The 70,298-nt window shown below is 53.5% G+C and overlaps 1 protein-coding gene across 1 annotated transcript; it reads left to right on the plus strand.

Moving 5' to 3' along the window:
* Window positions 1-2,300: 2,300 nt before the first annotated feature.
* On the plus strand, window positions 2,301-54,629 carry HS3ST4 (heparan sulfate-glucosamine 3-sulfotransferase 4). Its single transcript, XM_030229821.2, has 2 exons — window positions 2,301-2,941; window positions 53,993-54,629. Exons 1-2 carry the CDS (start codon window positions 2,301-2,303, stop codon window positions 54,627-54,629), a joined length of 1,278 nt encoding a protein of 425 aa, XP_030085681.2.
* Window positions 54,630-70,298: the final 15,669 nt, after the last annotated feature.

The following is a 70,298-nucleotide window of genomic DNA, read 5'->3' on the forward strand; positions in this document are numbered from 1 at the left end:
TGCACGGGCAGTGGAAACAGGAAGAGGTATCATGGGAAAAGTGTAGGGAAACTGCCCAGTTGTGTAGGGATGGAAGGAGGAAGGCCAGGGCTGGAGCTGAGCTCGGCAAGGGACAGACAGAATAACCAGAAGGGCTTCTACAGGTATGTCAGCTGCAAAGGGAGGCCAGAGAAAGCAGTGACAGGACAAGGAGAAATGGCTTCCCACTTACAGAGGACAAGGTTAGATTGCATATATGGAAGAAATTCTCCCCTGTGAGGGTGGTGAGGCCCTGGCACAGGGTGCCCAGAACTGCTGTAGCTGCTCCTGGATCCCTGGAAGTGTTCCAGGCCACGCTGGACAGGGCTTGGAGCAGCCTGGGGTAGTGGAAGGTGTCCCTGGCCCTGGCAAGGGTTGGACTCTATGACCTTGAGGAATCTCACAATTCAAAACACTCCATGATTCTATGTCCCCTATGCAACAGTAAGGTTTGGAGATGGGTTTCCCCTGTAAAACCTGGGCAATTCCAAGGCTTCCCCTGCAAAACCTAGGCCATGGCTCATCAGCTGGGGGAGCAAGAGGAAGCTCTGCCAGCTCTCTCCCATCCAGCCTCACACAGAACATCTCTGTACAATCGAGTAGTTCCCCAGACTGGTGAGTGGAGAAATGTCACTGCCTCCAAATTCTCGTCCTGCTCACAGGCAGGATGAATTACACAGCACTCACAGATGCACAAGGCTGGAGACACACTCTGCATTCTCCCAGTGCTGGCTCAGGAGTGCAGCTGTGGCCCTTGTAGGTGTGAACATAGAGCTGCTCTGCAGCTTTTGCCACTGGGGTCACTGCTGGCTCTTTCTGGGATCTGCTGCCCTCAGATAGTGCTGGCAGGTGCACAAGGTTACATTGCTGCTCGTTCACCTGTGAGGGTTTTAGCACATGGCTGTGTTCCTCAATTCATCTCTGTACGTGGGACTGCCAGCATTGTTCTGCTGTGGGGCAGGATGCCAAGAGCTGTGACATGCCCCAATATCCCAGGGCAGCACTCATGATGGAGAGATTCTGGGACACCCCAGACGAGGTACTGGAGAAAGCTGAGAGACAATAATGCATTCCTTCCCCTCACAAAATACATCCTAATGTGAAACCTGAGCACTGGAGGTGGGAAGTGACAAAATGTGGAACTGGAAAGAGGTGATGGCTGCTCCAGAAAACTGTGAGGAGGGAGGCTGTCAGCCCCAACCTGCTCCACCAAGACTGGGGAGAGAGTTCCTGGAAGAGCATCGTGCAAGGGTGTAATTGGCCTCATCTACTAGTGCAACTCCTGGCACCCAAACTATGAACCCTCCATGGTCCAAATTACGTTCCTGCCTGCCCCTGCCCACGGTCTGCCACCTCTCCTCAGGATCCCAGAAGAAAGCAGGCTGCCCTAAGAAACTGTCCCAGATTCCCATAAGGCCAGAACCAAGCGACCCGGGCCCTGCTGCGTGGGGCTGTCCCAGAGGATCTGTCTCTTGGCAGCTGCAGGCTGTGTGCAGGGGCCATGGGCTGGAGACAGAATAGACTTGGGGGAGGTGGAGGGGAGCAGGCCAAATCATGGGGCCAAGGAGCTGCGGTGATTTCTGCAGGGGAACGGACGATTTGTAGGGTACAGCTGACACTGGCCCTGATTCTGGGGCCCTGCGCCGAGAGCTGACACGAGTGGATGCGGCACGGCGGCTGGGTCTGGGCGGCAGATGGGGCAGGCGGGGTGTGGGGCAGCCGAGGGCTGTCCGCGGCGAGCCTGCGGCGGCTGGGCCTGTCCGGCCCGGGGCTCTCCGGGCTCTCCGGCCGCTGTCCCCGGTGCTGCCCGGCCGCTGTCCCCGGTGCTGCCCGGCCGCTGTCCCCGGTGCTGCCCGGCCGCTGTCCCCGGTGCTGCCCGGCCGCTGCTCCGCGCCGCCGCCGCCGCCGCCCGGCCCGGCCCGGCCCGGCCCGGCGCGCTCCCCGCGCTCCCCGCGCTCTCGGCGGCGGCGGCGGCGGCGGCGGCGGGGGCGGGCCGGGCCCTCCCCGCGCCGAGAACGCGCTCCCGCCTCCCACCCGGCACAAAGTTTCGCGGCAGGAACTCGGGCGGCAACAGTGCGGAGCCGGTGGCACCGGAGCGCGGCCGCGCGGAGCCCCAGCGCCTCGGTGCCCGGCGGGGGCCGGCGGCGACCGTGCCATGCGGGCCCCCCCCCCACCGGCGGCGGCGGGGCGGGCGGGCAGCGGCGCCCCATGCGGCTGGGGCGGCCGGGCGGCGGCTGACACCATGTGCGCCCGGTGCCCGGGGCGAGGAGCGGGGAGCAGCCATGTCCCCCCCCGCCCAGCCCGGGGTGCCGGGCGGGCGCGGCTCTAAGGGACCCCCGGCGCGGAAGCTCCTCTGCATGTGCAGCCTCTCCCTGTGCCTCACCTACCTGTGCTACAGCCTCATGGGGGGCACCGGCCCGGCCGCTCTGCGCTCCCCCGCCGCGCTCCCTGGCTCGGCGGCCCCCGGGGCCCCGCGCTCCCCCACCGCCTTCCCCGTCACGGTGGCCCCGCGCTCCCCCGGCAGCCCCCCGGGCAGCCTCGGCGCCCCGGCCCCCTCAGCCGCTCCGCCGCGGGCCTCCAACGGCAGCCGGGAAGGGGCGGCGGACACCTGGCTGCGGACGCAGCTGGCCCCCGGGGAGGTGATCACGGCGCAGAGCGGAGCCTTCGAGAGGGACCCGCAGGAGTCGAGCACCACGGACGAGGAGCTGAGCCGGGCCGGCAGCCCGGGCAGCCGCGGCGGCAGCAGCAGCACCACGCCGGACTACGGGGAGAAGCGGCTGCCGCAAGCCCTCATCATCGGGGTGAAGAAGGGGGGGACGCGGGCGCTGCTGGAGGCCATCCGGGCGCACCCCGACGTGCGGGCCGTGGGCACCGAGCCCCACTTCTTCGACAGGAACTACGAGAAGGGGCTGGAGTGGTACAGGTGAGGGCTGCGGGCTGCGGGCGCGATCCGCGGCCGTGGCGGGGGAGGGAGGGAGGAATGCGTGTCCGTGCGGGGCGGGGGAGGCTCCGGCGTGGTCCGGGGGTCCCCGGTTGTCCCCGGTGGGAGCCGGGACCCCCGCGGGGCCGGGGCAGGCGGGTCGCGGGGGCCGCGCCTGGCAGCGGTGGTGATGGAAAACGCGCTGTTCTGGTGGGAAAGCAGGAAATCTCTGATAACATCCCTCTCGCTTGCTCGGAGTGTGTGAGCATACCGTGGCAGTTCTGCTGCAGCTGGTGTAAAACACACCTAAATAGGTCTGTAATTAATAATTACTGAAATAAACAAGATCGCAAGTTATTCCAGGTGCTGCTAGGGCTGAAGGATGCTGCCTTCATGCAAGCACAGGCTTTGCTTCACAAATAAGGTTTACTCTTTATTCAACAAGTTCCATGTTAGGAAGTTTTTTTCCATTGACAAGATCTAATTCTGTTAGTGAAGAAGTCTCTAAAGACTGTTGAGTTGCACTGGGTAACATTTTAAAGGAATTTTATGCTAAAATTCCTGGTTATTAGAAAACGCTGGACTGCAGTAAGGAAGTGTTAAATGTCTTGACAGGTGTAGGAAATCAATGGATTGTGATGGCTCAGTGTTTTTCTCTCTCTTTAAAAATTTCTGAGCAGAATGCTGCATATCAGTAGAACTTAAAAACTCCCAGTAACTCTGTAGCTCATGGTTCAAAGCAAACCATACTGGTTCTTGATAAAAAGTGGTCTGTGGCTGAGCTGGTGAAGTGCTTGTTGTGGTTATTATGGCAGCTGCTTAGCTGCTCTGCAAATGAAGCTAAAAATGAGAGGCAGCAGGCAAGTTACTGCCTGGATTATCTGGTTCCTCGTTATTAAAATAAAGTACATGGTCTGCATATCAGGGGTGTTTAAAGGTGAGAAACTCCAGGCAGTCTTCTGCGGGGATTGTGGAAGGAAAGTCTTCCTAACACTTGGTGTGGAATCGGCTTGGCTCTGGTGAAATGCTGTAGGATTTTCTGGAGGGATTTCGGGAAAGTGGACATCAGCACTGAGAAAGTGAGGTTACCCTGAAAGTGTTTTTGGTTTGCTGCTCTCACGGGGGGAAGAACTAAAGGACTGGCTATGGTTATTGTTTTATAGATATAATTTTAGACACAGTATTTTATTGTATTGAATTTTCTTGGAGGAAAGGCTAAACCTTGAAAAATAAGTTTAGAAAACTGGATAGAAGAGGAGAGAAAGTGGCACATAAAAAAAGTTTGGTTTTATTCAAACCAGGCAGAAGAAGATCAAGCACTGAATATGATGAGCAGCTGCTTTTTCATCTTTAAAGTTATGCTACTAGAAAAGGGCTAGTGAGTGGGTGTAACTCCTCTCGTGGAGTAAGAGGCACACACAGGTTTTCATTTGCAGAATGCAGTTTGGTATTTTCTGTCCCTGCAGCAGCTCTCTGGTGTGTGCTGCTCATTTCAAGCCCTGGAGCTCTGCTGCTTGGGCGGGAGAGGTGGGAGAACAGGTTGGGGCACCCTTGGTGTGTGAGGGTCTGGGCAGAGCAGGCTGTGGGATGGGTAAGGAATTGACTGGTGCTCTGTGCCGTGTCAGCCCTGGCTGCCTGACCTGCAGTTATCTTCACACCTGCCCAACCCAAACACGTGCTTCTCCCCGCTCCTTCAAGAGTGTTCAGCCTTGCAGGGGCAGGACATGGCTGGTGATCTGTGCCTCAGCAGCAGCCACAACTTCCCTGGGGCTGTATGGTGCCAGGCTGTCATTGTGGACAGGCTTTAAGTGCCATACAAACACAAACCAAAAACAGAATGGGGAAAGCTCACCGTCCATCCCAGAAGCTGCTTCTTCCTGACCTTCTCTGAGATTACCTGACTGGGTGTGCTAGGGGGGCTGACAGCTCATAGCTGTGTCCTAGGTAGAGTAATTGGAGATTTTTTTACTGTCCACAGAAATGTCAATTTTTTTTAGCAGAGAAGCAACTATTGAAGTCATCTCTTTATGGTGACTTCTGCATCACATACTCTGAGCTTTTAACACAGTCAGATTTTTTTCTTACATAGTGAAAAAAGGCAATGGCAGACCTTCAGGGTTCCTTGCTTTGTTGTTCAGTCACCAGATTATCTCCCAGCCTTGAGGAGCTGGAGGAAAGGGAGATGCCTTCTCCACCTTGATTTCTCCTGTAAAATGGAGACGGCACCAGGGCATTGCCATTTCTTTGTGTGTACTCCATGCTGCATTGCCCCTGTCTTTGCTGCCTTGAGACTGAAAAGCCCTAAACACTCTGGATGTCTGGTCCAGGATCTCTCTCAGTGGCTGGAGTTGCTTCAAGCACTGGGCCAGGGGTTGCCAGCTCTGTGCTGCTGGGGACAGGGTGGCATGTCAGGATGGCAGTTCCACACTGCCTGCTTTGTTTTTTCCTGGGAATCTGTAGGGAAAGCTGAAGAGTCTCTGATCTATTTAGCTCAGTTCATGGGGCAATTGCAAAAAGAGGTCATTGCACACATGAACTGGTGCAAACTGGGCCAAAATTAGTTTTGGTTATTTTGTATTACGCTGCCAGGATTGTTTGTGTGGTTGCAGTTTATGATTCTGTCCGTCCTAATGCTGGACTGTCTGAAGGACAAGTTCCATGGTACAGCTTTCCTTAAATGAGATCCAGTCTTCCTCTGCAGTTCCTTTCTAAGCCGTTGTCTGTAACTTGCTCCTTCCTTCCCCAGGATGTGCCAGCTTTCCTGCAGGAGCTGCTGCTGATTTTTAGCCAGTGTCCAAGTGTCCCCCTGCTCTCTCACGTGCTCAGGCACAGTGATCTCTGCATGTCCCCCATGGCCAGGCTGGACTGCAGGCATTTGCTCTCTCCAGTGTGATGCTCATGCCTCAGTGGGCATGTCCCATGCCATGAGCTCTGCCCTGAGCTATCCTGTTTTTGGAAAAGAACTGAGAGTCTTTCTCAAAGCACAGAAAAGATGGCAGAATGACAGAGAGGCCTCTGAGACCAGGGAATGGAGATTACATCCATAAATGCTCATTACTAGCACAGGCACAGCATTTGGGACATGTCTGAGTTCCCTGCCTGGGCGTGGATCAAGGGCACACAGTTGTGTAGGGATGTTGTGGATGATGGGTACTGCAGGCTGCCTGCAGTGTCCAACACCTGGACAGGTTTGTCTCCTTGTGGTGCTAGGGGCCTTGCTTTGGTCACAGAGAGGGGAGACCCCAGGGAGGGGGGCAGGGGTGTGCGGGGGAGCCCTGCAGTCGGTGTGGTGCCATGGCTCTGTGTGACTGGAGAAGGAGGGGAGGTGATCCTGTCTGTCACTGTGCAGTGGCCACGCTGCCCTGCACCGGCACTGTGTGTGCTGTGCTGGGTTCACCTGTGCCCATCCAATAGCTCGGGCAGCTCAGATGCTGCTGCTGACTGCTCTGGGGCTTTTGGAAGAGAAATGCTGCAGGTGGCTGTGTGAAGGAAGTGGGAGCTCCAAGCCCTGGCATGGCGGGGGGGGTGGTTTAATTGTGTCTTTCTGCTGGTGGAAATGACCAGCACAGGAGACCTCATCACTTGGGCACCCTTGAGGTTCTCTGAGCTGGGTGGAACAGCCCAGTGCTCCCAGCCACTAGCCACCATCCTCAGCTGCCTGCAGGCTCAGCATGGTGAGGGGTTCTGTCATGTTACTCTTTCAAGGCTATCTTGACATTCTACCTTTAGCCGAAAAACTGGGGATTTGTAACAATATTTTGAAAACAAACTTGCTGTTTTAACACAAATATGATTTCCATAACAAAAAAAGAACACCTGATAGTGGTTGAGTTGAAACTGAGTTTTGGGTTTTGCTGATTGGAAGAGTTAAATTCTGTGTGTACGTGCACATTGCTTTACTCCTTGCTTCCTCCTCAGTGGAACCCTCACGGAGAGGCTGCAGCAATATCTGTGATTAGATCACATTCCCCTCTCTGCCCTGGGTCTCCAGTGCTGAGCACTTGGACGGGTGTAGCTGTGTGCGTGGAGTGGCCCCGCTGCAGGAGCAGTCACCATGGCAGGCACTGGAGTCGCTTGCATGTCTAATGCTATTTGCACTGCTTGTCTGGGTTTTTTGGAGTGTTCTCCCGAGCAGTCAGGGCTGTGTGTTATTTGGTGAGCTGCTGGCCTCATACAAATAGTGAATAATGCCATGACACGGAGCTCTTCTCTCAGTAATCAACACGTGCTCACGAGTGAGCGGTTCGGTGCAGCCGCTGGCTGTGGCTCTGGGGCTGGCACTCCCAGTCACATCCCTGGGGACGCTGAGCTCGTCTGTGTGGGGGAGGTGGCTGCTGTGTGTTGTTATTTCTGCCACGGGCTCTGCTCCCCATGGGGCCATCTCACCCTCCTCCTGTGCTGACCTGGTGGCAAGGGCAGTGCGACCAGCCCTGCGTGCCCGGGGTGATCCAACCTTGGAGCACCTGGCTTTTGCTGCCATGGCTGCTGGCAGGAATTGTGGCCAGATTTGTGCGTGTGGGGACCCTTCTTCAGCGTCCCCTAACAGCTGTTGGGCAGCAATAGCTTGGGGCCATTTCAGCCTCATCCCACACAGTGTCACCTCGCTGTGAGCTGTACCTCGCTGTGAGCTGTAATTGTGTTGCTGGCTAATGCCTGTGCTGTTCTGATCAGCTCAGGGCATTCAGGAAATCAAACCCTTTCCATCAGCACTGTGAGCCTGTGCTGACGGCACTGTGGGAACACCTACAATGGAAGGATGGATTGGGGTCTGCTCTTGCCCCCAGGCACAGCTGCAGAGCCTGGGAGCTGCTGCGTTTCTCTGCAAAAGGCCTTCCCAGAGTGTTGTACCCATTGCACTTCTGGTAACTTAGGGAAAGTGTATTGATTTTTTTTCTGGGCCCTGCTGTGAGTTGGCTTTTGCTGAAATGTAGTGACTCAGCTGCCTCTCTCCTCTGTGGATCCAGTGTATTGGACTCTGCTGACATCTGGGTCAGCTCTGGGCTGGGGACTGTGAGCAGGGGTCAGACGTTGTGCTGGTTGGCTCCCGTGTTTCACCCATCCTGGGGAATGATGAGAGGCCATTCCAGCATCAGGCATAGATTTTCTTCTGCATCCTGCAGCTACTGCAGTGAATCTGCTGTGTGCCAGAGCTCAGGGCCTCCTGGCTCTGCCCCTGTCTTGTGTGCTGTGCCAGGGGAACCCACGCTGCACCCTGGGCAGCTGCACGCTGGGAACCCACGCTGCACCTGGGCAGCAGTTGTGTCCCTCCTTTCTGCTCTGTTTTAGCTCAAGAAATGGGATGAAGGAATGATTTGTGTCTATTTGCAGTGTTTTATCACCTGATGGTGGTTATCCACATGCTGCTCAGTTGTAGCCATGGGAATGGCAGCTGCTCTCAGCACCTGCAGTCCCTGTGTGCTGCTCTGGCTCTTCCTGCAAAGAGAGGGAGAGAAGTGCCAGGGCCAGCACACCGTCAGGAGGGCTCTGGAGCACCCACTCCCACAGGGCTTGTCGCTGCTTCTGCCCTTGACTGTGAGCACAAAGTGCTGAGAGAAAAGTGGAAGCAAGGGGGGGAGGCAGCAGGGTGCTCTCTGTGCCCATTGGCAGCCCCCAGGTGCCAGCCCCCTCTGCCTTGGCAGGGAGGTGTCCAGCCACGTTCCCTCAGATGGGTGGGGTGACCAGGGTGACATCCCACCACCAAGCCCAGCTGGGTTCTGCCCTGCTCCCACGCTGATCCCGGTGTGTGTGAGGAACCTGGGAACAGGAGCAGCCACACAGCTCTCTTGGGAGGGTTATGGACACCGGGCTCAGCATAGCAGCCACACAGGTGCTGGGGATGCCTCTTCCAATGACTGTTGGAGCATCCCTTGGAGAATGTAGGGAGCCAGCACATGTCACCAGCCCTGAAATCATTGAACTGTTGCACTGCAGTCTCAAGAACATCCTTTCTCTAGGATTTTGCTCAATAACCCACTTTGTAAAGATGCTGGTGCTTTGCTGCTAATGGTTTAAATGTTGTCTGGGATGTCAAAGTTTGTGAGCTTCACTCTTTTTGTGAGTGCACTACTGCTCGTGCATGTAGAGTTACAGAAAACTCAAAAACAGGCCTGGGGAAAAATAGCCCCTTGGAGAAGCAAAAGGGGAAGTGTTGGGTGCTCACGTTCTCTGGTTTAAATGATGCACCTGACTCCTGCTCGCTCCCTAGCAAGGCTCACTCTGCCCTGTGCCAAGCCTGGGCTGGCAGAGAAGGAGCAACAGCTTCTCAAAGAAAGTTATGGCCAAAGGCTTTAGGTTTTCAAAGTCAAAATTCCAACCCAAATTTTGACACCTTCTATTGACAATGGTCAGAGTCCTTTTCTTTTCATGAGTTTCTTTTACCTCTTCTTTTCAGGGGGACTCCTTTTCTCTGAGTCATTATTTCATGCACTTCAGCAGAAATTTTATTGCTTTGGGGGCTGGGCTGGTTCATGTGGGACATTTCTCACCACTCAGAGTGTGATACACAGAGGTAATTTCTTTCAAATGATTTTTGCTTGAAGTGGTTTCAATGAATTGCGAAGGGTATGAGGGTATGAATGAATGGCTGAAACATTTGTATGGAGTCCAGGTGAGGAACCTGCATGATCAAACTTTCCAGAGCATCCAGTGTGGATATTGTAATTTCACTGCTGTGTGCATGTGAGCAGGAGTTCATTCTAGGTTTTTAATCCACTTTTAAATAAGTATTATTTCGGGTTGTATGAGGTTTAAATTGGTTTCCCCTACATTTGAAAATGTTTAAAGGAAACCCCAGAATTACAAGAGTCTGTTCAATCACAGTGAGAAATTCCTGTTTAGATCAAAGGTATCTGTCAGGGGCATGGGGGAGTGGCTGGGCAGGACTGGGCCCTGACCCTGCCAAGAGCAGCTGCCCTCCCTGGGCATGGCCAGGCTGTTGCCCAGACTCTGCTCCATGATGGCACATGAGCCCTTTTGTTATTTAGGTAGCTGCAGTTTCCAAGCTGAAGGAGAGTGTTGAAAGCTGACTGGAGAAGGCTGGGGAAAAATTCATACTTATGAAAAGGGAGAAGAAAAAAGCCAAAAAACAGCCCTCAGAAAAACCCTCCAACATTTTTTTCAAAGTCTCCCACTTCCCTCCCCAGTGTCAACACACCAATTTAGTAAATGTTGCAAGGCACAGTATCTCCCCCCTTGTCATATTATACATCCAGGCATCAAGGATGGATCATAAACTTGCTCTTTATAGCTTTAACATTTCAATTGCTAGTCACATTTTATGTAAATTAAGGTATTTACCTTGACAAGCTCTCCTGTGAAGTACGGTACTTCTTTAGAGAATATATTTGGCAATATAAACAGGCCAAATGCTGGGGGTGGATGCAAAATTCACAATTGATTTTTACAGCTAAGTAGGATCCTCCCAAAATATACTGGAGTTGTCTGCTCCAATCTTGTCAGTGCCTGGAGAAACTGAGGCAGGGGGACCTGGGGGAAGAGGAAATAGCGAAGGGACATCAGTTATAGCCACCGACCTACTAAACAGAACTAGCTCTGGATAAAAATAACTCCATCTGCCAGACTTTATTTTGTATTACAGAGATTGCTATAACACATTTCAAGCCAAAATCTGATTTCCATTCCCTTCAGAGGCAGGCTGGACTGGACTTGGCCCCCTCCTTTATTAGCAGTAATTATTTTGGATCCGAGCAGAGCAGCACTGCTGTGATAGCCCAGATCTGCAGCTCTCCTTTGTTTTAGAGTGTAATTCCTTTCGTCTTGCATTGAGATGGGTACACTAATATATTTAGTATTACTGTTCATCCACACCTGCAAATAACTTTATTTCAGCCCCAGCTCTGCCCTCTCTGTATTTGCTCTTGATGGACACCTGTATAATTAAGCTGAGCCGTGAGCACGCTCGTGGGAAGCCAACGTCAGCCTCAGGCCTGGGTGTTAAACCATGGCTGGATTGCACAGCCCCAGCAGGAGCTGCCACCATCCAGCCTGGTGAACAAACCCACCCAGCCTGTGTGAAGCCAGCATGGGGCCGTGCACCAGCCCCAGAGGCTCTGAGGCTCCTCCAGGTACTTCTGTGCCCCGGGAGGCTCAGCTGCTGCCCACCCCTGAGCCCCAGATGTGGGAAGGGGTCAGCTCCCAACTCAGCCCTGGGTGGAAGCTGCTGCAGCACCTGTGCAGGTGACAAGCTGTCAATTACTCGGCCCTGGTGCAGCTTGTTCAACAACAAACTGACCGTTTTCCATCTGAAGTGCTGACTCAAGAAATGCTGGTGGCAGACCTATGGATCCTGAAGTCGTTGCTGCTGGAGGTCTTTAACTGGCTGTTGGTTCATCCCTCCTTGGTCTGTTCCCCAGGGAGCGCCAGCATCGATCCCACAGTGCCCCTCCCCTGCACTGTCAGCACTCACAACCTTCAAGCTCATTTTTGGGCTCTTTATTTGTACCCTTTTAATTCCTGAGTTACCCATCACCACCTCTGCTTCATGCTCTGTGGCACTGGAGCTTGCAGGGGCAGAGGGTGCACTGAGGAGCACTGGTACGTCAGGAAAGGGCTCTGGAAACCCTAGGAAAGGGCTCTGTCTCCTCTGCCTGAGCTGTTCACCCTGCACAGAAAGGCAAATCCACAGTCAGGTGTGATCTAGAGGGGCTCTGGGTGAGGTTGGTGATTTTGCAGCATGAGGGAGGTGTTGGAGCCATAGGTGGTGCTGGCGCCAAGCTGTGCCATAGAAAAGAGGACATTACATCTGCCAGGGGGCTGGCCATGAAGGATTGGCACTCAGCAGTGTTCCTGCTCTTGGTGTCTGTTAATGGCTCCCCCAAAGAAATGGGTGTCTGGGCAAATGAGCACAATCCATGGCACCCAGGCTCCTGCTGTAATCGCTGGGGTAACCGTGTGCATGACCTCCTGGAGCTGGGTCTGGCAGGGCAAACCCAAGGGGCTGGTGCAGTCTGGAGGGCCAGAGACTGGAGGGGGCTGCACAGCCCCTGAGATGGGGCAGGAGGGCCAGAGACTGGAGGGGGCTGCACAGCCCCTGAGATGGGGCAGGAGGGACAGAGACTGGAGGGGGCTGCACAGCCCCTGAGATGGGGCAGGAGGGACAGAGACTGGAGGGGGCTGCACAGCCCCTGAGATGGGGCAGGAGGGCCAGAGACTGGAGGGCTGCACAGCCCCTGAGATGGGGCAGGAGGGCCAGAGACTGGAGGGCTGCACAGCCCCTGAGATGGGGCAGAAGGGACAGAGACTGGAGGGGGCTGCACAGCCCCTGAGATGGGGCAGGAGGGACAGAGACTGGAGGGGGCTGCACAGCCCCTGAGATGGGGCAGGAGGGACAGAGACTGGAGGGGGCTGCACAGCCCCTGAGATGGGGCAGCTGCTGTTTGGGCTGCTCATCCTGCATTGCCAGTGTGGGGAAGAGGCTGCAGCACCTCTGTTGCTGGGTCTGCTGCACACGCTGGGATCTGGAATGATAAGGGCTCCTTACTCAGCTCAAAATCATCTAGACCCTCCCCAAAAAATCGAAACACTGGAAAAATGCCTGAGGCAACAACTTCATTGGTAAAGTAAAGCATCTTGCTGAGAATTTCATAGACCCAGCAAATCATAATGCAATTTCCTATGCAAAAAGGGTTTATCTCTATCTAAATATTATTCCGCACTGTTACTCATTGTAGGGAAGTTATTGCTCTCCTAGGTTAACTGATTGAACTTTGGAAATAGAGCTGCAAGCTTATTGTACATACGGGAGCTTGACTTTTATTGCTCCTAAATTGTAGTGATACTATTAGATGTGAGTAAAACATACACTCCATTAGAAAATATTTAAGTTCGGTACCACTTTAAAATTAAAAAAGATTAAAAGAAGCATTTCTGCAGTCTAGCCCACCATGAAATTGGAGTCTATTTGGTATGTGAAATGTGTGATACAAATAGCCTAACAATTAATGACAAAGGAAGAGCTGGGATGGATTTATGGCTTAAACTACCCTGGATTTCACAAGGCTGGAGTGGCAGCAAGGGAAATGTGTTATTAGATCATTACAGGCTTTTCTGCTAGAGCCACTGATGCTAAAGTTACGGCAAGGTGTTTTATTATTACTCTGTTCCCACATAATACTCTGAAGCACTCTCGTCTTGGGATAGGGTCGTCTCAGGGGGAGGCGATCCACGTCTCTGCTGCAGATGGGTTCCTTTGGAAAACCTTATCAGGAACTCCTCAGCCATTTTTTGCAGTAGACAGTGGTGAAGAAGTGCTTCCCCAGGGCCAGGCCGTGTAAGGAGCTTGTTCATTAGTGTGTAGGTTCAGAGCTGCTGGCTGGCTGGTGATGGATCAGGGGGCTCTGCCTGGTGAGGGCCCCATGGCACTGTGGTGGGTCTGTCTCCTGCTGCCCAGTTCAGGGTCCTTCCTCGGGAGCTCTGGCATGGCTTTGCCCAGTGCAGCTCCCCCCGTGACCCCTGTTAACTTTCTCTAATGCTTGGAGTGTGTTGCAGGCAGAGGTGAGCCTGAAGCTCTTTGCTGTGCCCAGAGGGTAAGGATTTGGGATGCTGGTGTAGGGACAAAGGGAGGGCTTTGCAGAGCTGTGGATTTCACCAGTGTGTCTGTCTTCTAGTGAGCCTGGGGAGAGCTGAGCCCCCAGTTACCCCAAGGCTGGGGAGACACCCTCATCCTTCAGTGCTGCTGCTGCTGCTGCTGCTGTGGGGAGGGTCTCAGCTGCAGCCTCTCCCCTCCCACATGTGGCTGTCGGTGTCCAGGAGGGACCCAGGCACTGCATGCCCCCACCAGCACACCCCCAGCAGCTGTGTTGTGCCTTGGGCTCTCTCTTGGGGAGGGAAAATAGATTGAGGTAGGACTGGTGTTTTGAGTGCCTTCTGGGTGCAGATTCAGGGCCTGTGGTGCCAGATGAACATTGTATGGCCCTTGGGAGTATAAACTGCATTTCTAATCCAGCTTTCTCACCTTGCTCTTTGTATGAGAGCATCTTGTACTGGTGCCTCTGTGCTGGAGCATGCAGTGCAGGTTACGTATCTCCTTCTTCATTAATGGGATTTATATCCTTGGTGTTCTTTGCTGGATGACTTAGTATTGTAATGAAGAACATGAGTGCTGCCTTAATTAAAATGTAACCCCCATATTAATATATATGTTGCCACTGAAAATTGAAATTCACTGAAAACTGAGTTTAAAAGCTCGTGGCAGGTGTAACTGGCGGCGTGTGAAAGGGGAGGTGACTTGGGGTGCCCCAGCTCGGCAGCCCAGCCACGCAGTGCCCATGGCAGGGGCTGAGGTCAGAGCTGCCTCGATAGCCCCCAGAGCAGGCAGGCAGCTGCCTGCCCTCCCCTGGCACTGGGGACACCACAACTGTCCCAGGGCTGTGCGCTGCCACCTGCCCTGTGCTCAGCGTTGGTGGGAACCTGTGCCTGTCCTGGTGCTCACTCCCAGGATGTTCTCCTTTACCATGGAGGTGCAAAGCAGCTTAATGAACCAGAGAATTTGTTCCATAATATTACTTAAAAAAATCTTGTAAATGCAAACATTCCAAGCCTGCCTCCGAGCTGTGCATGCATTGCCATTGGCATATGATCAGTTATGAAGATATTTTGCATTCAAGGGTTTGCAGTTTCTGGGTCCATGAATATTCAGGCTCCAGCTCGCCCTTTTTGTCTGTGTTCCACACCTACCCTTTCCATTCCTCTGCGCCTTTTTTTTTTTTTCCAGTGGATTCAATTAGTTCTATTTGCTGCTTTAGCAATAAAACAATTCCCTCTGTGGCATTAAAATGAGTTTCTTTCATTATTTCATTTGGCTTCTTGTTATATGTGGAAGGAAGGTAGGGAGCTGTGCTCTGTGCCCCAGCTCACAGGGGCTGCCAAACCCTGGAGGACATGAGATGTACTTGGGGCAGCATTAGGAATTAATGAAGGGCACTGCTGGTGCAGAGCTGCAGGAGCTGCACTGACAGAGCCACATTCAGAGCCACCAGGAAAATCTGTCCAGCCCCAGAGACCTTCGGTGGGACTTTGACCTGAGTCACTGCAGTGTTCAGTGTGCTGTGCTCCTGACCATGGTCATTGGCTCCAGTCAGCTCTCACATGGCCTCTGCCTTACCTGTTGGTAATGAAACACAGGGACTCGAGCCCCTGTTTGGCTTAGATGAGGCACAAGTCAATCTGAGCTGAAACACCAGTTAAACCAGCAGGCTGGCTTGTGGAAGCAGTGTGGCTGGTGCATGGCAGCAGGGGCTGGAGCTGGTCAAGGGTCTTGATCCCATTTCCTCCCTAAGCAGAGCCAGGTGCAGTGCACTGTGAGAGCCAGGATAGCAGGGATCGTGTGGGAAATGTGTACAGAGAATCCCACACAGTGCCAGAGCACTCTCTGGCTGCTCTGGGAGTGCCCTTTCAGGGGCTGCAATGGCATTGGGAGTGTGCAGTGCGGACAGACCCATACATCATTCGTTTCGCACCGTGCTAAACACAAATCCTATTAGTGCACTGAGGAGCATCTAAGTAGAGAAAAGAAAAAGGCAAGATAGAAAGAGGAAACAAGATTTAAATCTAATTGTTTTTCTGCCTGTGTTTCACCACTGTTTGGCTGGGACACGATGAAACACAGCAGAGGAGATCCACACAGGTGGGAGTGGGAGCCAGTGGTGTTCCTGCTCTGCTGCCCCAGACAGCTGACGCAGGTGATGAAGGTCAATGAGAGGAGAGGTGGCTTTGTGTATTCAAAATTATTTTTTTAATTATTTTTCCTCCTCTTTCTGTTACTGGGGAAGGTTAAAGCAGTTGTGCTGATTCCAGTTGCTTTTTCATTCTGAAGTTAAATCTAGAACCAAATGAGGATTTCCAGGCTGGTGGAGGGGCTGCAGATCCTGGGGTCTGACAAGCACACAAATTTTTGGAAAAAGAGGTTTGTGCCTTTCCCCACAGAAAGGCCCACACCCTTTTGGAAAGTGAGCAGCCACTGGTGCTGGCTGCCTCCAGATGGAACTGGAGATTCAGGCAGGATGGGTGGCTGCCAGTGTGATGGGTTAGTGACAGCAGATTTCAGAGGGACAAAGTAAAGGAGCTGAACAAGGAAAGGTGTCTATCAGGGGTGGAAAACCATTTTAAAAGGAAGCAATGCAGTAGGGTAAGTAGGACTGTAAAGTTCCGTAATTAATCACACTGTTGGAACTTGGAAAGGAAATAAATGTGATAAAAGGATTTGTCCAAATAGATTACAGGCAAATTAGAAAAAAAAACCAAAACTTGGGATCATCATGGCCATGGAAATTGTGCTCTTCAGAAATCTTCAATCATCCTCACAATCAATTCTGCATTTCTTTAATAGCACTGTCTTGGATTAACTGCTACCTGCATCCAGACATTAAATGAAATATTGAGTACTTGTCTGTCAACAATACACTTGGAAATTGTTTATTTCCCTGCTTGTCTTTTGCGATGTATTTCAGTCCTGTGACCCAAGCTGAAGTCCAACCTGCCCCAGGTGCCCAGCGCTTGGTCCTGCTGGCTCCGGCCCCAAGGATCTGCAGCATGGGAGGGTTTTCTCATAAACCACTTGTTTGTTTGTGCAGACGATTACACCAGCTTTGCTATACAACAGTGTGTTTCTCTGCAGCAAACAATCTGCTTTATGGGTTTTCCTAGGAAAATATCAGCTCGCTCTGCTCACTAATATGATTCAATTGTGTTGTGTTATCTGACCTTTAAGGAACTTGCAATCTATAATGACATGGTTCTACAGCAGAGCCACTAGTAAAAGCCCTGGCTCCTGGGGAATTCCGACTGCAAATAAGTGAAGCCCGGCTACAGAAGCAGTAACAAGGCACTTTAACCCCTTGGCTGCTGGCCTGTGGGGGCGGGTTGCCATCCCCCTGGCGAGGTGATTAGGGATGTGTGTGTGGGCACCTGGAGGTGGGAGCGCAGCTCTGTCTGGATATCCCATCCAGGAGCACCCGGAGCTGGAGCCTCTCGCCCCTCTCCCCAGAGAGCACGGTGGGAAACAGGGCACAGCGAGGGGACCCGCTCGGGGCCAGCAGAGCCGCGGTGTTGGCTGTGCTGAGCTGGGCAGGAGAGGCTCCCCGTGCCCCGTTCCTGGCTGTGCTGGGCAGGAGAGGCTCCCCGTGCCCCTCTCCCGGCTGTGCTGGGCAGGAGAGGCTCCCCGTGCCCCTCTCCCAGGTGTGCTGGGCAGGAGAGGCTCCCCGTGCCCTCTCCTGGCTGTGCTGGGCAGGAGAGGCTCCCCGTGCCCCGTTCCTGGCTGTGCTGGGCAGGAGAGGCTCCCCGTGCCCCGTTCCTGGCTGTGCTGGGCAGGAGAGGCTCCCCGTGCCCCGTTCCTGGCTGTGCTGGGCAGGAGAGGCTCCCCGTGCCCTGTTCCTGGCTGTGCTGGGCAGGAGAGGCTCCCCGTGCCCCTCTCCCGGCTGTGCTGGGCAGGAGAGGCTCCCCGTGCCCCGTTCCTGGCTGTGCTGGGCAGGAGAGGCTCCCCGTGCCCCGTTCCTGGCTGTGCTGAGCTGGGCAGGAGAGGCTCCCCGTGCCCCTCTCCCGGCTGTGCTGGGCAGGAGAGGCTCCCCGTGCCCCTCTCCTGGCTGTGCTGGGCAGGAGAGGCTCCCCGTGCCCTGTTCCTGGCTGTGCTGGGCAGGAGAAGCTCCCCGTGCCCCTCTCCCGGCTGTGCTGGGCAGGAGAGGCTCCCCGTGCCCCTCTCCCAGGTGTGCTGGGCAGGAGAGGCTCCCCGTGCCCTGTTCCTGGCTGTGCTGGGCAGGAGAGGCTCCCCGTGCCCCGTTCCTGGCTGTGCTGGGCAGGAGAGGCTCCCCGTGCCCCGCTCCCGGGTGCAGCCCTCGGCCGCGGGCTGTGCCTGCCGCGGGCTGTGCCGTCGCGGTGCCACGGAAATGATTAACGCTGCTGTCATTGCCACCCACCCACCACTCCCGTCTGTCCACTCCGGGCACCCTGCCACTTGTGGGGGCACCAGCAAGCTCCACTGCAGATGGGGGATCCCACATGTGTCCCCTTGTCCTCCTGGCAGCACGGGGGTCACGTCACTGCCAGCGCTGGCTCTGTGCTGCTGCTGGTCAGTGTGGGACTGTCCTGATCTGGCATAACATGTCCTCTGGCCCCCACTGCTCCCTTCTGGTCTGCCAAGGTCCCAGGGGAACGTGACACTGCAACCCATGGGCCTCATGGCACAGTGGAAGCTCAGGAGGCAAACTGTGATGTGCCTACATCATCCTTTAGCTCTGGCTGTTCCTTTCCCACTTGGAATTTATCTGCAAGGTGCTATGGGCAGGTCTGTAGGTCTTGGTCTCAACTAAGACCAGAGTGACCCCCAGATCGTAGATCAAACAGCCTGGTTTTCTCAGGAAGGGAGGTGCCAGCCACCAGCTCATGCTGCTGGTCCTCCCTGCACCTCTCCCAGCATGGCTGGGAGGACCCCAGGCTGGAGCAGGACATGGTGCTGTTGAGGAGGCCTTGGGAAGCCTCAGGGTGCCTGTCCACTGTGCTCTGGCTGTATTTTCAGCCCACTAATCACTCTGATCCTTCTGATTGCTTCTGTCCGACCTCCCTCCACGGCTGGACTGCTTTACCTAAGAGGCATTTCAGGGATTTTCTTCAGCTGAGTGAAAGATGGGGGATAGTTGGGAATCTGTCAGACCCAGGAAACTGGCAAGAGATAGGGAACTTGAGCAGAGAAACAAACACTCTGGAGATTCACAGAAAGATTTGAGTTGGAAAGGATGTTGAAGATCATCCTGTTCCAACCCTCCTTCCACCCAGGTGCAGGGTGGTGTGGCTGGAGCACTTGCTGGCGAAGACTGAGACAAAAAGATTTTGAAGGATTGGTTCATCAGAAGCTAAGGACAGCCTGTGCCAAATTCTAGGTGCTGGGTTTTAAGAAAGTTTCCTCAGTCTGCTGCACCAGCTTTTGGCAGAAATCTTTGTGAAACGACTTTTCCACTGAGGAACAGGAGATCAGAGAACTGTTCCCTTTAACACTTGAGTGTGCATGAACTTGCAGGGATATTGTTTGAAGCTCTGCTACCCTTGTTAAAGGTCACTTTTTGATCCCATCAAATACCCTCTTTACCTGGAGATAAGATTTAAAAATGGAAGACGAAAGAGAAAGGGCTTAAGGAAGAAGGAGAGGCGGGAAGCTGGCTGAGCAGCCTGGCTGGCAGCGGGGGGGAGATTAAAGCGGGCGCTGGCATAGCGGGAAAAGGGCTCTGCAGGGTGGGACGGAGTGGAAGCAGAGGGGCTGTGGGGCAGCCCCTCGGCATGCCTGGCACCAGGAGAACTGCCCACCCTGTGCTGCTGGTGCTCCCTTGCCCTGCCAGAGCCTGCTGCTGCCGTTGCCACAGCACAGAGAAAGGAAAACGCTCTGGGCCAAGGTCGTGGCTGAGGTCAATAAATTATACATGACAATTAATCTTAGAAACCTGTGATTCGGGGGAGAAAGGCGAGGACACTGCGGATCCTGAGCTGGGCTGGCAGGCGGATGCCTTGGCTCCATGTCAGCCCGGGGAAGTCAGAGAAAAACAAGTCTGTGCTGGGATGCTGGGAGTCGGTGTGAGTCACTCAGCACGGCTGGCACACTCTCGGTGCCCTTCCCGGCTGGCAGGGGGTGCTGGCTCTCCCTGCCTGGCTCGGGGGCTTGCTCCCACTTCCCTGTGGAGTGGCTGGGCTGTGGTCCCAGGGTGCTTGCCCGTGGGAGCTGCTCAGCCGTCACGCAGGCCATGAGCCCTCGTGGTGGGGGTTCAGCAATTGTTTGCCTGGCACAATCAATTCCCATTTGAGATGTTTTAAAATGTATAACTGTCTCCTTGAGACTACAGCATTCAGCAGGTGGTAACACTCAAAGCTTTTTTTTTAATCTGTAGTAAGGATTTACAAAGGAAACCTTGACTTTTAGATTGATTTTTAAATAAGCATATATTTAGCTGTTAGTGCTTGAAGTACATATTGGATTATATTCTTCTGCAAACAGAAAATTCTAATTGATCTTGCTAATAAATAATGAAAGCCAGCCCTGCTACATATAATTCAAGGTTACAATGTGTTTTGTATCATCAGCACTGGGAAGTTTTTTAGTGCTTAAAAAATTATTTCTTTTGAATAAGGAAAAATAATGGGGGTGGGTGTGAGACTAAATGCTGTGTTTTCCTGTAGAATTTCCTTTTGTTGTTTTCTAAACCGTAGTTAGCAAGTGTCACTGCTTGAGACCCTTCTATACATATAAAGCTGAACCTAGAAGCCCGTCCCTCTCCCCAGTAGCTGCCCCTCAGGAGTGGCAGCAGCCAAGGATGTGCAGCTCAGCCCCGGCTGCCTGCAGCTGGCCCTGTGGCTGCCTGGTGGGGGGGTGGGGCCAGGCCCCCCTCCCACGCTGTGTCATGGGTACAGGTAACCATGGCAAGCCCACAGGAAGCCCTGGGAGGAGCATGGTGCTGGCCCTGGCACCTGAGAGCAGCTGGAGATGGGTGTTGTGTTCAGCCTGGCATTGATAAGTGCTTGGCTGGGGTGAGAGCAGCTTCAGGGAGCCCCTGGGATCACCCTGGGCATGCAGAGCTGCCTCTGGGGCTGGGCTGGGAGCTGGGCATAGCTACGGCTCCTGGCAAGCTGCAGAGCAGCTCTGCCAGCCAGACCCCACTGCAGCCCCCATGCCCAGGGACAGCAGGGCTGCCTGGAGCTGGGGCACTCAGGGAGCAGGTTATTGCAGTTTGCAGATGTGCTGCAGGTTCTCAGAGTGCAGAGCAGGCACTAATCACCCAGTGACACTGCAATTACCATAGCGGACAGGCGTTTATTTGGCATTTAACTTGTAATTAGGGGAAATAACTATTTCTTCCCTGTTCACACAAGTTGTAAGCTGCAGCTGGCCAGCTTTGCCCTGGTGTGTTTGTGCAGCTCAGCTGCATTGGCTTTGCCACGGGGCACAGAGCTCTTGTGTGCAGTGGAGGTGACGCCTGCTGTTACAGGGACATTCACAGCAGCTGTCCCCTCTCCACAGCACAGCTCTGCCTCTGGGGTGGCAGCAGTGACTGAAGCAGTGGAGAAGGCAGGCCACCTAGTCCAGTGTCATGCCATCCCACAGGCATGGGACACAGGACAGTATTGCTCCCTAATTCCTACAGTATTTCTCCAATCTTAAATGCCCTCAGCCTGAGGACCAGGGGAGGGGCCAGCCAGGCCAGACCCAGTGGGGACTGGCAAAGGATAAAGCTGTATGGCTTTGCATCCCACTGGCTGCTGGAGGGACAGCAAGGTCTCCAGGGCTAGGGCAGTGGCCCAGCTGGCCAGTGGGTCAGGGCTGAGTGGATGCAAAAGGCTCCATTCAGTTCCACACCTGTGGGACCAGCTCCTCGTTCCTGAGATGAACGCTGTGTGCCTAGTGCTGGGACCTGCCACTCCATTCCCCGCTGGGGACAGGGCAGGGATCCATGGTGGCACACCTTTCTGCTGACCCTCTTGCTACCTCTCTGCTCCTGCTGCGAGAAGCCATTTGTTTGTGGAGTCAAGAGTGGTGCAGGAGGATGAGCCAGTGTAGGCCTCCCAGGCAAGAGGAGACATTCCTGTCATCCTTTTCCCATAGGCAGCTGGCAATCACTCTCCCACCAGCTGGAGTGACAACATGATTGGCCAGGAAAAGCAGCACTATATTAAAGAGCTGCTGACACCTCATGGGAAATTCACTTTAAAATATTTTATTTAAGTGTGTGTCTGTGGATTTTTCAGCTTCTCCTCTCCATGATCCACACCCCAGGGAGCACTGTCTGGAGTGCAGGCACTGTAGTGAATGGGGTCTCGTAGATCTCAGGGGGGAGAGGACAGGGACACAGAGCCCAGGCCATGGAGTGTCTGGAAGCCTCATGCCATGTCCCACACCTCCAGGGCTGCCTCGTGCCCAGCACACCCGGGTGAGGGAGCAGACTGACATGGAGCTGCAGAGCCCCCTGGGCTGTGTGGGCTGGGTGTGCTGGGTGGGAGCACAGAAACAGAGGGCCAGGGCCTGAGGACAGATGGACTCTGCTGGGTCTGGCCAGGATGAAGGGCTGCTGCTGGTGGCTCTTTATTAGCAAAGCTTCTATGGTTTTGCCTTTTGTCTGTTGTAGGAAATCATGATAAATATGGATGTGAATGCACAGGGAGATGGGATGGTTAATTAGAGGGGAGTCCTGGGAGTGGGATCTCCTGGGCTGTAATTGCACCCTGGGGAGGGAGCTGGTCCTGTAGGGACCCCCACACACTGCCAGGCTGTGGGACCTGGGGCTATGGACTTCCCTCTCCACAGATCTAATTGTACCTACCTCACAGGCTTGTTGTGTGAGTCGGAGTCAATTAATGCTCATAAAGCCACTCAGCATCTTTGGAGAAGAGCAAAGGTATTGTAGCTGCTGGTAGGATTTAGTAGGCAATGCATTTAGTTTAATTTCAGAGAGCTATCAGCCAGACAGCCCTTTCCACAGCCACTGTGCTGTCCCTGCTTGCCCACTGCCACAGACAGGTTCACAGAGAGCCAGCCTGTACTGTCTGCCAGGGAGGAGACAGCCGCACTCTTTGTCTGCTCCTTCTGAGCACCTCTTCCCCCCTGCCCCATCCCTGCTTCTTGCAAGATCCCAGTTGTCACTCTTTGTCCTGTTAATGGCCTGATGTCATTGTGACCTGTGGCTCTGGTCACAGCAGCCACCAGTGCTGTCAAGAACAGAAGAAGAATAAAAGTCATCCCATTTATCCTGAGGCTGTTTACCTCACCACGAGCTGTGGTGATGTCAGTCCCTCTCCTCCAGCTGCTGAGGTCTCTGGTGACACCCCTGCACTACAGCCCAAACTCCTGGGAGCCCAGATGAAGGATGGGAATCCAAACTAGCCTTTGCTCTGGTGTCAGTCTCCTTTTTGCACGGTGCTTCTGGACAGCAGATGTGTGGGACAAGCTCTCTCTCAGGCTAGGTTCAAGCTCTTTTAGTGTTGGAATGTTGCTGTGTCCCAGAGACTTGGAAAAAACAGAGCATTAAATCCTTCTGTCACGGGAGGAGGCAGGCGTGGCTCAGCCCAGCCTTGCATGTCTGCAGGATGAGGTGGGGTAGAGGGTGTATTTTTACAGATCTATATGTATGTACGTGTGTCTCTGTGTCTCTGTATACATTTATTGGGTTAAGAACTTGAGGACCATCTGTTCCAGCTCTTGGGGGAAGCTAAAGCCATTTCTGGCATAGGCTGAGGCTGGAGGTGATTAATCACTGAGGGCTCAGCGGTTTGCTGCCACAGAGTGGGGTTTGCTCTGCAAGCCCCAGAGGCTGGCTCCACCACCCCATGACCTGAAGCCAGGGTGACCTTGGGCCCCATCGCCCTCCCTGGCCATGGGCAGTAAGGGCTGGGGTGGGTGGCAATGTCCCCTCCATGTGTTTCAGCACAGGGCCACACAGTTCCCAGCCCTCAGGGAGGGGAGAGCTGCAGCCTCTGAGTTCAGCCTGGAGCCGTTAGAGTGGTCACTTCTTTCCAGGCTGCCTCAGGGAGAATGTCTGGCATCAACTTTTGTGCCCCATCTCTGCACAAACCATTCTTTGTCACCAGCTCTTTTTTCCTCCCGAGACATGAAAACTGAGACCTGTCGCCTTTCTCTTTGCTTTGCAGCAGATGAAGATGTCAGGAGCTTGACTGGCTGTTGAAGAGATCTGCCATTACCTTTTTCCTCCTCCAATTTTTGAAATCATTTCATAGGAATCCAATTTTCTCTTTCATATTCACTTCTGCAAACAGATTTGAAAAACTCTTTGTTAGTCAGAATCATCTCTGAAATGTACTGCTGTATTTCTTTTTGCTATTCTAATTAGCCTTTTAACTCAGCACTGCTTGTATTTATAGCTGGCTAATCCTCCCTCTCCAGGCCCCATCCTCCTCCATAGCAGAACATTTCCAGTGTTTAGAAGCCGTTTCCTCTTTCCTGTTTTCTGTTTCCCAGTTCCTTTGCTGTGTCTGTTTCAATGCTGCAGCTCTTGACTGAGCTCCCTGATCAGACGCAGGGTCCCCTTTGCTGCAGCACCTTTCCTGGAGCGAGATTCAGCTCCAGGCTGGCACAAGCCTTTGAGCAGCTGCCTTGATTCTCTCCTTCAAGATTATTTCAAGACCATCTATTTTAGCTCCTCAGCTCCCACCATCCGCTCCTGCAAAATGGGCAGCCCGGGGTGGGCACGGAGGGAGGCGCGATTGCCTTGCCCATGCCAGGGTGGGCAAAGAGCCTCGGGCACGTTTTGGTGGCCACGGTGGTGTCCTGCCATTCTTTGCAGTGCACGAGTGTGACCCCTATGTTCTGACCTCCCCGGGTTCCTCCACTCAGACCAGTTCCTGCATCTGTGCAAAGGAGGCAATAGAACCAGATTTTTGTCCTCATCCATCATCCTAATTAATCACCATGGTGTAGAATACATTTTTAGTTTTTGATGCTTTTATGTACTTAGGAGCCAGGAGGAATCGTTTTGCTGGAGTGTTTCAGTAAAGCCCTTCAGCTTAGCACTGGGGAGCATCGCAGTTTGCCCAGGGTCAGGGGAGGGGGGTGGTAAATACAGACTTATCCCCCAGAGCCAGGGGCAGAGCACCCCCTAAGAACCCATTTTGCTGTGCGCCTCTAACCCTTGACTTAGGAGCAATTCCCTTGCTAATGCTTTAGCTCTGCATTTATGAAGCTTAAGATAACTCAGAGCTCTTCTGGAGCAGCGCCAAATGCTGGCATAAAATATCAAAATGTCTTGTATGGTACAGAGCTTTATCTGTGGGCTGGAGCTGTGGGGCTTTCCCTTTATGTGGCCCTCCTGCCAGAACTCCTCAGAGTGGGCTTTCAAAGAGCAAATACGCAGGAGATCTGCTGGCTTAGCACAATTCCTAAATGCAGATAAGGCTTAGAGCCTCACACCAGGTAGGAAGATTCCAGCATCAGTTAAATGGGCTTGATTGTGCAAATCTCTGGCTGTGGCAGGGAGAGATGGGGAGCGCTGACAGATGGTCTGGCACAGGCAGCACAGGGAGCTGCTAAGGCACCCTGGCTAGAAGACGTCCTGGTGGCCTTGTGGCAGAGTCTGGGGTGACCTGGGGCTCCCAACTCCCCATCCCTCTGGGGCTGGACCCACCACCGTGGCCGCTGTTTTTACACTCCCTCAGCATGTCATCTCCCCCTGGGGTGGTCTCACACTGCCTCCACGAACAGCAACCACAGAAGTGTAAATTGCTAGGGCTGAGGAGGATCCTGTGCTGAGAGAGCAGCCCTGGCACAGGGAGTGGGGCTCGGGGCAGCCCTGGTGTGATGTGGGGACTGGGGTGTGTGGGGCAGGCTCTTCTGCACCCAAAGACCACCCAGGGTGCTGCCCATCAGACTTTGGGAGAAGGTGCTGCCTCTCCACACTGGAGAGCTGGAGCCCCAGGCCCATTCCAACGGGGCAGTCCTGTGGGGAGGAAGGAGAAGGTCAGGGAAGGGGAGGGTGTTGGCAGCACTGAGGGCGGGGTGAGGAGATTGTGTATGTCAGGGACTCGGATGAGAAGTAGGGGAAATCAGGACTTTGTTCCTAATACCAAATTTTTAAATGTGCAAATCTGTTACTACTGAATTATTTGCACCACATAAAATATTAGTTCTTGTCAAGATATATCTTTCCTCTGCATAAACTGTGTGGTTTGATGCCGTGGTTTTTCTTATTCAGTCTCTCTTCTCCTGAAAATTCATCTACATTTTATCATTTGCTCAATTTTCATGTTTGTGTGGCATTTCTGAGATAGTCATGGCATCAATCCTCTGCTTTGGGAATCTCAAAGCCCTGGTGGGGAAGAGGGGCTCGCAGTGCTCCCAGTCACAGATCTGCCCCTGGCATCAGGATCCACCCAGCAGGGTTTGGTACTGGTGGATGGGGCAGGGAGAGCAGATGTGGGTGGGTGACAGCTTCCCAGGGACCCCGGGATTTGTTCCAGGAGTGGTGCTGAGAGGCTCAAGCACGGACCGTGGCCAGAGCCACAGAGCCTGGCTCACTCCAGCTCACTGGGTACCAGGGCACAGTCCTCAGCAGCCTCAGGCTGAGGATAAAGCATCATTTTCAGGTTGAAAAATTGCTTTATTGAATGTAGTACTGGGCCACAGCATAGTAAAATATTATGAGGTAAAGCAAGAAATCCCCCTAGGAGCATATTTAGCCACCAGGACTGGACATGACTGCCTCAATGTCTCACCTGTCACAGGCATCTTCAGTTCCAGCTTCTTGGTGTGGATGTGATGCCCCAGTCTCTCTCATCCAGCCTCCATCAGATCTGGAATCTCAGTGCCCTGCATCTGCCTTTGGGATATAACATGGAGCTGGAAGAGATGGCTCAGGCTGCTCCTGACCCTTCCCCAGCCTCCCCAGATTTGCCTCTCAATCCTTCCCCCAAGCTGGCATTCCCTCAGCTGGTGTTCCAGGCTCACAGCCTCCTCAAGACCTTGCAGTAAAACTTCACACATCATTTATCACGAGATGTATTAATGGTACAAACAATCTCTTAGCTTCCTTTTATCTCAGCAGGCCCACCATGTGCTTTGCCCATGACTATTAGCAGCACAGATGACAGTTTAGGCAGTGAATGGATGTTTTCTAGTTTCTTTTCCTTACCCCACTCTATTAGTGGAGTTCTACTACCAGGCTAACGTGAGAGTGGATGAGGAAGTTTAGCATACAGGGGGTTAAAGTCCTGTGTGTCACTGGGGTTAAAGTCCTGTGTGTCATTATGCACAGACCAAGATTTCTGTCTCCCAGCCCAGTTGGTGCTTTTTAAGCATCATAAATCTGTCTTCTTGCTGCTGGAGCCAGCAAGAAATCACACCTCACTGTGTCAGTCTCCAGTTGGTCTCTTGTCCTGATTTAAGCAAAACCATGCAACTGGTGTTACTGTATGGGAATGCAAACGTTAATGCCTCATCTGCGATGCTGCTGGTGGTTCTGCAATCATTAATCTAATGAAACTGGTAATAACTCTTGGGGATGTGGTTCTGGGTGAAATCTCAACTCAGCTAGAGACATGCTGTGCAGCCTGTCCGTTCAGGCAGTGATTTGTCATCTGCAGGATGGAAGCACCTGGAGTGAGATGGCTCCTGGAAAAACTCGATGCTGCTTCTTGCTGGGGAGCAGACTGGGAAGGTTTTTTGATGGAGCAGCACACTCAGCACTGCACCAGCAGGACAGGGATGGGCAAGTGCAGCCTTAGAGAGAGAACCTACAAAGTCTGAGGTCTTCTTGTCAAACCTGACTGGGCACCTTGGAGCCAGGTGTGGCAGCACCTTTCCAGCAGTGTGAGATGTTCCTCCAGGTGGTTTCCCTGTCAGAGGTCAAGGGGAAATGCAGGTACTCATTCTCATTCCTGGTGAGGAGCTGAGAAAGAGCAGCCAGCTGAGAGGCAGGAGGTTTCTGCTGCCAAGAAAGGGGCTTCCAGTAATTTGCCCCCTTTGCAAGTAAGTCTTGGAAAGGCTTACTCCTGTCTGGGGGTGCTGCACCCTGATGTCCTTGGTGGCACCTTCCCACTGCTCAGCCAGGGATGTACCCCACACTAGGGGTGTCTGAGTGCACTGGGGCCATCAAGGGCCCGAGCTGCCCGTGTAAAACCCCAGGGACACAGAGCCACAGCCGTGCTCTGTTAAACAACACACCATTTTGTTGTCTTTATGGCTGGAGGCTTTCATGAGAACATGCAGTTTTTGTCTGCACTCCAGCAAGAGGAAGAAGGATGCTTATAATCTGGTGCTGGAGAAATTGGCTGGGAATCAGAGCACTGTGCCAGCCCCCTTTGCTCTCCCAGAATCTGCAGCAGAGATGCCTGGGAGCTTTTCTTAACCGTTCTTTTTGCCACAAAAAAAAAAAAAGCTGCTAAGTCAAAACCTAAACAGTTTGCAAACTAAAGTTGATTTTGATGAACCTTCGGATTTTAAAGTGTTTGGGGGAAAAGTTCCACTGTTGACAGAACACCTTCTCTCAGCTGCGCTGGTGAACAGGCTGGAAAATGAGTCAGGATGTGAAGGCTTAATTACTTCAGGCCTAGCATATAAAAAACCCCAAAACTAATAGGGCTGAATTCTTGGAAGGCTGCATTTCCATAGACGCCAAATAATTTACTGAGAGATGATGAGATGTTGGTCTTTCATCCACACAGGAAGAGCATTTTATATTTTAAAATCTTTCCAGAGGAAGAGAACCATTCCTGGCTTGTCTGTAAGCAGGAATTCCTTCCAGACAGGTCCCAAGAGGGGTTGGTGTGAGCTGGGCAGGCTCTGAGAGGGCCCAGGAGCTGATTTCAGGCTGGCAGCCCTCTGTGCCCTTCCCTCTCTGCCCAGGCTGGCACGGGGTGAGTGACCGTGCCAGCTCTGGGAGCTCCCCATGAGATCTACCCAGCTACTGAGCCCTGTTTTAGCTGCTGCCTCCTCAGAGGCCTCCCAGGATGATGCTGGTTATCCCGCTGGTTTTATGCACTTCTGAGGGGGCAGAGGGAGGAAAGTTTATGGCTGCATTTATGAGGAGCTTGAGATTATCTGCATACGCTAGAAAAATCACAGAGGCTATATAAAAAAGGGAAAGTGCCATCCCTCGCAAGCGGAGTGAATTGGTATTAGCCTGCAGTCAAAGAGGATCTTAAATTATTGTTGTCTTTTTGTATTGCTGTACAGTAGTTTAAAGATAAAAGCCATCTGGGAAGGGTTGAGATAAGTTGTGGGGGGAGCCAGCCGGGCTCAGAGCTCAGACACTGCAGCCTGCTGGAATGAACCCCTGCCTGCGAGGGTTTGTGCTTCACCTCCCTGGGCTCAGCTCGATAAAGCTGCAACACCCAGGGGTAAATCCTACCTGGGTGCTTCAGCCTCTTCCCCACAGCTGCCTCTACAGATCCTGCTGACTGCACCTGCCTGTTGCAGACACCTGCTCATGAAGCAGCTCTGGCTATAAATACACTTGCTGTCCTTGCTGCGTGTTATCGCTGCTCTTTCCCCAAAACAGGAGCTGCACGCCCTGAGCTGGCTTGTCCCCATGTCCCTGCTGCCTGTGACATCTTCTCCATCACTGGCACAGATTAGAGGAGGTGTTTGTTCCTTCTCTCCCAGCGCTGAGGCATGTGGGGAGTCTCTTTGGCTGTCCTTGGGCTCAGGGGACACGGCTGAGGTCTCACCCAGTAGAGGAAGGGGGGCTGCAGGGCCCCATCCCAGCTGATTCTGGGGATGCAGGTGAGGCCTTTGCCAGTGCTGACTGCAGTGAGTCTAACAGAGTGAGAAGCCCACAAATCAGCTGGACCCTGCCTGGGTTGGTAGTTTAAACATGGGTTTATTAGAAATAATTAATTTAGCCTGCAGCAGAATGGCACAGGTAGAGCAGCAGGAGGTGGCACAAGTTGGGAAGGGGAGATGGTGGCACTCCTTGTGCTGAGGAGCCAGGAGTGCCAGTCTCATTGGCAGCTCCCCTGCTCCCCTCTCCCCTGCTGCTGCCACCCAGGGCTCACGGTCCCAGGATGGTCTGGGAGCATTGCTTCAGGCTGTGGTCACTGCCCGAACATGCAAGTGGCATTTTGGACCTTTCCTGGGAGGAGGGAAGAGGAGGTTTGTGGCAGCTTTACCCCATGCAGGGAGTGTGTTGGGCCCCAGGAATGCCAAAGCAGTTCCACGCAGCCAGGTGTGATGGCAGCCTGCAGAGTGGTGAGCAGGGGCAGCACACTGTCGGAGAATCTCCCTGCTGGGGCTGCTGGGCAGGCAGCAGTGGAACACCCGGGGCTCCTCTGCCAGGGGCAAAGCCTGGGTGACAGCAGTGCTTGCTGCTGAGCCCCTCGCAGCCGGGCAGTGGGGGCACAGGGAGCACCGACTGGGCTGAGCTCGGTCATGGTGCCAACCCAGAGCACTCTGCTTTCCAGGCCTGCCAGGAGGGAGACCCACTGGGAGCAGCCCCTGCAAGGTGCTGGGTCGGTGGTGGGCACAGTGGGCACGATCTGTGCCGCCTGTGGGGCTGAGGGCTGGTAATCAGCCCTCCTGGCAAGCATCGAGGCATTACTGTAATCTAGTGTGCAGGAGATAAAAGCCCAACGAGCTTTGTGGAGGCAGACAAGGATAAGCACTGACAAAGTCTGGAATGTTTTTGCAAATGATAATGGCTCTCCTTAATAAAATGCCAATCACAACAGTGGGCAGGGCTGAAAGCAGCGGCAGCAGAGGCTTCGTGGCCATCCTGAGCATGGCCACCCCAGCCTGGGAGCCAGCCACAGGCTGACTGGTGGCAGGGGCTTGTAGCTGGCCATAACACTGATCTGGCAGCCCGGAGGCTTAACCAGCTCCCCCTCAGGCAGCAGCACTCACCCACTCCAACACATCACCAGGGCCCCCTCCCACCCTCCAGTAGCTGGGAGCAGCAGCCCAGCCCACGGGCAGTGCCAGGACTGACCCTGCTGCTGCCACGTGGTGGACAGTGCTGAGAGGGACTTCTGACCTGTGCCAGCCTTGCTGGGACTGAGTCACTGCCTGAGCACCAGCGGGGCTGGAACACAGCTCAAATCCAACAGGACAGGCACAGAGCAAGGGAGTCTGAGAAACTATTGCTGATTCCCCAACGGCCTCAAAATATGTCTTTGTGTGGTGCTGCTTTTTGAATTGCTGCATTCACACAGCAGCTTGAGGGGAGTGATAAGGCTCATGAATATGGAAATTTTTCTCAGATGGGGGAAGGGGGTTTGCTGGGACCTGGGGTGCTTTCCTGAAGCATTCCTATCCTGCCTTTCTTAGAGCACGTGAAGTGATGTCTGAAGCAGCCCCCAGTGCTCACATCCATCCTGGCTCTTGGAGCCAGCACAGTGCTGGACCAGGGGCCCCGGGAAGGGTGTGGGAGAGCTCTGTGAGGATAAGACATTACCTGTGTCTGTGTGTAGACACCCAGTTTTCCAGCAGCCACTGAGGGCTGGGATGCACGCTGTGCTCTGCAGAACAGGCTCGTTCAGTTCAGCACTGTCCCCACAGCCCAGCATCGTGCTCTGTGCCTGGTGCAAATGGCTTTCCAGTTTCTTGGCTTTAGGCACTCCTCTACTTGCTAATCTGCCTGCCAGCTCAAGGCTAAACTTCCCCTTGCTCCCTGCTGCCATCTGCATGCAGCCAGAGCCCATGGCTCAGAATAGACAGGCAGGAGCCTTGCTGCTGGTGGGGCTCTGTGTGCCCCCAGCCACAGTCTGTGGCAGCATGACTTGGTGTGTCCTGGGAACCCCCCCAATGCCTGGCTCAGTTCTGCCCAGGTCCTTAGATGGCTCCAGGGCTCAGGGTCAAGAGCCCCCAGTGCCACAGGGCTCAGCATCCCAGTTCCCAGAGCCCTTCAGCCCCCAGTCCCAAGCGGTGGGGGACAGTCACCACCCTTGGCATGGGGCTCAGCATGGGTGCTTGCTGCACTGGTGCTGTCCCCACCACCCTGGGCATGGGGCTCAGCAGGGGTGCTTGCTGCAGTGGTGCTGTCCCCACCACCCTGGGCATGGGGCTCAGCAGGGGTGCTTGCTGCACTGGTGCTGTCCCCACCACCCTGGGCATGGGGCTCAGCAGGGGTGCTTGCTGCACTGCTGCTGTCCCCAGCCGCTGCTCCAGCCTGCTCTGCACACTTCCACTGGTTATTGATTGCTCTAAAAATCTTTAAAGATTAACTTCTGGGAACAAATATGACATCTTTATGGAGAGCCAGAACAAGCTGCTTTAGCATTCGGGTGGCTGCTTTGCTGCACGGAGACATCTGTTTGCAGCAGGACGCGCAGAGCAAACGATCTGTCGCGTTCAGGGGGCGTCCCACGAGCAGCTGCTCCCCTTGATGGCAGGCACAGGTAACCTTGCCATCCATGCAGCTGCACAAGTTGCACTTGTCACACTTGTTACTGCACCAAGTTCCTGGCATGAGCCGTGAAACCAGCCAGTGTCCTGACTGTGTTCAGCCTCCAGTGTAAAGCCAGGTAGGGCATGGCCTTCCAGAAGCTCGGAGGGAGGGAGCAGCTGGCAGCAGCTGAATACATCCCAATCCTTTGGATTAACTTCTTTGCCACAGCTAGAGAGAGCTTTTCTTGTGGCCGTGATGGCAGAGCACACCTGGGAGCAGGGCACTCTGGCTCCCCAGGGGTACAGGCACCATGGTGCAGGACAGTGGAGTCTCCACAGCTGTTCTGCTGCAAAGAAATAACTGTTCCAGTGCAAAGCCCAGCCTGTGGCAGGGCAGCAGACTGTGTGAATGAAGGCACCTTTACCCAAAGCAGTGAATCATCATTAGAAATCATTCAATTATTTATGTCAGGAAGAGCAAGTCACATGTTGGGTCATCCTGCTCATCTCACTAGCCAGCATTTGTGCATTCCCTCTGGGATATTTGCCAGGGATCTCCCATCCATCTCGGGCTGCACAGTTTTCCCCCTTTCCCTGGAATGGCAATGCCCTGACTAACATGGTTTTCTTCCAGAAAACTTTCTCCAATATTCAGTCTGCGTTTTCCTTATGTTAATTTCTTGCCTTTACAGCACCTGATTAATAACTCTGTTTATGCCACTAGAATATTTGCAGGCCATTGCCATTGATGCGGGGACACTTAATAGAAGAGAGATGTCCGTAGGTCTAATTGCTTAATGAAGGGGTGAGGAACATTCTCTGTTCCCCTGGGTTCTGTAGGGCCAGCAGATGTTTCTGTGGTCTGACTGTGTCGCAGCTGATGATCCCCTGGGCTGGCTCCAGCTTTCTGGTCACCCTTGTGTCCCCTTCTGCAGGCTCCTTGTCCCAGGGAATGCTGCTTCCACAGTGCAATCCAAAAATGGGGCAGGGTTTCTATATGGGTTCTTACTGACCTGCAAATTAGGGTAAAAACCCACAGGGAAGATGCCCAACAGTGAGTGCCCGGGGGTCCAGGTGCCTTGGCCCCACTGTCCAGGTGTGTGTGCATTTGGCACTCCCAACCTGTCGCTGAATCTGTCAGTTCTCTCCCTGTTTCCTCAGCTCTGGGTGTTGTTTTTGCTCCCCAGCACGTGGCAGTTCCTCCTCCACAGACATGTTACGCTGTGCATCCCCAAGCAGGAGCTGAAATCCAGCCCAGTGTGTATTTCCCAGTTATCCCAGTTTTCCTGTGGCACTGCTGAGGCCCATCTCCCTGTGCAGCCCAGGGTGCCAGCCGGGCAATGCTGGCACCTGAGCCTGCAGATCCGTGTGGCTCCCTGCTGCTGCCCCGGCATCTCCTCCATGGAGCAGCTTGCAGGAGCTCAGATCCCCTCCTCGCCTGAGACTTTGGCAGCCTCAAAGTAAAAAGAGCCTCCAAAAGGTCTTCTGACCCCCTGCAAGGCTCCCCAGCCTTCTTGAGTGGAAGGAAAGGATCCATTAATGTTTGACTTCATTTCTGTTTATCAAAGAGAAAAAAGCTTTTGTCAACATCAAAGTGGCGATTCAGGACACAAAGCAACTGCTCTGCTGTGGGCTCCTGAGGAACTGAGGAAGGAAAACACTCGTTCAAAATTCCCCACTAAACTGGTGGATCTGAAAACCCCAATTTGTTAAAAGAAGAGGATCAAGAAATTCCCTGTCTGCTGTAAGCCTCTCTGGAGTCTGGAGCTCTATCCAGGTCTGAAATCCTGGGCAGAAGGGATGCTGGCATTGCGCCCTGAGGGGATTTGGGACTCCAGGTGGAGCTGGAGCTGGAGCTGGAGCCAGCTGTGCACAGAGCCTTCAGACAGACCAGAAAGCCCCAAACAGGCTGAGGCAGCTGCAAGGGAAACGTAAAATAAACATGTGGCCTGAAGTCCGGATGTGCAGTTTATTTTAAAACCTAATAACTCCAGATAATTGATAGTGGAGTGCAGTATTTTCCATGCGTTGGATTACGAGCGTCTGTCGCTCACCAGAAGCTGTAACCTTGAGCTATGAGACATTATTGGCAGTATTTAACACAAATCTGTTTTCCATCATTGTCAAATCCCACTTCAATATGCACCACAGGAAGAAAGCCGAATACTAAATTGATTTCTCTAATGGGAAGTGTTCTTCAGGAGATACCGACCTGTGTGGAGATGCATTAATAGGATTACAATGGAACCTTTTTATTTTGCTTTATTTTTAATGGAGATTTCCTATTCTGACACACCTCTGAGATGCTGCTTGGCCACAGACATGGCGAGTCAAAGGCAAGGCGAGGCAGCGTGCCATCAGGGGAGCGTCTGTCTCTGGAGATGTAACTCCTGAGCTACAGTGGGACTGTCACTGTGGTGGCTCTGCCAGCTGTGGCTGCAGGGAGCAGCCTGGAAACAGCAGCATTCACCAAACACCAAAGGAGAGCTCACCACGACCTGCTGACTGGGATAAAGTGCTGAATCCTGCTGCCACCTGACAGCACCCAGGACATCCTTTCTTCTCCTGGCCCAGCAGCCCTTGGGAGGGTCTGGAGAAGCATCTAGAGAGAAGCGGAGGAAAAAGGGAGCCCAGACTCAGCATGGAGCTGGGTGTGGAAGCCAGGGGCTCAGCAGCAGGCTGTCCCAGGGCTGGTGCTGTGCCCAGGCAGCCAGTGGCCGGAGCAGTGGAATCGGCAGCGCTGGCCACCGCCCCCACGGGCACCAGGCGCTCATCTGGGCATTGCTGGTGCCAAGCAGGCAGGAGGAAGGTTTGCCTACTCCAGGAGAGTGGGAGTTCTGTAAGCGACAAGGTAATTACCTTACTTCAGCATAAGCTGATTGACAGGAAGCTGATTGAGTGTTAAAAAGTTACTGTTCGTTCTGTCCGGGCTGGAGAGAGCCCCATGAGCTTCTCTCACTTACTCCTGCTGACACTGCCTGAGCTGAGGCTTGGCTGGGAGTCCCAAGCTCGGGCAGCTCTTCGGGGGTCTGTCCAGTGAGATGAGGAGCTGGGAGCTACATCCCCCCCAGGGCTGGTGGTCGTGCCTCAGCCCTTGAACAGCAGGTTCACCTGGCAGCCGCTGACTCAGACACAGCTGGGTGCATGACAGTGCCACATTGAAATGTCTGTGTCAGAGCTGTGGGCTGTTGCAAGGTTGTTTACAAGTCTGACTGGCAAGGCTGAACCTTTCCTTGTGATATGCTGAGGATTGATGTCTGTAAACATTATGGGGGTGCGTAGGAGGCGTGACGGGTCCTGGGGCCGTGCAGGGCAGAGCCTCCACAGGCAGAGGGTTCGCTCCTGGCAGACCCCTGCAGGGCTGGGTGCTGCTGCCAGCTGAGGGTCTCAGTGTGCACAGGCTCGGTGCCACACAGGGGCTGGGCTGTGCTGGAGGATGCTGTTCAGGCAGGGAAGAGCCAACAACAAACAAACACACACATTTGACAAACAAAGTTTTATAGATTGACAGGAGCACGTTACATGTTTCCAAAGGCAGTATGGTATGCTCTGGAGCTAATTTGAAGGAAGGTTTTGGATTCAGAGACAACGCCGCTCTGGCATACCCTGACATAAGTGATGCTGTTGCCGTGGCAACTCCCCAAATCTTCTCTTCCGCTCTCAAAACCCACCTGGGTCTCCAGCTGCCCTGGGAGTGCACAGAGCTGGTGCTGCACACCCTCTCCCTGGGCACCTGCCTTTGGCTTTGGTCAGCAAGACTCATCCTGCTGGTCCTGTGGCTCCAGCCCATCAGGCACTTGCACTGCTTTGCTGCAGCTGCCCCACTTCTCCTCTGCTGCCTGTGCAGCACTGGGCCCTGGGTAGGTATAAACAAGCTGCCACTGTGATGGATAAGAAAATCACAGCGTCAGTTAGAGCAGATTATAGCTTTTTTCTCCCCTGACAGGAAGGAGATGTCTCTCCATACAAGTCTGAGGTTGCTCAGGGCAGCCACAACCTTCATCCATCACTGCTGGTCCCCAAGCACTCCTCAGCCAGAGATGCATTTGGTGGGAAAAGCATCCACATGGGCTGAGGCTTTTAAGGAGATCAGAGCTGATGGAGACCATGCTGCCCTGAGCTCTGTCTCAGGCAGGAAACTTGTCCTGCTGCCTCCAAAGAAGCGTGGCCTGTCCCTTCAAGCTGCAAAAGGCACAGCCAATATGGTGAACCTGGAAAAGTCCCAGGTGACAGTGGGAAAAGTGACTTGCCCCAGCCAGCATGTGTGCCCAGACTGGCTGCAGCCCTCGGCCCTCTCCCTGCTCTCGAGCCCATGCAGCTGGGATGCAGTGTGAGCATCTGCCTGTGCTGTGGGCAGCCGTGATAGATTCAGACTGAGCATCACCTTATGGAGCCCGAGGAGCTGGATCTGCCTTAGAGCAAGGTGTTCATGACCAGTCAGATATCACAGAAACATCTAATGGGCTAACTTGTGATGCTGAGAGTGCCGGGTCTGTTTCAGCTTTGTCCAGTGCTCAGCACAGCCATGAAAGGCAGAGCTGCCAAGTGTCCTGTGTGGTAGAGCCCCTCGAGGGCACGGGGGTCACACGGGAGCAGCAGCTGAGACCAGGCTGGGGTTATTGTTCCTGGCAGTGTGAGCAGGTTTCCCTGGGAGGCTGGTGCCCTCCTGGCAGAAGCTGTGCGGGGAGAGCGGTGCAGGTACGCAGTGCTGGCGGGGCAGCACACACCCGTGCCAGAGACATCCCTCCTCCCAGTGCTCTGGTGACACTGGGCTCCGGGAGGATGCCCTTCTCGCTGGGTGGGAGCACTCTGAGGGGCACAGGCCGTGCAGCATTTGCCGGGAGTGCATGGGAGTGCATCGCCTGTCGAGCAGCATTGATCCGGGTCTGTCTTACCTGGACGAGCCGTGGCCCCGAGCAAGTGCCAGGAAGACATTCCATTAACAAGCACAATTAAGGCTGTGACACAACGGCAGGAAAGGAGCTCAGCAGCGGTGATTAATGTTCTCACACCTCTGTGTGCTGCAGTGGGGCTGCACGGCTGCCTCTGGTGCAGGATGGCTGACCCCAGCCCTGCTTACCTGCAACACCTGTTTGCTGGAAACTTTCAAGAAACTTTCAAGTACAGAGGAGAAACATTTCCTCTAGGAAAGTGTGGGAATGCAGTGCTTGCTGTTGGAACCGGACCTGTCGGTGTTGTCCCTGGCAGCCAGGAACCAGGGCAGGCAGGAGCTCGGCCCGGGGCAGGCGTGAGGTGGTGCTGCCCTGCAGTGACAGTGCGAGAGTGGCACTGGGATGTGGTGTGCCACAGCAGCTGCCTGAGGCAGGACAGGGCAGGCTGGTGGCACGTGGTGCCACTGTCAGCAGGAATGGAGCCACTCGCGTTACAGACCTGTTTCCTGCTGAGGCTGTGCCCTTTTTCCTTCCACGTAACCTGGGGCTTCTTCAGCTCCTTCCCAGCCATGCTGTCCAGTGCTGCTAGCCCAGTGTCTTTGCAGGTTGTGCTTGTGGTCCCAGTGCCAGGACCCTGCTGCTGGTGAGTGCCAGGGATTTCATTGTCTCTTTGCTAATGGCTGTGGACATTAACATGATTATTTTGCATAGTAATTGGTGGCATGTGTAGCAAGGAGATCTCCATGTGAGGAATGAGAAGTGAAGAGGTTTAGGGAAGCAGGATGCTTGGGGGTTGAGACAGGGTGTTTGAGAGCCATGATTCAGTGCTCTGTGGCCAGGAACCCACCCGCTGTGGGGAGCCTGCTCCCATTGCTGCCCTGGCTGGGGCCGTGGCTGCCCTGGCAGCCGGTGCAGCCGGGGTGCCAGCCCCGCCATGGCAGGTGCCCAGCGCGCCGGGTGGCATCCGCCACAGGCAATGGCGGGCGGAAGCTTTCCCTCCCACGGCACCATACGGAAAGGCTTCTGTCACTGTGCCACTGCAGAGAGAGGAATTCAAAAGTGTGACAAGGCAGGTTCCTCTGAACTGCCTCCAAATACCCGCCTAAGAATAGTATCTCCCTCCAGAAGGGCGGCTGCTCCAGGCTCTCGTCTCCGCGCTGCCGGCGCTCCATCCCTCCTCCTGCCAGCCTGCGGGCTGTGACCAGCTGCTGGGACCGAGGAGTCTCTCAGACTGCACGCATCTCCTGCAATGGAAATCTGCACTCCACCTGCACAAAAGCAGAAGTCATGGGTTTATTCCTCAGCTCCTTCCCCTGCTAATAGCAGGCCCTCTGCTCTGCCTGTGATGTCTGGGCACAGCAGCTTTACCAGGTGATAAACCTGGCTCAGTGAAGCCAGACCTTGTGTCAAACACGGTAATATTCCCCAAGCACAGCCCCAGCAGTGCTCAGCCTAATGCCAGCCATGCTTGGGGTTAGGCAGTAGAGCCCCCGTGTCCTGTCAGCTGAGATCCAGCAAATGTGGTGTATGTGGCACGGGAGAGCGGGAAAGAAGCTGGCAGGGGTTTCCTTCCCGTCTGCCTTCCACTGCAGACATTTACCTTTGAAGCAATGTGCTGGAAGGTTTCCTTGCTGATTAAAGCCCAGCATTAGTATGCAGATGAAAACGTGAATCAGCCTAGATGAGGCTTCCTGGGCAGTAGTGAAAGTCAAGGATTTAATCTAGCCTGATCTTGGACATGGTTTAAACTCTTCAAAACAAGAGCACATAACCTTCTGCAAAGGTTTCATTTCAATAAACCTCCCTGCCAACAAGTTCCAGCAGCCTCTGTTTGCCTTTGCAGTGATGGTTGGCAGAGGTGAAGGGCCTGGCATTAGTCCCTGCCCCCCGTGCTGCTGCAGCAGTCCCCAGCTGCTGCCAGGACAGATCCTGGCATCCCTCTGTGCCCCTGGGCTGTGCTGCTTCGCTCCAGCACCTGGCTGAACCTGTTCATCTGAAATGCAGTGGTCTGAGCCCAGCCAGCTCCAACCGAGCCATCACAACTGTCTCCCAGGACTGTGGTGATGAGCAAGTGAGCTTACTGCTGCTGTTCAGGGACCTTGGGACCTCTCTTCTGTTTGCCTTCTATTGCTTGTGGGACAGCCCTGCTTCATGCTCTCCCTGTACCTTTGCAGGACCCCCACAGCTGTTTATGGGACCAGGACAGCTCCAGCCATGCTGGGGTTCTGAACCTCATCCTTTCAAGTTGTAGTATTTATTTGTAAGAAACTAATTGTAATCTCTGTGCCAGGTTCTGGATTTTTTTCTGCTAAATCCCCCATACATCCCTTTGATACAGAGGCCAAAGCAGTGGAAGTGCCAGCTAAGTCCCAAGTTTTGAGGAGAACTTGCAGAAGCTCAGATTGCCTTGAGAGTCTCCAAATCCAAAGAGAATTCCTGGGCTGCAAAGTCAATGAACTGCCCCACCTGAGGGTGCTTGGGGCAGGGCAGAGATGATAGCATGTTTGGTGGCCACAGCTCACAGGAGCAGCTCACAGCCATGGTGGGGCAGAGAGCGGGGCCCCTCCTCACTGCCCATGGCTCAAAATGTTCCTTGGCCAGGTTCAGTATGGCAGTGGTCCTGCCTTGTTTCCAGGGCAGCCGTGGGGAGCACGGGAGGATGCCCTCAGCAGCTCTCGGGGATGGCACATGGGCACAGCAAACCCCAGGCCCCAGCACAGTCAGGCTGCTCTGGGCAGCAGGAGGAGGGCAGGCAGAGAGGGAACGTCTCTGGACAGAAGACCAGCACACTTGATCAGCGAGCACTTAATTAGTCTGTGTGTTGAAGCCTCCATCCATAGCAGCTGTACACAGGAGCTGTGAGGACAGGAAGAATTCTTCAGCAAGAACAAGCAGTGAGACTGTGGCTTCCCAGACCTTCCCTCCAGAGTTAGAAAACCTTCACACCAGGAGCACAGCCAAGAACTGCTGGCAATGCCAGGCAGCCGAGCACAGCCCTCGCTGCTCCATCTTTGTGCATAAATTACCTCTGGGCTCTGAGCTAAACAAAGGGCCCTGAAATAATTCTGCATTTTAATAAAGTCAGCATTCGTGCCACTGTTGTCCTTACAGAAAGAGAATTTGCATTTCCTTCTGCCAGCTCGCCCCACACAGCCCGCTGGCACTGCGGCCGTGTTCACACCAAGGACCATGTCAGATTTTGTTTCTTAATCACGGTGACACCAGAAACAAGGTAGGGCCTCCCAGAGCCCCAGACTAGAGAGTACACCAGCATCTCCAAAGCTCTCCAGTGCTCAAGGGTGTCTGAAAAGCAGCGCTCTCCAAAACACTTGTGCTGGTGGCTGTGCATCTCCTCATGTCCCCCTGGATCCCTCTGGCAGCAGCCTGCGGGCAGGCTCGTGCCCCACGGCTCTGAGAGCCGGGCAGGAAGGGCTGGTGCTTGCACTGCTGGTCTGTATTCCTGTGAAATCTGCAAAGAAACAAACTGCAGCTTCTCCCTCCCAAAGGGAAGGGATCCCCTGGGCTTAGAGTCTGCCACCAGCTGTGCCTCCAGCAGGCAGCGTGCACTGAGCAGATGAGCAGCATCAGAGTTCTGTGCAGGTGCTGATGGTGCTGGACAGGTGCTTCCCCGGGCAGGCAGAGCAGAGCCATGTCTTCCTTCCCTTTGATGGGCCTGTCACCCCTCTCATTTCCCTCCTCAGCCCCCTGTGCTGGGCACACAGGCCGGGGGGCTCGTCTGGCCTGCAGCACACTGCCTTTCCAGCTGCAGCTGGGGCCAAAGCTCCCGGGTGTGTCCTGCTGAGGGCGGTGGGGCTGCTGCAGCAGAGAGGCTCTTGCCTGCTCCAGGGTCTGCCCCTCTGGCTGCTGCAGCAGAGAGGCTCTTGCCTGCTCCAGGGTCTGCCCCTCTGGCTGCTGCAGCAGAGAGGCTCTTGCCTGCTCCAGGGTCTGCCCCTCTGGCTGCTGCAGCAGAGAGGCTCTTGCCTGCTCCAGGGTCTGCCCCTCGTTCTGGGAGGGCCCCCAGCCCATGCAGCTCTGTCCCACCAGTGCTGGGCTGCTGTGGACTGAGCAAACCTCTGGCTGCAGCAGTCCCTGTGCATCCCTGCAGGGCACACTTGGGTCCCCCTGCCAGCCCTCAGCTCCATCCCACTCCCCTCTGCTGGAGCCAAACCCTGCTGTGGGGGATAGCTGCGATCACAGCTTTCAGCGTGTTCAATTACTGCCAGTTAATGATGATTAATTTACAATTAGGGGCCTCTAAAGGGTAGTGTGTCTGTTAAATAAATATTGATCTTTCATTTGTGGCCACAGATATATTGCCCCAGTTATGGAAGCACTGCAGCAGCAAAGCCAGGCTCTCCCACAGCAAGACTCCCTGCAGAACCCGAGCTCACAGGATTGTTGGGAGACTGGGGGCTGCCCAGTGCAGGGGACTGGGCTTGCCTCATCTCAGGAGCCTGGGCAAGGATTGTGATCTCTGGGGTGTTTCAGTGCTGACTGGAAGTGTTCAGTCCTGTTGGTCCTGTTCCCATTTGCAGAAGGAGTGTGGGAATGGGGATGCTGAAACTGGTGCTTCCCTCCTGCATGACCCTTAATTGGCCTTGCAAAGTAAACAAATTGTCCAGAGGCTCCACTAGCAGCCTGACAACAAACTCCTCACTGAATATACAATGTGTTTCCACCCCCATTTTAGCCATGCTCTGGAGTCTCTGGCCAGCGTGGCCATGCCACTGCCCATACATGCATGCCACCCTGTGGGCTGCCAGACTTCTATCTGTCTGAGCCCACTCTCCAAGAGGTATTTTTCTAAAAATCTCTTATCAATTACTAGTTAGCCATATGGCTCTTGCCCTTTTCCAAGGCATTGACCTCAAATAAACAAAGGCCATTTCGACCATTTGCCAGAGCCACCCAGTCCTGAATGCTGGAGATGAGCAGGGATTTCTGCAGGAGTGTAGCACTCTTTCTCTCACCTATGATTCTTTTCCACATGCAGATGAGGTGGAAACACCATCCCACGCACGTCCAGCTGTGTCCCAGGAGTCCCTGAGTGTGCCCTGCTCCGTCTCCCAGCACATTCCCAGCCACTGTTCCCTCGTCTCCCTTCCCCTCTGCAGTGCATTCCTTGGAAGCAGACTCACCAGGAGAACACTCCTGGCTTTCTCTTTTATTTGAGGCATGTGTTTGGAACAGTGCTTTTGTTCCAAATGAACACGTTGATTCATTCAGAAATGCAGTTTCTGTTTTTGAATCAGCAGAGCTGTTTATGCTCATAGTGTCCATAAAACTGTTATTTTAGTCCTGACACTGATGCTTATGAATAAAATTTAGATCTCGTTCAGAAGAACATTAGCTGTAGCTATTTGGCTTCTTGTTAAAGCATTAATTTTTATTGAGACCACATTGCCAAGCAGCTCCTTCTGCATCTTGCAGCAACCAAGTACCTCGAAGTGGAGACTTGGGTAGGACCAGATGGCAGCAGGTGTCCCCCAGAGCCTTGGCTCCAGCCACTCCATCTGCAGATGCTGGGTGATGGTGGGAACCTCCCAGTTCCCCCAGGTGAGCAGGGCACATTCTCAGGAGAGGTGCTGGGGTCTGCCAGAGGCCTCAGGAGCTGACACAGCAGTGCTTGCTCGTGCTGGGTGGATGTTGGCTGTTCTGGTGCCAATTAGCTCTCCTATGTATTTATTGCACCTTTTTGCTCGAAGCAAGCTGTTAAATGTCAGAAACACTTTAGCATTTTAGCAGAAAGATAATTTTTAATAGATTCCACCTACAAAAAGGAGCTGACTGGCAGAATATTAAACTCAGGGAGATTTATTTTTGCTCTGTGCCTCCAAACAGCTTGAGATAACCATTTTTGCATGGCTCCTTGCTGATTAATGCTGCTGTCTCCTGCCTGTCCTCCTCACTTGGTGCTGTGGCAGCTGTGGTCTCTCACATCCCATTAACCTTGTCTGCAGAAGGGATACCTGGCCAAAGCGAAGAATTAGCCCTTGTAATTAGGAATGTAAACAGATCTCACTGCCTGCTAACATCCACACATCCTTCCCTGCCTGCTACCAGTGCTTGTTAGGGCAGGATACCCCCAGACAGGCTATTCCTATCATCAGCTTCCCTCATACCAGCTTTCAATCATTTCTAGTTGAAGAAAAGCCCAAATAAAGCCCAAATCAAACCCAAAGTAACTTTGGTTCTTCAGGGACTAAGGTGGATGTTCTGTCAGTGCTGGTTTTGCTCTTGAAAAGTGCACTGGCATCTGGTGGGGTTTGCTGGGACTGTGGAAAGTCTTTCCTCTTCCTTAGCAGAGCTGAAGGACGCCTGGGATTCCTGGCTGGCAGTGGCCAAGCAGTTGTTGTTAGTGGGGTGATGTTTGTACCCTGCCAGCCCCAGGTGCTTCCACAGCAGCACTGCCTCAGGATCTGCGGGGATGTCACCTGTCACCTCTGCCCATGGCCCAGGTTGGGTTTTTGGGTGAAGCTGTATCAGTCTGTTCTGAGTATGAGCAGCGACTCCCCAGTGCAGGATGGAGCAATTGAGTCATTGTTCATAATACAGCAGCTTCTGGAAATTCAGGTGACTTTATTTGTTTCTCGGTGATATAATGAGCTGTTCTGAGTGATGCTAGATTTAATGGCTAAATCAATGTGTGTGTTTAGTGTTAGCCTTTATTTTAGCACTAAGTGACATGAGATAAGCAGACTTAGAGAGTGTTAATTGGTTTGTGTTTAGCATTTACACTAATCAGACTGTGCAGTGCTGCCCAGAGCTCTTCAACACTAGTGATTCTGTTTATCCAAACCAGGAATTGTTTACTCTATTGACTGGAGTGGCATCAGGCTGTTTTTTCACTCACTTGGATGTTACACTACATGTGTGAATTAACAGAGAGCCCTGGCTAACCCTGAGTGCTGCTGCACACAGCGTGTGGGGAAAGGTGGCTGAGCAAACCCTGCTGAGACAGAATGCAGCAGGGCCCCTGTGCAGGCAGCAGGACCAGCAGGGCAGCCCTCCTGCCTTCGTGCTCCTGCCCTCACTGCGAGCAGGGCAGGAGGCAGAGGAGGCTGTGCTCCCCATCCCAGCCCTCTGCCACATGGAGCTCCCATCACTGTGAGCAGGGCAGGAGGCAGAGGAGGCTGTGCTCCCCATCCCAGCCCTCTGCCACATGGAGCTCCCATCGCTGTGAGCAGGGCAGGAGGCAGAGGAGGCTGTGCTCCCCATCCCAGCCCTGTGCCACATGGAGCTCCCATCGCTGTGAGCAGGGCAGGAGGCAGAGGAGGCTCTGCTCCCCATCCCAGCCCTCTGCCACATGGAGCTCCCATCGCTGTGAGCAGGGCAGGAGGCAGAGGAGGCTCTGCTCCCCATCCCAGCCCTCTGCCACATGGAGCTCCCATTGCCCCATTCCTGTGTGGAGCCACTCAGCAGCAGGATCACGACACTCTTCCCATGGAGCACGCACTGGAGAGCTGGGACATGGGGTTATGGGCTGAGATGTGGGGCTGTGCTGCCCAGAGAGGGGAACCCCCAGGTCTGCCTGGCAGTGGGGATGTGCCAGGACCCTCCTCCGCAGTTGTGGCTGGGCTGCCTGGCCTGGGCTCACATCCATCCTCTACTGATGGGAGCAGATGTCTGGGCAGGAGCCCACCAGAGCATCCCAGGAGCCAGCAACACACAGCACGGCTGCCTTCAAAATGGCTTGAAAATTGCCTCACCATTGCTCTGTTCCCATCACCTGGCTGGTTTTATTAGAGTTGGTTTTGGATCATTTAATTTTTATCTAAACATTCACTTCCCAGCTGAGCTCTTGGAGAGCTCTGGCTCCCTGGCTGCTGCTGAGCCCCTGGAAATGGAACTGCCTGTAGGATGTGCTGACAGCCCTTGCTGCTGCTGGGAGCTGCCTCCTGAGCTATCCCTGGTCCTTCCCTGTGCAGTTGCAGGGCTCACTCTGCTCCTGGGCCCCTGACTCTTGCAGGGGTAGGTATGATTCACCTGTGAGAACCCACGGTGTGCTTCCCCAGCAGGGATGTTCTGGGTAGGAGACGTCAGACATGTCATGGCTGCTCCTGCTCCAGGCTGTGCTGGGAGGCACAGCAAGATGAATTCCCTTTTATTTTGCAAAGTGCTGTTTTACTGATTTCTGCCAACCAGCCCCAAACTGGGTTGTGGTGCCCCTCAAGTGCCACCCCTGGGGACAGTGGAGAGAACCTGGAGTCACCATTATCTGGAGCTGCAGGGGCATCGTGACAGCCCTGGGATGGACGTTAAATCACTGTGTGAGGGCCAGCAGAGGATGTCACTGGGGCTCAGGGAGGAAGCTCTGCAGTACTGTTTGCACTGACTGTGTGATCCGAGTCAGAATGAGAATCATAAATCTTGATTATTCTCTGTCTCAGCTGATTTGAACCAAATGCCTTGGACAGGGATATAGTTCACATCTCACTGAAAACTGCAAAAAAACTGATTAAATGTACAAACTGATATCAATAGCACTCTATCTCTGTTAATGCCCAAACTGTCAGAGTTTGGGGAGAGGATCCTGTGTGGGTGGGCTCTGTCCCAGCCCAGATCAGCTTCCTGAGGGGTTTCAGGGCAGCTTTCTCCCCGCTGTTACTTATTTTGGTACTTCACTCCTGCAATTCTGGCTGTTATTATGATGCTGTCAATTACAGATGGCATCTCTGATTCTGATTGCACTTTGCTTACAATTAAGCATCCTATAGAAAAATGGAAATGCTGGGTCATTAACATAGTGTAATAATAAGGTAAACCATTCAATTATGGAGGAAAAACCACTTTGAATAATAAGGATATTGTATGCCTAAAAGACATTCAGATGCCAGTGTATTACCATTCTTGCATACATAATAAATGAACTTAAACCCAAAAATAATCAACAGAAGCAAATAATAAATAACTGTGCCCTCGGCAGCAGCCTGGCTGGCATCACTCCCTCCAGGGGCAGAGGAGCAGCTCTGGGGTGGGAATGGACAAGCCTTGGATCTGTGTAGTCCTTGGCAGTTGTTTTGGGAGATGCCTTGGCCACTGCAGGACTTGTCTGATGCTGGAACTGATGTGTTTCCCACTGGCATGGCGAGGAGGCAGAGAAGGGGCTGGGGCACTGGTGTGATTGCTGCCTGCAATAGCAAGGGGAGCACTGGGGCTCTGCCAGGGCATCTGCTGGGCTCCAGAGGCTGGATGCAAACACTGGTCCTCTGTAGATTAAGCAGTGGGATATTGTGATCTGGACAGCTGAGAGGCTAGTTGGGGAGATCTCGCCACTCAGTGTCTCTGTGGAGGGATTTGGAGCTGGCTTTGCTAGCTCCAGCAACTGCAGAGAGCCCATGACCTCCCCACCTGCCCCTTCAGCTGCTCTGCTGCCGCACTGACGGCTTGCATGGATCCATCTCATTGACAGCTGGAAAAGGAACAGCAGGCTGCAGGTGTGAAGGTGCAGAGGGTCATGCACCTCTGACCTGCCCGGGGCTCCTGTGGCAGCCTTGATGGTGGTTTTGTGTCCAGCCTTTTTGTGCTGGTCCCTCTGGCAGGAGGGCAGGAGTCCCTCTGCCACCCCCAGGCTGCTGGAGCTCAGCACAGGCTGTGAACGATTACTGCTGTTTTCAGCCTCTTTGCCAGTATTGCTCCTCCATAACAATTCCCAGCCTTTTAGCTGTTGATGGCTTACCTATTACTCTGGCACTGTGTTAGGATAACATCCAGATACATCTGAAGAATAGAATTTATTTACTCTTTTCCCTGAAAAGCTTTTAGTATGATACAGCTGTGGTGCTTTCACTTAGGCAGCCATTATTGCCAGGGTGTTTTTCCGGGTAGAATTAAATTTCCCAGAAGATGAAAAAGGACTCCTCAGGATATGCAGCTCCAAACCACTATATTTTAATATTTTACTTCCCTGGCCTTCTTTGGGAAGGGCCCATCCCATCCCATCTTTGGGAAACTGGAGTGATTTGACCACCCAGTTGAGTCTGATCAGTGTTAGGTGTCAGCTGCACGGTGTGCACAGGGCTCTCCCCATGAGTTGCAGCTTTCCCACATCCAACTGGCTGTTCCAGGTACTGCGGGCTGCAATAGCAACAGCATCTGTTACTGACAGTCGAGAAACTTCCACAGGCATCACTTGTCAGGGCTGGGCTGGGTGGGAGCACTCCTGCACGGGTGCCCGTGTGGGCTCCTGGTGCTCTGCTTGGGGCAGGGAGAACACAGCTGCTGCTGGGGGCTCCTCCTGCTGCATGCTGGTGTTGATCTCCCAGCTGGGAATCCCAAGGCGGGGGGAAGGGAGTGTGTGGGATGGCTGCTGCCAGCTAGGTGCACTGAAATGCATGTTTCAGAGAGGTTTCTGTCCTGCAGAGATTGCACCTGTATCAGCATTTCATGTAGCTCTGCCCCATAGCTGAGCACTGGCATGGGGCAAGAAGAACCAGGGGAAAGTGAGTGAGCTGGCACTGAGAGGGCTTGAAATCCTGTGTTGGAGGGAATTCTGGACTGGAGCGGACTGGTTGGACTTGAACATCCTCAGTAAGAGGAGGCAGGCCCACCCCTGCCCGCCCGTGAGCCCTCATTCCAGTGCTTTGCTGTACCTGTGGCTAATACAGTAACTGAATCCAGCAGACAATGCTGAGAGATTCCCAGTGAATAGGATCATGGCCTTCTGTAGGGAATGGTAGTGACACTTTGCCAAAATAATTTTTACACCAGAGGGGTTAGAAATGTGCATTTCCAACCTTTTTCACAACCTGTTCCATGGCTGACCACTGACCAACAATAAATCTTGCACTAAAATTGGAGAGATTGGGCCAAATTTATCTCTGGTCAAGCAATGTCAGGCACTTCCCCATCAGGGACACCAGGCACTAACCTGAGCCTATCCAAGCTGTGTGAGAGCTCTGCAGGCAAGGGATTTGGGCACAAGGCAACAGCCATGTCCCAGAGGAGTTCAACTTGAGGAAAGAACAGAAGAAAGCAAGATTTAGCATTAGGATCATAATTTCAGATTACATTGTGCAAGTATCAACAGTCTACACTCATGAGAGCCTTGGGGAACACAATGCTGCAGCAGCTCTCCCAGCTAGCCTGATCAGTGAGGGCTGGTTTTAATTGCAGCTGAATGGATCTAACCTTGTGATGTCTGTTCACAAAGCATTGCCAGATTAATATAGGTTCCATAGTTGCTTCTGCTAAAAGACTTTAATGGATCAGCTTAGTACTCTGCTCCATGATTATAGCATTCCTACCCACCTATCATGCCTGAGCCAGATGGTCCCAGTGAAATCAGAGCATATTTATATTTTTGTCTGCTATTCAGCCACCTGCCCACTGATTTTGTTGCATAGTGGTAGGAGGAGAGGAGGCTTCCTGGGTGCAGTTTGCCCCCCTGCCCCTTTCCCAACCCCGGTATCTGTCCCACCTTCTAAAAGACCCCGGAGGAGCCACGGGCTCCCCTCTCAGGTTGCCACGGAGGCTTGTCTGGAGGGCAGCCACACTCCTGGGCAGCACTCCTGGCACGGAGACAGCTGTTCCCAGGGTGCTGGGGGATGTTTCCAGTTCCATCGGTGATGAGAGCCATTAAGAAGGTACAAGTACTAAAGAGATCTTGAGCGATGCCTATAAAACCTTTGAATCCTTGACAGAATCAATAGCAGGTTCTCAGGAGCAACTTCTTATCCAGGCCAACTTAAGCACATGCCAATGAGCCGTTAAAGATTTTGCATTTTGTGGAGACACAGAAGCCCTTTCATTGGGATTGTTGGACTCTAGACTAGGCGATATTGTGAAAAACCACATTAGGAATAGGCTGTGCTCCGAAGGCACTTTCCTCAGGGTCTGGGGTGCGGCTGCAGCGGTGCTCCTGAGTGCAGCCTCCCTCCCGCAGGCAGCGAGCGCCCGCGGCGGAGCCGGCTCCCCGCTGCAGCACCGACCCCTCCGCGCAGGGCAGCGGACGGCGACGGGGAGGGAGGGAGCAGGGCAGCTGCGCCCCATGGGATGGGGGTCCTGGGGGTGTTGGCTGAGACCCCAGGTTGGTGGGGTCCGCAGCCGCCCCAGCAGGCAGGAGCGGCAGGCACGGCAGCCTGTGCAGGTGGATGCCCAGCGGTGCCCGCAGCCCTGCCAGGCGCTGCCCCCTGCGCACTTGCCGCCTCCCGGATACCTTTACTATTGAAACGGATTCCAATTTGGCATCTCGGTTGCCATGGCAACCCCAAGCTGCCATTCTCTGATCAGCTCAGCTCTCAGCTAGTCAACACGCGTTAGCACCTGCGTTGGTATGGCAACCCGGGACCGCGCTCCATCCCGCCCTGCTGCAGACGGACGGACGGACGGACGGACGGACGGACGGCTCCAGGCTGCCCTGCACTCGGAGAAGGGCTGACCCTGCTGAGGGACACTGGGACACTCCCAAGGCCCAGCTGCTTCTTGTTCCCTGGCTGAACTGGGATCGGGGGCTGCCCCCACCCCGTCTGTAGCGTGCTGGGCTCCCACATCCTGCACGGCCTGGGGACGTGGGGGGAGACTCAGCAGGGACATGTCCTTGCAACCCCAAACTGCCCCTCACAAGAGTGTTCTGAATGGACAGTGAATGGCTCTGGAAACCCTGGGAAGAGGGAAAGCTCCTTGTTTTGGAGAGGGAAACCAATGGCACCAGCAGCCACTGATTTGAGGTTACAATCCCTGCAAAAGCAGAATGCAAGCCACAGAGAGTGGTGGTTCACCCCCTTCTCACAGCCACCAGATTCCTAACCATTAAACTCTTCCAGTGAGTCTCCTGGGGACAGTTTGTGTTCCTTTGGCCCCCAGTCTGAACTGGCAGCAGCTTTTCTGAAAAGGCTTTATAATTTGTGTTTAGTGTTTTTTAACAGACATATGTGAGCTGTTTGAATTAGAGCAATGTGAATCTATTAGGCAGCGACAGATGCAAGTTTTGTGTCTCTTATTAGAAGGGATTGGCTTCTGAGGTTTAGTGATGTGCAAAGGATTGGACTTTGGAGAGATTAAAATTATTTTCAGCGTTAAGCACAATATTTCTGAGCTAATGCACTCACTCTTGAATATAGATTCACAGACTGAAAAGATTATAAAACATTAAACCTATGTAAATTCAGCTGTAAATTTATGTTTGAACAAATTCAACAAGAGATTTGACTCGGGGGCTTATAACAAATGGGTTCTGCTTTTAATGCTTACTGCGGGCTCAGTTGCAATGCTGCTCTCCCCTCGAAAGTCCCACGCCTGCTGAATTACTGGCAGGTCACAGCTGACAGCTCAAGCAATTATACTGGAATGTGTTAATAATAAAAAGAAAAAGGATTCATGTTTGTCTTTTCAGAAGACAAAAGCAGCTGTTTGCTCCACCCCAAGGAGCAGCGGAGAAGAGCTCTGTGGGCAGGTGACACTTGCAGCACCTGGCCATTTCCTCTTTCCATGGCAGCTGTGCGATTCCTTGTCCTCCTCTGTGATTCCCCAAGCCCTGGGAGTTGCTATGAAGTTTTTTCTCTTGTTGAGAACATGAAAATACGGTTAACAAAGACTCCTTTTGAGTGGGATTGCAGGAAACCTGAAACATGGTGAACAAGCTGCCTACACAGAGATAAATGACAGCTGTGACTGAAGGAATAAACAAGATAATCTGGATTTAAATAAACCACAAGGGGATTTTGGCAACATGCAAATTCGCAAATTTATAAAATGTATCCTTTGAAAATAAAGAGCTTGTTTGAAACCCGCAGTTAAGAGCAATTACCAGAGCACATTTTCCCAATGAGGGCCTCTGCTCCCAGCCGGGGCGGGCGGGGGCCAGCTGCCCTGCCTGCCCCCCGCCCTGGCTGGGGCCCTCCCGTGCGCAGAGCAGAAACCTGGGGTGAGAGCAGCAAGGCCCCGTGCAGCTCAGGGGGCTTGGGGGTGCACAGAGCACTCTGCCCCTCCTCAGCCTCTGGAAGGAGAGAAATATCCAAAGCCCAAGCAAGTGCTCATTAATACATATTGGATCTCCTGCTTGGAGGACGAGGTAATTCCCGGGTCCAAGGCCAGCATGACAGTTTAGTTTTGGCACTGCACAGTGTAGGGATGCTGCACCAACCCCACAAGGGGATGACGCTGTCCCGTAAGGGAGCAGAGGGTTTGTTCCTGCCTGTGTCAGCAGAGCTTCTGCCAGTGGATTGTTGTCACTGCTCCCCTTTTTCAGGTCAGCAGTGATGAAGAGAGAAGAGGTGCAGGTGGGGAGACACCAGCGGCAGAGCCATGAGCAGACACGTCCCATTCCAGCACTTGGCCTCCTGCAGTGCCCTGTGCAGGCGTGTCAGGTGCAGTCGTTCCCTGGCCGTGCACCTTCAGCAACCAGACTGGCCTCGAAAGGGACACAAACACTGCAGGGAAAGCCAGAATGTGTTCCAGAGGGAGCAAAGTCCTAGCCCCATGCTGCACACTGCTCTGCACCAGCCGCTGCAGGGAGCGCTGCTCTGCCTGCACACACAGAGCTGGTTAGAATTCCGTCGGCACACACGCAATTAGGGCAGAGCACATGGCAGCAGCTCTGTGAAGGTTAACTGCTCTGAGGAGCATTCCTGCCGTGCCAGAGGCTCGGTTGCTGCAGCTTTAACACCCTTGTTATTCCCAGCAGCAGGAGCCAGCCGTGCAATGTCCTGCTCTCTGTTTGGCAGCAGTTATCGCGTGCCGCCGGCTGCACGCAGGGCACCCGACCCTAGGGCTGCAGGCTCAAGCCTCCTTCACCTGTACAGTGCAGCTTGGCTCCTGTCCCAGCAGGGCAGCACGTGGGGGGGATTCTGAAACACAGCAGAGTTTGGGCTAAAGCCTTTCTGTATGCATGTCCCAGAGCCACAGTCATTCTGGGCTCTGCAGGGCCAGGGTGTCCTGAGGACAAACTGTGGCTTCCAGCTTTATGCTTAAAACTCTACAGCAAATGCTGAATCTGCTTCTCCTCCTCTTTTCCTTGCTCACTGCTTCCCCGTTTTCTCTCCTCAGGGCCAGCCCATCCATCTATTTGTCTTTATTGTGCACGGAGTTAAACACAGTCCTTAAATGTGGCAACACTTCAGATTATTAGCTCTGCAATTTCTTAGCTCCTGTTTATTACAGGAACATCATCTGAAGGGGCAGTGGTAATTAACACGTTTGTTCATGCTTCTTTTATAAACCCCCAGTGTTTTTGTTTTATGCAAACCAAACCAAATGCCCTGGGACATCCAGTGCTGCTGTGGGGAGTGGACACCACGGTGGCTGCTGTCCTTGCTGCAGGTGGGTCGCTCCCCATCCTCCCCTACCAGCTGATAGCCACGGGCTGTGAGAGTGGGCACGGGGCAGCACCGCTGGTGGCAGCACCTCCCACTCCTCCACCCTTACTGGTACAGAAGTGGGCACCCAAGGGCTCAGCTCTGATCATCTGTGGGTCTATGTGCATAGCCATAAAAGCTGCTTCCTTCCCACAGGGCTGTTAAATTCAGGTACTGGATTCCCCAAGGAAGCCGGTCTGTAATTCTGTAGCATCTGCAGTCCCCAAGTGCTCCTATCCCTCCTAATTTTTTTCTTAATTTTTTTCTTAAAGGAATAAATACCTCAAGATACATAGTTCTGACTAATCCTTGCTTCCCTTCTGTGCTACTCAAGTGGCTGATGCAAGGCATGCATGAAGCACCAGAGTGCTCTGGATGGCACACAGGCTTGCAGGCACCTTGCCATTGGGAAGGCAGCTCCAGTGGGACCTGATGCCACGGGGATGGGCTGGATAGAGCCTGGCCAGCGTGCTGGCCCTGAGGCAAGGAGTGCTGCAGCCCTGCAGGCTGCATTGCTGGTACTCAGACAGGACTGTTCAACAGGAAAGGCTCTGCAACAGCACAGGGCAGCCAAGGAAGGCCAGCCTCTTCACCCAAAATGCTGAGGACACTGGCAGCCCTGTGGCAGCAGCAAACCCACCCTCACTCTTGCCTTGGCAAGAGACCCCTCATCACCCCTGTTCTCAGCAGAACAAGCCTGGTGGGCTGGATGGCACCAGTGGTGAATACACAAACTACAGAGGCGTTAAAGCCAGATGATGCCTTTAGCAGTCACATACGAGGTGACACTGACAGGCACATCTAGCAGGCTGTGCCTATCATCTCCTTCTGCTCCAGGCTTCAGCTGTGTAATTCCTGAAATGGGTCTTCCTGGGGCCCAGCAGTTTGACGTCAGCATTACTGTGGCTGTCGCTGCCCAAGGTGCTCTCACAGAGCCATTTCAAGCCTATCCACGTTATTTCCTCACCATATGTTTGTACTAAAAATAGTTGCAGTACAAAGGGATAATCCTGCAAGGCCATGGGCATGGCCATCCTCCATTCTGACACAGGAGATCTGCCCAGTGCCGTGGGTGCTTCCCCGGGGCAGGGGCCCTGTTCCTGTCCTTGGCACTGAGGCAGGGCTGGGGCTGCCCACGGCCAGGGCCACCGTGTGGCTGGGGGTGGGCAGCAGGCAGGTCCCTGCCTGTGGCACAGCCTCCAGCCCCCGTGCCGTCTGGCAGCACAACAGGTGTGAATGAGGCTGTGACACTCCTGCAGGGGACATCTTGTGGGTCCCTTCCAATTCAGCTTATTCTGTGATTCTGTGATCACTTAAAACCCTCTGGCTGGCTATGATAATCTTTAACTGGTGGCACTGGGACAAGAATTTACCTCTTCATTTTCTTAGACATAACTGCTATCTCACTGCAGTTTCATTTTACAATATGGTAATATGCTATCCAGGAAAATCTTGCTACATGCTAATTTATCCAGTAGGCAAATTCCTTTTGGCTAATAAAAGTGCTTGCACAGGAAGCTCAAAACCCAGCAGCAATTAATTATTGACAGAGCATGTGAATTAGAGATAAAAGAAAAGTCATTCTTTCTCACACACAAGATAGTAAATAAATTTAATTATTGTACTAGAAGCAAGGGATCTTATTCTGTATTAAGTTTTATTAGCTGAGACATTTAAAAGCATGTCATCATAACAAAAAGGTCCTGTGTAATCCGAACTGCGGCGCTCCGAACACGGCTCTGGAGTGAATAGGCTTAATTGAGCAAACGGGAGCAGATGGCTTCTGAGCAGACAGGTATTGTGCAGGTTTAGTGTCAATTAGCTCTGCTCTACACACGCCCATGGCAAATTGTCTGCAATATGTGTCACCAAGGCTGATGTAACATTTTGGGTGCCCTCCATGGCCAGGGGCTGAGAAGAAACAAAGCCGGAAGGATTTGGGTCTGGGGGTCAGGCAGGAGTGACAGCATCTCCCCTCCTGCATGTCCCATCACACCTGCACCAGGAGCCCACCCCTGCCTGGCCCCTTGCTAACCCCTCCTCTGCTTTTGCACAGGAACGTGATGCCCAAGACGCTGGAGGGCCAGATCACCATGGAGAAGACCCCCAGCTACTTTGTGACCAACGAGGCCCCGCGGCGCATCCACTCCATGGCCAAGGACACCAAGCTGATCGTGGTGGTGCGCAACCCCGTCACCCGCGCCATCTCGGACTACACCCAGACCCTCTCCAAAAAGCCTGAGATCCCCACCTTCGAGGTGCTGGCCTTCAAGAACCGGACCCTGGGGCTGATTGATGCCTCCTGGAGTGCTATCCGCATTGGGATTTATGCCCTGCACTTGGAAAACTGGCTCCAGTATTTTCCCCTCTCCCAGATCCTGTTTGTCAGTGGTGAGAGGCTCATCACTGACCCAGCTGGGGAAATGGCCAAGGTCCAGGACTTCTTAGGCCTCAAGAGGATTGTGACAGAGAAGCATTTTTATTTTAATAAAACAAAGGGGTTTCCCTGTCTAAAGAAGCCAGAGGACAGCAGTGCTCCCCGGTGTTTGGGCAAGTCCAAGGGTCGAACTCACCCCAAAATAGACCCAGACGTCATCCACAGACTGCGGAAGTTTTACAAACCCTTCAATGTCATGTTTTACCAAATGACAGGCCAAGATTTCCAGTGGGAGCAGGAAGAAAGTGATAAGTAGAACCACAAAATCAGGAAAAAAATACTTTTTGTTTTTGGGATGTGGATCATCATTTGAGACCCAAAACTCTCTTGGGGCCAGAGTCTCAGCCCTGTGTGTAACAGGCTCTTGTGTGGCCAGGGCTGCAGCAGAAGTTGCCCCACGTGTGCAGTTGGAACTGTCGTGTCACCTCGGGCTGCACTCGGGCTCTCCCCACCAGGGCACTGGGGGTCAGGGGCAGGTGGGAGGAGGAGGAGGAGGAGGAGGAGGCAGGGGGAGCACGGCTCCTCAGGGTGAGGGGCACTTTGTGTCAACGTTTCGCCGCTGGTGTCCCCCTTGCAGCCAGGAAGGCAGGTCCAGACCTCCTGCCACAGCAAGCTGGCAAGAGGGTGGCTCCCAAAACCCAGCACTGGGACAAACCCATAGATTTGATTTCTCCTGCCCTGCACTTTAGTTTTGCCCAAAAAGCAGCATCAGATCTGGAAAATTCAGGCCCTGTGCACTCACATGCACACTGGTCATTGTGTGTGTAAGGAATAAAGCCAGTTATGCTGCAAAGGAACTATGTACAGGAACTTCATTTGCACCAAACGTTTCAATTGCTTCTTGCACTAAAACTAGAATTTACCAAGTGCCACAGACACCTGGTCTCAATTCTCCTCTGACTGATGGGTGCACCTCCACTGTTGGAAGAGAGTTGTTCCTTCTTTGCTGAGATGGTCAGTGAGATCAGAACTGGGATCCCCCCAGGTCTCCACGCTCCTGGAAGCTGAAAGAACACTCCAGGCTCCCCAGGAGTGAGCCAGGCTCTCACTGCCCAGCCAGGCTGCCAAGGCACAGTGTGGTGCCACACGTGCCCACGCAGCTCCTCCTGGCCAGGCTGTGCCATGCCCTGCTCCGTGGTTTGGAGTCAGTGTTGCCGGTGGGGACCGAGGGGTGGAGGCCTGGGACTGCCCTGGCATGGGGTCTGACAGTCAGGACCCCTGGCACTGCCATTTGTTTGCCCCTTGGAAATGCAATCCCTGCTGCTTGCTGTGGACAGCTGGGGTCGCAGAACAGGGAAGCAGCCTTCATCTTACTTCAGAATTACAAAAGAGCAATCAATTCCCAGGGCCAGCTCCCTCAGTGCACAAAACCTGTGCTTTCTAGTGGAAATGACCAAGTCACCCCAATTTGCAAATCCTGGTAGAAACTACAGAATAAACCTATTCCCACTTGATCCCCCAGTGTCGTGAGAGCTGTTTGCTGGGCCCAGCAGACAAGAGCAGAGCTTTCACACAACTGCACAGTTCCACCTCCGCTGCTGTGGGAAAGCAGGCACAGGGGGAGCAAAGGGGAAACGCAGAGCTGCTGAAATCACCCTCACATGGTGATTTCTCAGGGCACTCAGATACTGCTGGCAGCTCTCTTTGCTCTGATGAGGGCTGAGGCTGCCTCCAGCTCGGGGTGCAGCCACATGAGAGCCCCCTCACATTGGGCAGGTCCACAGCAGAGGTGCAGGGAGGGGCTGCTGTGGGAGGACCAGGACTCAGCTCTGGCTGGGGTGAAAGAGCTCCCTACAGCTCCAGCTGAGCAGACGAAATCACTGCTGCATTCACTGGGTGACAAGCTGACCCTGCTCAGGGTTCCAGGGCCTGTTGTGTGGCTCACTATGCCACGAAATGGTGCCCGTGCCTTGGACTGGATGAGAAGAGCTGAAGCCATTTGGACCATTTACTAGATGGCCCGTGCTGGAGGGACACTGCGAGCTCCCTGCTGACACCACGTCAGTTCCCATCAGCCTGGTCAGATTTAAAAACAGCTCCTGACATAGTACAGTTTTCACAAACCCACAAACTCCCAAATTACTACAGGAAAATTGGAAGTATATAATAAGAATAATTTTAGGATGTTTCACACGTTATTAAAATATCAGAACAGGTCCTACCTGAAACCTGTTGTTTCATGATCTGGTGCAAGATGCTGAATGGAGGACAAGGGGCTCCAGGCCTTGTCCCCCTCAGCAGAGGATGTCTGGGAATCTCTGCCTGTCTCTGGAGCACTGCAGCCCCAGCGTGGTGCAGGGCTGGGCTGGGTGCTGGCTCTGGCTGCCTGGCAGAGGGCTCAGCTCCGGGGCTGGTGGCTCCTGGGCGGGCTGGGGACACGCTGTGCCCGCTGTGCCCCTCAGCCTGCCCCCACTCTCCCTCCTGTCATTTCTGCCATATATTCAGAGGTTTATTTTTTATACCAGATGCCATCTCCAGCTCGGCAGGAGCTGACGGGTGCCCACTGGAAGAGGAGACCCTGCTCCTCTGCCCTGAGTGCCTGCTCCATGGGCACCAGCTACTCAGCATGGTGGGACAGCAGACTCCAGCCCCACAGCCCTGTCCCCGGGGGCAGCTGTGGTGCTGCCAGTGCTGCAGTGCTGGGAGGGAGCAGGGGCATGCCAGTCACCCTGGGCAGGGGCCTGGGGACTGCCGTGGGCTAGGGGGTGGTGTTATTTTGTTTTGCTCCTTGGAAATGCGCCCCATGCATGCCCCACTGCAGCTGGGGCTGGATGTGGGGATTATTTTCTATCTGGCCAGAGAGAGGCCTGCCAAATGAGAGTCAGGTTAATAACACTTTTTTTAAAAAAAAACTATTCAAATGTCAGCATTAGAATACACAGGAAATTGAATTTTGTATTTGGTTTCAATTAGCAAAGCATAAATTATATTTAATTTTATACACAGACTGAGTGATTCATTGTTCTGGAAAAGCTGGTACTTTCTGGTTCAGAGACTGGAAATGGAGAGTGGGTCTGTTCTGAATCTTATTGCTGTGCTGTCACTGCCTCCCCAGTGCGTCTCTGTCCGTCAGTGTCTCTGTACCTGAGCAATGTGACTGTCCTGAACTGAACCCTGGAACCCCCAGCACTAAACAATAAATCATTGTAGCAGCTGCATTTCTCGGCTCCATTTCTCTTGGCCCCCCAGCAGCACCAACACCCCATGAGTGGGAGCCACAGCAGGACAGTGCTGCTGTGACCCCAGCCCAGCTGCAGTGACCCCAGCCCAGCTGCAGTGACCCCAGCCCAGCTGGCTGCAGTGACCCCAGCCCAGCTGGCTGCTGTGACCCCAGCCCAGCTGCTGTGACCCCAGCCCAGCTGCTGTGACCCGAGCCCAGCTGGCTGCAGTGACCCCAGCCCAGCTGCTGTGACCCCAGCCCAGCTGGCTGCAGTGACCCCAGCCCAGCTGGCTGCTGTGACTTGCCCCACAGGCCATGGCCCCCACAGCCAAAAGGGCTGGGTAGGGCACGTGCTGCAGCCAGGACCAGAATGAAGACCAGGACCAGAACCACCTGGGCCAGCGTGCAAGTCCTGCTGTGGGGGAGAGCATTCCTCACTGACCTCTCAGTTTGGGGTGCACCTCCCAAGGTCACAAAGAACAGATCCCCGAGCAATACCTGGGAGATTTCACTTGCTGCTGATTAAGAATAAATCAGTGGCTAATAAAAGGAGAGGGATGAGGGAGGGCTGGCTGCCAGGGTAAGAAATTTGGAGGAAAATGTTTTAATCTTATTTTGTGCGCACAATTTCCTGCTTGTTTGAAAAAAGGTTATTTCACAGCATGGTCCTATTGTGTCATCTGATAAAAACCACAGAAAAACTTTTATCGACAAAATTAGGAAGTAGTGAACTATAAAATTGCTAATTATTTTCTAGTAAATTTACTTTTAAATAACTTTAGACACCAATTACAGGCACCATTAAGCACCATTAACACTGGGTATATTTACCAAACAAGGATGGAATACTTATTCAAATCACGATCATTTTGGTGCAGATTCTGCTGTTTGGAAAGCAGCCCCCTCTCACCGGATATTTAAAAAGCCATCAGAGGATCAATTACACCTCAGGTTCCTAATCTTTGAGTGTTGGTGTGATGCAATTCAACCCTTGAAGGAAACACCTGTGAACAGGAGCTGATGTCCTGAGGAGCTCCCCTGGCAGCAGCTGTGCCGGGGTACAGCACTGGGCCCTCAGCAGTGCCCGCACCCTGCTCTCTGCAGTGCCCGCAGCCCTGGGCAGTGCCCTCAGCCCTGGGCAGTGCCCGCAGCCCCTGCTCTCTGCAGTGCCCGCAGCCCTGGGCAGTGCCCGCAGCCCCTGCTCTCTGCAGTGCCCTCAGCCTGTGCTCTCTGCAGTGCCCTCAGCCCTGGGCAGTGTCCGCAGCCCCTGCTCTCTGCAGTGCCCTCAGCCTGTGCTCTCTGCAGTGCCCTCAGCCCTGGGCAGTGCCCTCAGCCGTGCCCTCGGCGCTGCCCGGCCAGTGCGGAGCCCTCGGCGCTGCCCAGTGCCGGACGCTGCGCCAGTGAATCTGGCACTCGCCTCCTAATGGGAGGTTGCCAGGCGGCTGTCAGAGAGCTGGCTGCAAAGCTGCTACCTGCTCCCACTTTCCTGCTGTCATCTTTGACATCCTCATTATTTATTAACTGCCCGGTACCCACCAGGCTGCCACGGACGCAGAGATGCTCAGATTATGCAGGTTCGATGCGCTGCCTGCCTCCAAGGTCACGTCCTCCAGGATGTCTTGCAAACCAGATTGAAGAGGTACCAGCAAAGGTGCAACATGTTCTGTGTTGCTGATGCCAGATTTCAAACAGAGCCCTTTGAATAAGGATGACTTACTACATAGCATCATGGAGTTGTTTAGGTTGGAAAAGCTCTCCAGGACCATTTAGTCCAACCATTCCCCCGGCACTGCCGAGGCCACCACTAAGCAATATCCCCAAGTGCCACATCTACATGGCTTTTGAATCCCTCCAGGGACAGTGATTTCATCACTTTGCTGGGCAGCCTGTGCCAGGCCTGGACAGCCCTTTCCATGGAGCAATTTTTTCCTAATATCCAATCTAAACTGGGCCTGATCCTTTGGTTTTCTTGTACGTGCTCTGTGATGCTACTCAAGGAGATCTGGTCCTTAAGCTTCCTCAACACCAAGGTCAGACTGACAGGCCTGTAGTTCCCTCGGGGATTCTGTGCTCTTCAAGACTCCCAAGGAAATCCCTCAGCCAGGCTCCTCAACAGCTCAGCCTGCCCTCTGGCCATGCAAGGAGGCAGTTCTGCTGGCCCCTCCTTGCTCCTTCAAGACCCAAACACTCTCATTGTGGTTTCTCTATGCCCAAGATGGGCTCTGAGCAGATGGTGATATCAGGCCCTGCTGCTTGCTGCTGTTCCTGTTCCTGTGTGCAGCTCGGAGCATTCTCTGCACCAGTGCCAGCAAACACAGGGCCCAGAATGCCCCGTGAGAGACCTTCCACAGCTTCCACACGTGGCACCATGGCTTTGTCTGTACACCGGAGCCCAGGGGGGTGGCAGGGCTATCTATTTGGGCAGGTTGGCACCCTGCAGTGACCTGGTACATCTTGGTAAGCAGGAATCACCCTGACCTGGGCCACTGCCTCCCTGGCACCGTGCCACTGCTCGTGACCCTGCTCCCTGCAGCGCCGTGGCTTTGGCACCCTGTGCCAACAGACCCTGACATCCTAGGCAGAAACAGCTGAACAATCTTTCACATCACAGATTTCCTGGGACCCTGTGCTTGGGGTTTTTTGGTTTTGCTAACCTCAGAAACACTCCCTCTATGACTCACTTGCTGGGAAAATTTATGATTAGAAAATTTTTGGTGCCTTTTAAGATGCTCTTCTAACTTCTGGTACAGGAAGGAATATTTGAGAGTCACATCACAGTTACTTTGTGCCACCAACAGGGATGTTTTGAAGTATTTATCTGCAATATAAGGACTAATACCAAATCTCAGCACTTGCCCAAAAGTACTTTGTGCAAGGACAGAGGCTGACAGACGCACCCACAGATTAACAGATTTCTGCTCCCACCTCTGCTGTCCATTGCCCCCACAGGGCCCAGAGGGAGGGTCACTGTGTGCACAGTCTTCAAGGAAATGGGAATGGAGGGAACTGGATTTTTTGCAGCACCTCATTTGTGACTGAAGTCATTATGTGCAGAGAGATGTACGGGTAGCTGAGAGACAGAATTAATATAGTAAGTAATCCTCTCCCTTTAGCATATCTTTCTGCATGAAATAATGGTTTAATGTCTAACTTCTCTAGGCACATGCTTTTCCTCATAACAAACACTTATATGAGATGCAGCTATTTATGTTTCAAGGCAAAAATGTGGAGTGTAATGGACTCTACTCTGACTATCTGCCCATGAAGAAATTTCACTGTATCATGGGAAATGAGGAAAAACATTTTATTTGGAGGCAATTTCTTTCTTTTTAAGCCATTCTTATCTTTCTGCCTTGCTCTGTGTTGGAAAGGATATTTGCTGGCTCTGAGCCTCCTCTCCTCATCCCAGCAGGGATGCCCTCCTGGGCACTCCTCACAGCAGGCATACGGCCCCGGGGTTTTCCTGGTGCCTCCAAAGCAGGCACTGGGTTTCCTGGTGCCTCCAAAGCAGGCACTGGGTTTCCTGGTGCCTCCAAAGCAGGCACTGGGTTTCCTGGTGCCTCCAAAGCAGGCACTGCTCTCCACAGCTGTGGTCCCTGGCCATGGCAGCCCTGGCTGCTCGGGCCACAGTGTGGAGCTCCCGGCTCCACTGCTCCTTTGACCTCCCACAGGCTAAATCCAGAGCAGTGTGGGACAGAGACCTGGCTCATATGGGTGCTGCTCTCTGTAGTGGCCAAGGCCCATCCCACAAGCTCCCAGACCACGAGGGAGGGTGAGGTTTTCCCTGGCAGTGACGCCGCTCAGCGCGCTCATCCAGATGCTGCAGGAGATGTCTGTGTTAGGAAGGCAAAAGGTACATCTGGCAATTTTCCACCCAACTGACAGAGATAAACAGGTATAAATATACCCCATTAATAGTGTAAGCATCCTTCAAAGCTTTTGTGGAGAGGCTGTGGGGCCAGCATGTGGCAAGGGCTGGTGCTGCAGCTAGGGACCTGAGCAGCAGGCACAGCAGAGCCACCAGGGACAGCAGAGCCCCCAGGTGTGGCAGAGCCACCAGGCCTGAAGCCCCTCACCAGCAGAGGCAGAACGAAGGCTGGCAGTGGCAAAGGGAGACACTTCCCAGGAACAGAAGAACCTGGGAAGCCCTGAGTGCACCTCACAGCACTGCCAGGGCAGCAGCATCTTGTTGGGTGCCAGCTGAGCCATGCTCTCCCAGCCACTGTGGTCACTGCCAGCTCAGCCCTGGCAGGTCAAGAGGTGCTCAGGTGTCCCACCCAGGGACTGACATCGATCCCTCTCCCAGGGGACCCTCTGTAGCTCCCAGCAGTGGTGAGCAGGTAGACCTGGCTGGGTTTCAGCCCTAGTTCAGCAAGGGAAGGCTAATGGCAGGGTTTTGCCTTGATCTAAGAAAGCTACTGCAGGATAAATTGCAGTTAATGAAAAGAGTAAGGAATAGGCAGGTCGTGGGGGTGACCTCGCTCACCTCTTGAAGGATTTTTTTCTGAGAGAATAAGCAGCTGAGAGCAAGTCCTTTGTCAAATTCAGCTTTTTGCAGGGAATCTTTGCATTCCCATGATGTGTGAAGCTGGAGGGCTGGATGCTGTGCCTGCATCAGAAACCTCTCCCTGTCCAGTGCAGTGGTAGAGGATGGAGAACTGCTGCATTTCCTCAATGTTCCAAACTCACCTGTGAAGAAGTGTCTCATCACAGTTAATTCACGCTAATTTATTCTAATTTCTCAGCACTATGGCCGTCTGCTTCCCCTGTCCCATGCTTCAGAGGCATGGTGGGCGCTGCCGGAGCAACAAGACTCCAGGCCTGGTGGAATTCATGAGCTGCTCACAGCAGATGATCTCCTTGGAGTGGGGCAAGTGATTCACGGTGCTTTGCCCAGGTGCTGATGGTTTTGACTGCCCTGCGGGCTGGCCTGTTTGTCCAGCAGGTATTTGCTGCCTAGCAAAGGTTTACTGCTCAGAACTTTGCTTTGCCTTAAAACACCACTGAGACATTCATGCCCTTCCTGAGTCCTAAGCACAGTCCTGCCTGACATGAGACCAGGCTGCCCCGACAATCCATTAGTGACTGTGCAAAGAGAGCAATTGGAGATTTGCCAGTTCACACATCCTGCCCGAGTTCACAGCAGAGGAGAGTCCTGCTGAGAGGGGCTTCACAGCTCCTGGAGAACTGCAGCTCCCAGGCTGGAGAGCAGGCACAGCAGCAAGCACTTGGCTCATCCATTTGGTCCAGGGCCATCTCTGATTCTCTATAATAGAGAAAAACAGTTTAACTAATATTTTTTTCTAGCAAGATTTGATAATAAAATCATAAGTCTGGTGTTTTCCAGATATAACAACTTATGTGGAAATGTTGATCTGTAAGATTTCTGGTATAAGAATTACTCTCAGAAAGGAAAAAACCAAACAAACCCAAGGCAGTGCTCCCAGAGACACACTCCAGAAATCTTCTAGTGCCCCTGAGAACTGTGAGTTTTAACCCCATTCTAATAAGGAAAATGTCTTTCCATGTAACTCAGAGAGAATGGCTTGTGCCACTGGCTAGTCCATCTGTTCTGCTCTCCTTGCAGCAGCAGAACTCTCAGACCAGCCAGTCAGCTCTTGGTCCTGTCAAAACTGCAGCATCCAGTTATTGTCTTAAACACAGAAAAGAAGAGCTCACAGCAGTGAGCTGCAGCCCTGGCCATGCACAGTTAGGCATTCCTGAGGGGCACACACCATGGTGCCCCAATCCCTGGGGCACAGGAGACTCTGCCTCCTGCACCAGGGCGTGAACAGCTGAGCTGCACCTTCTGGTGGGAGTCCCCTGTGGATATGGATCGTGGGCGCTGGCCACGTGGCTGCCTGCTTGGAGACAGTGCTCATGGCCTGAGAGCCTGGTCAGGCCAGGCTGGGGGCCATCTACACCATGGGCTACAAATAAAGTGCTGTTGCCACCTTTCACCATGCCCAGGCACACACCAGCTGCTGGAGCCTTCCCCATGCCACCAAGGAATCTGTCCCTCTCTGTGGGCACAGCTGCTGGCACTCAGTCCACACAGCACCTACAGTTTCTCTGCTATTCACCATCTTGTTTTATGTTTAATGAGTTCATGTAACTTTTTGTTAAGCAGCGAGGAAATGTTTTCCAGGGAAGCCACTTCCAGCACATCCTCTGTGTGTAGGTTGGATGTTATGGAACAGTGGCTCTGTTGAATTCATTAGCACACAGCACTTCACTTACTCACCTAATCTGCATATTTTTCTCCAAGGCTGAGGAAACCTCCAGGTGCTGGTAAGAGGCTCAGGTGCCTGGGGCTGCGGTCCCAAGGCAGGTGGGCATGGGCAGGTGAGGGGCAGAGCGCTGTGGCTGCCCCGTGCTGTGGGTTCCTGACTGACCATGCTCCCCAGCCAAACCACAGCAAACGGGACCTGCATGAGGCAGTGCTGCCTCCTTCACCTCCTGGCCTCTGCCCAGGGCACCTGCTGCCCCACCAAGGGGACCATGCCAGCCCCGGTCCAGTGCCCTGGCCCCCGAGAGGAGGATGAGCAGAGCTGCCCCACAGCTCCCTCCTGGGCTGTGCTCACAGAAAGACACACACATGCTTCTGGGACCCAGGCATTTTTTCATCTTGGCACAGAATTCTTCCAGAGATGATTATTTGAAAGATGAGTCACCAAATACAATAGCAAAGACACATCCTTGACTTACTGGCAGAGAAGGGATGTGACCAGCATTAAGTCTCCATGCAACGTCTCCATCACACAGTGTCTGGCGTTTATTCTAAACAGCTCTCAGTCTTGAGCAGAATTGTTTTTTCACATCAGAAATCCAGCTACTTTTTCATAAGAAATGTTCCTTAATGAAAGGAAAAGCAGACAGTGTTCACGGATGTAAAAATCATTACAGCACAGCTATGTGCTCTCTGCAGCTGCTGCCTGTTTCAGCCTGTTTGTAGAACACAGGCATACACGGAGATGCACATCAGTATCCCTGCACTGGGGGTAGCAAGGCTGTGCCCCTCAAATGGGGCATAACCAAAAGGACACACACCTTTGTGCACGGAGTCACACATCAAAAACAAGGGAAAATAGGTTCCAGTTCCTCCCAAGGTGAGTCTGTCTGGACAAAGAGGAAAATCTTTCACCTTGAGGACCCAGGCACAGAACGATCTCCCGGGGAAGCCGCGGCAGCAGCTCCTTCCCTCGGCCAGAGGGAGCCGGGGCAGCGCCGGGGCTCCCGGAGCGGGGCTGGGGTCGCGCTGTCCCTCTGCTGAGCAGGGGCTGCTGTCTGGGAGCCTCCTCCCGCTCAGCAGAGCGTCCTGACCTTGATGATGTTGGTTTAACTAGGATATGAAATGCAAATATAGCCTAAGCTCAGTAATTCTGGCACCCAGCAGAGAGCCTGAAGGGTGGAACGCTTCCCAGAAGGGTCAGCAAGAGCAGGAAAAATTATATAGAGCAAATAAACAGAATAAAAGGCTTCTCACTTATCCTGGTGCAGAGGGCTGCAGCTCCAGGGGACTGCAGGAGATTGTGCTGCTCTGAGGCTTATGCTCAGGGACAAGCTGCTGATCGGGAGACAGAGGAAAGGCAAAGGGCAAGGAGTCAATTTGTTTTAAAAAACTGCAAGCCAGAGGGAAGTCACCCCCGTTCCGCTTCTTGGCTGGTCTCTGTCGCCCACCACCTCGCCCCACAGCCAAGGCAGTCCCCCCAGGGATCTCCCAGGATCTGGGGCCAGACCTCGGCAGAGGGGATGATGTGTGATCAGCCTGGGGAAGGGAGGGCAGCCCCCAATGAACCCACCTCCCCCTGCTCAGAGGAGCTGCTGCCACCAGCCTCGTGAGGACCTGAATATACCCCAAGCTACTGTCGCCAGGCACAAAGACCCCCTTGAACTGAACAGATTCAAATACCTATTTTCAAATGGAGGTGGGGCTTGCACCTTGCCTGTAATATTCAGCAAAACCGTTCAGAATGCTGATCCTGACTCTACATCTCCCAGGAAGAGCAGCTCACGCACTGGTGTGAGGGTCACAGCCCGGGGTGTCCCCCGTGGGGATGGGGACACTGCTGCCCGCTCCGACACAGAGCAGACACGGGACAGACACCGGCCCTTCCAGCTGGCTTTGCCTGGCCCTCACCGTCCCAGGTGGGCACCTGGGACACGAGCGGCAGACCAAGGGATGCACACCTGAGAGGTCCTCGCTCCCACCGGCCCGGGACTCCCTGGGGAAGCCCGGAGGGGACACACCTGGATCCGGGCACGGCTGAGCTGATGAGAAGGGCATGCCAGGGGCACCAGGGCACAGCCAGGGGCAGGGGACAGAGCCAGGGGCAGGGGACAGAGCCAGGGGCACCGGGGCAGAGCCGGGGTCACAGAGCAGGGCCAGGGGCACGGAGGGGTCTGGTGAAGGCGCTGCCGGGGCCGGTGCTCCCGGGTGCTGTGGGGCGGCCCCGCAAGGCACCGGGCAGGGAGAGCCCAGCGGGGCTGGAGGCTCAAGCCGGGAGGAGCAGCCTCATTTAGGCACCGTGACTTTATTAAACATTTAAAACACAAAGTACAACATTTATTGGGAAGAATCGTTTTCCTACCAATTACAGTTAATAGGGTAAAATTAATGTACCAATTAATATGGCTGCTTCTAAACTTGGTCTAATATGTTAAATACTGTTCCTATCTCTGTAAATGCAGCGAAATAAAGTGATGATCAGGATAGGAGCTAATAAAGTTTTGCTTCTCTGTACTTAAACTATTTGGCATCACTGAGTTAAGGCACAGGAAAAAGGAGATTATTTAACATTTTAAGGTTTGTAAGACCCATAAATCATTTCATACATGCCATATTTGTTGAAAAGGATAGAATACATTCAATTTTACAGTATATTAAACTTCATCTAATTTGAACGTAAGAACAGACCAGCAAAATAAATGACCAATTTCTGAAGCAGAAATTACCATTTGGCTGCTGCCATTATGAAGCTGCTGGTATTTTATCATGTTCTTAACATAATATTGCTTGTCTATTGATGCATAGTTATAGTGCTAGTCCAAATTGGAAGGCGGTGAAAGAGGACAGTGCAGAGGGTTTTTTTAATAGGCGTCATTTGTCAGATGTTATTTCAGAGGTCTTTGCACTGATGATAATATGCAGATTAAACCAGAAGTAAATAGGAAAAAAAAAAAAAAAAAAAGAGAGAGAGAGAGAAAAAGGAAGGCAGAAAGGGAATGAGAATTTCAGTCCATTTTGGCTGCAGCAGGTGGACCAGCCCCAGTGGAACCAGAGAGCAGTAATTAATCTGGGTTTTAGGGTATCTTCTGAAACCTCACAGTACTTGACAAAAGGAGATTTCCTTCCTTGCACCCCAGTGCTGCGGGGCCACAGGGAGCGTGGGAGCATGGAGTGCCAGGGCAGCACTGGGGGGGGAGTTCCTCCTGCCCAGCACTGTCCCCCCCTCCTCACCCTCCCTGCACCATCCTGAAACCTGAGCACAAATAAAAATTATGTTTAGTTTGCAAAACAGGAGGAAGGTACCTCCATCCTCTAGAGTTCATTGTTCTGCTAGACTTGGTATTATAGTGGCAATATATTACAGAGAAGAAAAATCAGCTGGCTGCTGCCTCCAGAATGACAATGGAAACCACAAACACGCTGGAGCTGCAGCTGCAGCTGCCCAGAGGGGATCTGCCAGGGCTCTGCGGGCACCAGGAAGGGTGCTCATGGGGAAGAAGTCCCTCCCAGTGCCCTGGGAACAGCGTCCCATGGGACAAACAGACAGCTCCTGTGCAGCAGGGATGGCCGTGCTCCGGACGGGGCAGGCAGGCACCCAGCACCCCCTGCTGCTGCCTCTCAGCCATGCCAGGCTCTGCCAGGGCAGGGCATGACCCCAGGATAGGGCACTGCCCAGGGCAGGGCACTGCACTGGCACCAGGATCAGCCATGCCCACAAGTGGAGGCAGCCACTGGCCACTGGCCACTGGCCACTGGCCACAGCACTGCCCCAGTGCTGCCCAGGGGCACAGCCACTGAGCTGAAAACAGCTTCATACCAAGCGCCCAAACAAGGAGGAACGAGGTGGTTCATGTGTGTTGAGGACCATGGTCCTGACCCCTAATCCTCCCATTCCCTCCCTGCAGGGCTTCTGCTGCCCGTGGGGTGCCAGGAGGGGGGCAGAGCAGGGCCAGCAGGGCAGACCCTGCAGGGTGCTCTGCCCTGGCAGCTGCTGAGCTCCCCCCGAGCCTGGGTCTGCTTAAACCAAATTAATTGCTTGGATATCAGAAGTGGAACTGGGTTCTGTGCCTGCAAATCTGCACAGGGCTATATTGTGCTTTAACATAGATTTCAATTACTTCCCAACCTTCAGTGTGATGATGCCACATTATGCTCTGCTGCCAGGGTTTGCCAGCATGCTCCTACTTTTATTTCTCCTGTTAAATATGGTCTTTGTTGCGCTTCATTGATCTCTGAGCATATTCTGCTGTTTACAACTTTGATAATCTTTGTGTAATCTTCAGGGGTAATTGAATTCTGACAAACATAGCTGAATTTTAAACACCACACAGATTTCAGTACATTGAAGAGCCATGATATGAAAGTCAAACTGGAAGTGGGGAGCAGCATTTGCTTTCAGTGTCTGTCCTGAACAGCAGGAGATGAGCCAGGCTCAGAGCGCAGGGACATTGAGAGCAAGTTAGGAGACATGACTGGGGGTGGGACCAGACCTAGCCCAGAGCTTAATCCCAAGTAGACAATATAATGTCATTTAATAACTTTTAAATCTACACCCCCAGGACACTTCTGCACTTGCACAGAGTCCCAGAAATCCCACTGGGTCTACTCGGCTAGGATAGGATACAGTCAGCAGCTACCAATCTTCACTAAATACCTCGGGAATTGCCCATGTACAAATAAATTTTTGGTTTTATGGGCATATATTGTGAATTAGACAAGGGGGAAAACGTTGCAGTTGGATTTTGATGTAGAAGGTTTTTTTGCAGAGCCCATGGGGCACATGCATAGCGCTTCCATAATCATTATTGTTATTTATTGTTTGCCAGCACCGGGAACGTGCCCAGCCCAGCACAGGCCAGATGGAACACGGCTGCTGGGCAGCACTGTGCCCCCAGTGCCCACAGACCCCGGGCACCCACCCAGCCTCCTGTTCCTTGCCAGGACACCAGTGCCATGTCCCTTGCCCCAGCCTGTCCTCCTCTCCCCCACACCGGCCTCCAGATGCTGCAGCAAGGCACAGCCTCCCTTTTGGTGTCTGGAAAAACAGCTGTCTTACTTGAGGACATCAGATTTTTGATGCATTTTCTACAAACTTTAATTTCCCAAGCCCTCCTCGCTCAGGATGCAGGGGGACTGCTCAAGCACGCTATAAATTAGTATGCCAGCAGAGCTGCTGCTGGAAGGAGGATAAGCTCAGCCAGACAAGAAGGAGCCTCCAGAAATCTCAGTGCTGGAAGGGAAAACTTGCTGTTCTCCTGCTGTTTGTGCTGGAGCTCTGTGTCTCCAGTTTATTGCAATAGCACACGACAGCCTGGTGCAGCAAAGATTTTCTGCTGAAGGGTCTGAGCTGCACAGAGGGTCCCCACGCAATCGAAAGAAAAGGAATTAAGGGGTTGTCTGGTCTGAGAAAAGGGATATTGAATCTAATCTGAGACGGTGTAATTTGGAAATCCAATTGCAGTTGTCCATCAGCAAAGGCAGCCACTGGTGAGGGGAGGCAGGAGGCTGTGGAGGACCAGAGCCCCCAGCACCAGAGCAGGGAGGGCTCAGCCCCACAGGAGCCCAGGGCAGCCCCGGGATGGGGCAAAGCCTCCAGCACCTGCACAGCCCACAGCCCTTCCCATGTGGCCCTTGGATAAAGGCTCCTGCAAACCACCTGCACTGCCAGGTTCCCACCCTGCAGGAGGCTGAGAGAGCTGGTCAGGACTGCAGGTGCCCAGTGCCCATGACTCTGCACGCAGGGCCTGGCAGTAAGGGCAGAGTGCAGAGCCCAGCTGCTCCCTGCCGTGCTGCCCGCGGGCAGAGGGTGACGAGGTCCTGCCAAGGATGGCACTGGCCCTGCAGCCCTGCAGCCTGCCAGGAACCGCGAGGGAGCCAGGGGAAAGGAGACACACAGGGATGCACCAGGGCCACCTGTGCCCTGCCCACCAGCCAGCCCCTGGAGCTTCCACGGGGGAGGAAAGGAGGGCAGAGAAACAGACTCAGGCTCAGCTGTATCTCCTGCAGGATGGGGGGCCCTGATGGAACCCGGGAATGGCTGTGCCCTGATGCAGAGGTGGGGAGCAGATGAAACCTCCCTGCAGCACAGCACTGAGCATCCCCCAGCAGGGGAGCTGGAGCAGAGCTGCTCTCAGCTATTAGCTCCCCACATGTGCTTTATTTCCTGAATTAAAGAGCAGAATTATAATGAGACTTGACGTTAAATTCCATAAAAAGTCAAGCTAATCAGTGACCAAACCTGTAATTGATTCTTTTGCTAGTTCAATACTTAATGCTACATGTTAAGCAATAGGATTTTACAATTTGCTAGCACTTCACTTACAGAGAATTAAGCAATAAAAATCTATTCAGAGTACAAGCAGCAGGAAGGGAACCACAGCTGCTAATACATGAACGAGCCAATAAAGTGGCTCAACACTTGCATCAGTATCTTGTTTTTCAGAGTATCTCCGCCTGTTTGATAGTGAAACCTCTTTAACACACGCAAGGGAGGTGTGAAACCCCTCGGGAGGGGATGCCGGGGCGGGCACCCATGG

This window comes from Serinus canaria, chromosome 14 (genome assembly GCF_022539315.1).
Source record: "Serinus canaria isolate serCan28SL12 chromosome 14, serCan2020, whole genome shotgun sequence".
Classification (NCBI taxonomy): Eukaryota; Metazoa; Chordata; class Aves; order Passeriformes; family Fringillidae; genus Serinus; species Serinus canaria.

Bases quoted from the DNA above. Each gene is read 5' to 3' on its own strand.
- HS3ST4 (XM_030229821.2), top strand. From the start codon at position 2,301: ATGTCCCCCCCCGCCCAGCCCGGGGTGCCGGGCGGGCGCGGCTCTAAG. The intron at 2,942-53,992 runs GTGAGGGCTGCG...GCTTTTGCACAG, and splicing joins AAGGGGCTGGAGTGGTACAG to GAACGTGATGCCCAAGACGC.